We start from the raw sequence: 72,089 nt of genomic DNA on the forward strand, positions 1-72,089 counted from the left end.
TGCTATGGGATGGTTTATGTTTTACCCGCCAATTTGCATGTTTGAATACTTTTTGCTGATAGGTGTTCCGGCAGATACTTGTTAAAATTAACCTCGTATATGGGTATAGTGGTGCTACTAGGAATGGGGGTGTTTCTGTTTGATTTCGTACTGTTTAGCAAGGGCGGTGGTGGGTGTGGGGGAGGTAGTTATGTTGTTGTTTCAAACACAGAATATAGTAACGTGGAGATGGTGAGGTACTAAAGGTGATGTAGTACCACTGGGATCACTTATAAAGTGCCATATGGCATGGTATATGTTTTACCCACAAATTTGCATGTTTTAATACGTTTTGCTGATGAGCTTTTCGGGAGACATCTGTTGAAATTAAGCCTCTGTATGGCTATAGTGGCGCTTCTATGTTTGTGGGGCTCTTTCTTTTATTGCGTAAAGTTAAGCAAGGGTGGGTGTTGAGGTGGTGTAGTGGTACTGTGACTATTTATAAACCGTCTTATGGTATGGTGTATGTGTGAGTTGCAAAATTGCAGGTTTTAATAGCTTTTGATGATGAGCGTTCCGGCAGACACCTGTTGACATTAAATCTATGTATGGCTATAGTGGCGGTAACGGGAGTGCTGGGGCTCGTTGATTGATTTCGTAAGGTTAAGCAAGGGATGGGTGGGGGTGGGGGAGGTGCGTCTGTTGCTGACTATAAGACGGATATTTGTAACGTGGGCATGTGTAGTTACTAAAGGTAATGTAGTTTCACTGGGCCCATTTATAAACAATGCTATGGGATGGTTTATGTTTTACCCGCAAATTTGCATGTTTGAATAGTTTTTGCTGATAAGTGTTCTGGTAGACACATGTTAAAATTAAGCCTGTGTATGGGTATAGTGGCGCTACTAGGATTGGGGGGTTTCTGTTTGATTTCGTACTGTTAACCAAGGGCGGGTGTGGGTGTGGGGAAGGTAGTTATGTTGCTGTTTGAAATACAGAATATAGTAAAGTGGAGATGTGGAGCTACTAAAGGTGATGTAGTACCACTGGGAGCACTTATAAAGCACCCTATGGCATGGTATATGTTTTACCGGCAAATTTGCATGTTTTAATACGGTTTGCTGATGAGCTTTCCAGGAGACATCTGTTGAAGTTAAGGCTGTGTATGGCTATGGTGGCGCTTCTACGTTTGCTTGGGCTCTTTCTTTTATTGCGTAAAGTTAAGCAAGGGCGGGTGTTGAGGTGGTGTAGTGGTGCTGTGACTATTTATAAACCGTCTTATGGTATGGTGTATGTATGAGTTGCAAAATTGTAAGTTTTAATAGCTTTTGCTGATGAGCGTTCCGGCAGACACTTGTTGACATTAAGTCTATCTATGGCTAAAGTGGCGGTAACGGGAGTGCAGGGGCTCGTTGTTTGATTTAATAAGGTTAAGCATGGTATGGGTATGGGTGGGGGAGGGGGATGTGCGTATTTTGCTGATTATAAGACGGACATTTGTAACGTGGGCATGTGTTGTTAGTAAAGGTAATGTAGTTCCACTGGGCCCATATATTAACCGTGCTATGGTATTGTTTAAGTGTTTCCTGCGAATTTGCATGTTTGAATACTTTTTGTTGATAAGTGTTCCAGCACACACCTGTTAAAATTAAGCCTGTGTATGGGTATAGTGGTGCTAATAGGAATGGTAGGGGTTTATTTTGTATTTTGTATGGTTAAGGAAGGGCGTGGGTGGTTGTGGGTGTGGGGTAGGTGGGTATATTTCTGATTAAAACACAGAATATAGTAACGTGCAGATGTTGAGCTAATAAAGGTGATGTAGTACCACTGGGAGCACTTATAAAGTGCCCTATGGCATGGTATATGTTTTACTCGCAAATTTGCATGTTTTAATTCGCTTTGCTTATGAGCATTTCAGAAATTGGGGGTGCTCTAAAAGGAGGGGGGCAAAGCTCTTAAAAGGGTGTGGGCTATGCAAGTTGGGCCATGGTCTAAATAAAGATAAGCATCATTGTGTTCTTTAGAAAATCCTCTTCAATTATCCTACGTTTGGAAAAAAACATTCTTTAAAGGATTTCCCTTCCTTCTACAATGTGGGTAATGTAGCATTGTGTCTCCAGTTCTCAGTAGTGAGCAAAATAAGCATGTGTATATCGATGTGCATGCTCTCACTGCAGTGCAATAACAAACAAAAAAATTGACTATGTTTGCGAGGGACGAAAATAAAATTGACTATGTTTGCGAGGGCTGAAAATAGAGCCTGATAGAGACCGTTTTGGAGGCTCCTTGAAAATAAGTGCTGGTCTTCAGACCCGGCCCAATTAAAGCCCAGCATTCATCTATCCTAAGCACTGTGCCATCCAACCATCTTTTAATTGATGCATACATTCCTACTTATATACATACATACATCTGTTCCTGCACTTATCTTAAGCATCTATAAGCGCACTCGCCTATTTTAAGTACTGTGTCATTCATGCAGACATACGCCTATATATCCATAGATACATCTGTCCCATAACCAATCCTAAGCATCTATCAGTCCACCAGTCTATCGTAAGTACTGGTCCCTGTATTCATTAATCCTTCCATTCATACATTGATACATCCATCTATGTAAATATGCATTGATGCATCTGGCCATGCATCCACTCGCCTTTTATTCAACTACACGTTCTTATTTTCAGGCATCGTCTGCCCGCGATCCTAAATAGGACGTATTATACTCATCCATCCAGCCTGTTAAGGGGTCGAAAAGGTTTGCGAAAAGCATTGACAGGCAGATTATTTTATAAAGAATAACAAAGCTTTGAGTTGCTCTTTGTGGAGCATACTTCACCATCCTTCTGTGGTGGTGTTTTAAAGAAAGGTACATTTAGCGAAAGAAATGTAAAGGAGCTTTTAAGTGTAAGACGTTAATTTAGAAACATAACGTTTTGTCGAGTTGTATATAGGTACACTGTTTAAAAGTGGCTGTGACTGACAGATAATAAATACCTATATTTCTTACATTTGAGAAAGTATACAAGAGAGGTAATTTGGGGTGGTGAGACCTTGATTTCTATATTTCCATGTGAAGTACAGTATAGGAATATAGAAGTGGAAAGCTTTTACGTTCATATTAAAGAGGGGGTGTGAGAACTAAGTGAGGCAGGCAAAGCGTGTGTTTTCGTAGCCCTAAAATAAGAGAATGTGTAAGGTCAGGGCAGGTTCGTGCTGGAGTTGCTTGCTTGCGGTCGTTTCAAGAGGCGCAACCAGAGCGAAATTTCAGGGGAGCCTAATTTTTTCAGTAATAGGCAGAGTGGGGATATAGGGGCTGTAAAAAGGGGTAAAAAAGAACAGAGTCTTCTTTACCAAAAAATGACCATTTGAAAACCTGTGAAGTACTCAGGTGCGGCTGTGTGTGTGCACTTGGGAAGCTGTTTGAGAAAGGGCAATGGGCGATGCGCGCCTGGTGGTGTGTTTGCTAATTACCTCACGATTATGTTGCTCCTGCATTGCAAAAAGAGAAGGGAAATTCTTAGAGTAAAAGTGTCTTTATAAAGGATTTCCCTTCTCCTACAATGCTAGTCACCTGGCATGATGTCTGCACCTCTAAGTAGTGAGTAATGTGCATGCTCTCACAGTCTCACTGCAGTGCAATAAAGAAAAAAAAAGGGATGAGGTTTGCGAGGCCCGAAAGTAGACCCCCATAAAGACTTGTTTCGAGGCCACCTAAAATAAAGTGCTGTTGCTCAGACATCCACAGACACCCCCCACACTTAAAACCGTGGGGGCAGTGTTATGCTTGGAAAGTTGTAGATAAAATTGTAGGCTAATAATGGTAATTTTTGTGTGTGCTTTTTGGTTGATTATATCATTTTAAGTACATAGATTAAAACAAATTAAAAATACTATCTATAAAGTTGTCTGTGGTGGGTTGCAGAGAGAGTGGTGTGGGTGGTGGGGTGGGGATCGGCGGAGAGGTGAAAAGTACGAGGTAGTGCAGTTACATATAAATTGTAAAGGTGTTTGTAAATAATTAAATATATACTTGCTGTATGTTCTATGGCACTACTTGTCATGTTAGTGCTGCTCTGTCGTGTTCAATTACATTGCAGCACTAGGTGTGGAAGTCGTTAGTGGAAGTTTTGTAATTGTATGTTATAATTTTAACATAGTGAACAAATGTGAAAAATAATAGAATCTATTTTTTTTTCAGAAAATTATTTTGTTTGGATTAAAATTTAGAAAAACCAAAAAGAAGTAAAAAAAAAAAAAAGAAAAGAGAAGAAAAATATATATTTGTGCAAAAGGTAAAAGTTTGTATTTGGAAAAAATGGGAGTAGTACAGAAAAACTTTGTTCAATTTCAGATACCAGGAAAAGGAAAGATGATAAAGAAATAGTATCTGTTACTCGGAGACAAAAGGAGTTTCATGAAAATCGTCAGGGACTTTTTCTATCTAGAGTGATTCAGAATTCAATGAAAAAATCCTTCAAATATAAAAGGAATGTTTTTGAGTTGAAAGAGAAACAGCGTATTGAAAGTATAGTGGATAGTGCTTTCAATTTAAAACAGAAGTTATTCATTGTGATTTTGAAGAGAAAGTATTAAACAGAATGTTAAGTTGTTACAAGGACTAGATCTATGTCATGTAAGAAAATTTACTGAGAAGTATGGGCATTCTCTGGCTTGTCTTTGAAGAAAAGTTTGTAAAAGTGTTTTTTATCAGTTGAGGATGTTAGCAGTATGTTATTCAGAAATGAGGAAGTTTGTGAGGAAAGTATACTATGTAAAAAGTTCTGCATTATTTTAAAGTGAACTGAGTACAAGTCTTTTATATGCTTCTTTATTAATTGTTCAAAAACAGTGTGATGATATTGAAATGCGATATTTTGGTTCAGAGGAGCAGTTCATAGAACATGAAAATTTGACAATTACAGATGTTGGAGGAGATGGGAAAGTGATTAGCACTGATCAGTTTGAAGAAGAAATTAGAAAGTTTAATGTAGTGTGGTGTGAAATATGAGACATAGGGGCATATTATCAAGACAGGCGATAAAATTATCGCCGCTTTAGCGGCAGAAAACTGCAGCTAAAACTGAGATAATGGGCTTCATAATATGCTCTATGGAATTCCAATTGAAGCCCTGGAAATAAAATTGATTTATTTCAAGATGCAGTAATCCAAGATTTGTATAAATTGAAATGCTCCAAATATGATGATAATTTAACGAGGGAAGCCCTAACAAAATTATCAACTGATGACCAAATTGAAATCAAAATGGCCGACAAGGGCGGAATCATAGTCATATGGGAGCGGATGGCGTATGTAACAAAGGCACATCGCCAGCTGAGAGAAACCCAATACTATGAAAAATTGAAAAGCAATCTAACCATGGCAATCAAAAAGATGGTGGATGAGAAACTCTCAGAATGGTCATCATGTGGTCTAATCGATGAGGATGAACGTAAATTTCTGACGGTGATGCATCCAGTGACAGCAACACTTTACTTTTTACCTAAACTGCATAAAGACCAGAAAAAACCTTCTGGCAGACCAATTCTGTCAGCGAAGGGATCTTTATTGGAACCATTGGCTAATTTCATAGATCACTTTTTGAGACCTTATGTGTCCCAATTGAGCTCATATATACAAGACACAAGTGATCTTCTAAGATTGTTACAAAATACACCATGGCAGGCGTCATACCAATTGATAACAATGGATGTCATAGCCCTTTACACGAATATTGGGAATGACATGGGTATGAAAGCATGTAATAACTTCCTACAGGAGAGAAAAATGAAATTCAGTAATCATAACAAGATGCTGTTGGAGATGATATCCATCTGCCTCAATCAAAATATCTTTGTATTTGGAGAAGAAATATTCCGTCAAAACAGCGGGACCGCAATGGGATTTTCTTTCAGTCCCAGTTACGCTTGTTTAGCCATGGGATGGTGGGAGCAGGAAAAAGCATGGAGTTCAATGAATGATCAGGCTGTGAATAAAATCGTAAGTTGGAAAAGATTTATCGACGATTTACTAATAATCTGGGATGGCACAGCAGCTGAATTCCAGGAATACTTTGATGTGATTAACAACTGCACAAAAGATTAGAAATTTACCTACACAATAAGTAAGGAAAGAATGGTTTTCCTGGACACTGAAATTTACATCAAGGATAATGAGATTCAAACAACGCTACACAGAAAAGCGACAGCAACAAATGCCACCCTAGAGGCGACCAGTTTTCATCAAAGCTCTCTAATCTCCAGCATCCCGTATGGAGAGTTTTTAAGGATCCGTAGGATCTGTAGTGAAGAAAAGGAATGGAGAATCCAAAGTGAAAAAACAGCGTAGCGATTCATAAGGAGAAAATACAAGCCAGGAGTGGTAACAAAGTGTTGGGAAAAAACTAATGAGAGAACACGAGAGGACTGTTTAGAGGTGAAACAGATTGAGAACAAGGAGAAGACGGAACAAATACGTATGATAATGGATTACACACAAGAAAGTAATAAAATTGAGAAAATTTTAAGGAAAAACTGGAAGATTCTCCAATTGGATAGTACTGTGAAAGACATAGTGGGTAATCATCCCACGGTGACTTATAGAAGAGCAAGAAATCTAAAAGATCATTTGAGTCACAGTCACTTCAGTGGGAAGAAAAAGGATGATACATGGCTGAAAACAAAAGGCTTTGTAAAGTGCCATTCGTGTAAAATGTGTCAAATCGCAAAATCAATCAAAGAAGTAAAATTGGCAACAACAAAGTATGGGAAATTCGCCAATTGATCACTTGCAAGACACAATACACAGTATATGTGATAGAATGCCCATGCCCGCAAAGGTACGTGGGAAGTACCATTTGTGAACTAAAGAAAAGAATAATGGAGCATGTAAGGGCAACCATACACAAAGACCGAACAAATGCAGTGTCAAAACACATGGAACAATTCCACCAAAGTGATTGGAAGCAGCTGAGATTCTTTGGTATAGAGACAATCCCAAAAAATGATTGTGGCGGAGATCGGGAAAAGATGTTGCGCCAGAAGGAATCGCGCTACATCTTAAATTTGAGAACCTTAAGTCCGCACGGCCTGAATCAATCAGAGGAGATGTACATTCATTTATGAGAGGAAAACTGTCCTCAATGACGCAGCCAAGATGGAAAACAGATGGAGTGAATAGTAGTGGAAACAAATAGTCCCATTGGGTGACATGATAAAATTGAAAAAAGAAAAAGAGGAAAGGAGTTTCCTAAATGAAAGCAAAGAGGAAAGAATCCTCGGAAATTATCCGCTCCTGAAAAAATAAAGAAAAAAACATTCCCTTCAATGAAAAGCTGCTGGATACTACATTGTCCAGAATGCAAAAGGCCAAGGAGAACAGGAAGTGACATCAAAGCAGTTTGAATGCTTTTTTAGAGAGACTCGTACAGGGGCCAGTTGATCGTGAGCAAGGTGTCAGGAGACATCGAAACGCGTTGATCAAACCTGCTTTAAATGCCCTTTCTAATGAAGGAGAAAAATAAATAATAAAAAGTGTTAATAGTACTTCGGGAGTGCGGCCCATTATTTCCTCCTGTCAGGAGGATTTGAGTTTGAATAAGTAGCGGCGAGGTTCGGCTGCAGGAGATCGCACCCACATGGAGCGCTGCGAAACCGGCTTTCAGGAACCGAATTGGATGCAATATATATATATATACACATTTAAATATAGAAAATAAAAAAACATAGGATTAAGGTACATTAGACTTACAAATTTTCATTTAAAAAAACTTTGAAATTCACTGGAAAAACCATAAGTTTCAGGCTCGTTATAGTTAGAAATTAGCATTTAAAAAACCATACAAAATAACTGAAAAAACTATAGGTTTGAGGAACGTTATAGTTAGTTGGACATTTCACTCGTACAAAACCATAGAAATTCCGGCGTTATAGTTAGTTCAGCTAACTATAACTCGCGCCCCCGCAGTGCACTGCTGATGACATCACATATTACATCATTCATGACATGGTCAGTGATATCACTGATGACATCATTGATGACATCATCCATGGGAAAATCTGATGCACCTCCTCACACATGAATATAACCTTTGATACACCCACTCTAAAATACAGACTACCATTTTCGAAAAAATAGACACATCAATACCAGTTACTAAATATGCACTGACTGATTCCTAGGTCTACACACATCTACTCATACACCAATACAGTCACTCATACATGCAGTCACTCATAAATACAACACTATCATATGCACTCATACACCTATACAGACACTCACACACTGCCACATATCCAGAGTTACTCACACACTTAGTCAGTCATGCAAAGAATCAATCATACTTCCATTTACTCACCTATGCAGTTATACAGACACAACCTCACTTATTCATACAGATACTAACACATAATTACTCTCTTATAGAATCTCTGATACAAATACACACTCATCCATGCAGCCAATCTCACAATTACTGACTCTCACATATAGTTATTTATATACACCATCACTCACATATACTGCCTTTTACATATGTAGTTACTTGCACATGTACCACTGAGACATCCATTCACTCACCAACACAACCATGCACACACTCACCCACCCATACAGCTGTATCCACATGCACACTTGAACCCATACACCCAGTGAATCAACCACTCACACATCTATGCACAGAGTCAAACATCTCCCACCGACCCACACACACACTCAGGCAGCCATACAAATACTCAGGCAAGCAATCAATAACCCATAAAGACACTCATGCAGCTACTCACCAACCTATGCATCAGCTTACACAACAACAGACAGACTGATACAGACTTTCACACAGTTTAGTCACTCACCCATGCATTCAGTAAGAAACATGTAATCGCTCACTTATACAGTCAGTCACATACATACTAAATCCTCCATACAGACACTTATACACCCACTCATTCCTCAATACAGCTTGGCATATATATAAAACAATATTAAACTTTACAGAAACACACAGTCACTGGATGATGTCATCAGTGATGTCATCAGTGATGTCATTTGAGAGGTCATCAGTGATGTCATCAGTGATGTCATTTGAGAGGTCATCAGTGATGTCATCAGTGATGTCACTGACCATGTCATGAATGATGTTATATGTGATGTCATCAGCAGTGCATTGCGGGGGCGCGAGTTAACTAACTATGAGGCCGGAATTTCTATGGTTTTGTACGAGTGAAATGTCCAACTAACTATAACGTTCCTGAAACCTATTGTTTTTTCAGTTAATTTCTATGGTTTTTTAAATGCTAATTTCTAACTATAACGTGCCTGAAACCTATGTTTTTTTCAGTGAATATATATATATATATATATACATATATATGAGTACCAGGCGCATTCATCCACTTCCAACAGGCGAGGAGAAAGCACACGGACACCTGATCGTGCTTCAAGGAGATTTATTCAAAAGTCAGCATCGGCATGACATGCCATTACTCGTTTCGGCCAGCAGGTGGCCTTGATCACATGAATATATATATATATATTCACTTAAAAAACCATAGGTTTCACACATGTTATAGTTAGGTGGACATTTCACTCGTAAAAAACCAATGAAATTCCCCCATTATAGTTAGTTGAGATAACTATAACTTGCGCGCCCTCAATCATCTGCTCATGACGTCACATATTACATCACTCATGACATGGTCAGTGGCATCACTCATGACATCACTGATGACATCATCCTTGTGATAGAGTGGCGGTCGCGCGAGTTATAGTTATCTCAATTAACTATAAAGGGGGAATTTCATTGGTTTTTTACGAGTGAAATGTCCACCTAACTATAACATGTGTGAAACCTATGGTTTTTTAAGTGAATTTGCAAGGATTTTTAAATGCTAATTCCTAACTATAACGTGTGTGAAACCTATGGCTTTTTAAGTGAATTTGTACGTTTTTTTAAATGCTAAGTTATGTATGTATTATTATATTTTTTTTTTAAGGTTTTTCACCGTGCGCGCACCGTGCGCGCACCCCGTGATTTTTAAAAAAAAATTAAAATGTTTTTTTCACCCTTCGGGGTCCTTTAGGGACCCCCTGACAAAGGCTAGGGGGTCAGGAACTCTCTACCCTGCACCTTTTCACGTTCGTCACCTCTCTTTTTCACTGTCGCACCCAAAACAAACAAAATGGCGGACGACACTTCCTGATTTCGACAGATTCGAACGTTGACTGACATGTAACCACCAATCAGAATTATGCTCGCGCAGGTTAGGGTGCGCGCACTGTGCGCGGCTATAGATATTTATGTACATTTAACTGCAATTTTCTCTGGGAATACTGAACAGATTGACTCCATATATGCAAAAGACACATGCCTGACCCGAGGACTACCTCTTTGCCAAATTTCAAGTAATTCTGTTCAGCCGTTCGGGCTGTACCTTCGACTAAAGGTCCTATGGGAAAATGCATGGGGAAAACGCGTTTTGGGACCCCCCTTTTTTCTCAGCCCCCGCTTGACGAATCACCCCGAGACTTTCAGGGTAGGAGCTGAGCGGAGCGCCCCATTAGTTTTGAAAATTTCGCGAGGATTCGTCAACCGGCGCCAAAGTTATTCAAAATAGAATTTTCAGATTTAATATGGAAACACGGTCCTAACTATAACTATCTACTGGCGACCGCCAGTAGATAATATATATATATATATAGCAAACATAGATAAATGTGTTTGTGTGTTTATATAAGTATATATTTATAAATAAAATTAAATATTAGCGGAATATATCTAATTTACATTCTTTTAAAATTAAATCTTAAAATAGTTAACATTTACTACAATAAACTCGATTTATATCAAAAAAATCTATATTTTTGTCTATTTTTAAACATTAGTGTCAACAATATTTTTTTCTGATATATTTGTACTTACCATTGTAAGTATAAGATCACAATATTGTAGTAAACGCTATTGACACTATATTTTTGTCAACGATATTGTTTATCATGATATTGTGTCAGTGATCTGCAATAAAGTGACAGTAGACTATAGCTATTGGCATTGTTTTGACATCCAAGAAGTGCACAAAGGCTTTCACATGCCTATCCTACTCCCTAAGAGATGAAGGAAGTCAATGCATACTGAAAACACTAACAATGGGTTCTGACATATGAACCCATTCCAAATTGGCAAGATTCAGCCACGGATTTCCCCTTCTACAGAGCTTCACTGTTACGTGAATACAAATAAGAGACTCCACTGCCTTTTAGCTATGTTTGTGTTATAGATATACCATATACATGCATATTCGTACATACCCTTCAGGTTGTGGGACAGCTTGGCCTTTGGGATGATACCAGAAGACAGTTTTTGGTCAGGAGCAAAAGGGAAACAGGAACAAAAAACAATGCAAGGCATACCAAAGTAAGAGAAGGGAGCTCAAAGCAACACATGAAAACAAATAATTTCAGATACCATATTGAAAAGGTAGCACAATCCATTTATGGGGCCTTTCCTAAACAGAAGTACTGTGGGAATGAGGTACCTCCCATCCCCAACAACTTTGGAGTCTTTTAACTATCCACTTTTGAGCTGATGCTGACTTCCAAGGTGTCATGACCAGGCCAATCACCTAGTTTATAGTCATGCACGGACTCCCGTCATTCCAGCACTCGTTGCTTTAGGTTGTACTGTAGCATCTTGAGGTCTACTAGTCATGACCTATAACCAATAAACTGATGCGTCTTTTTCTCCTAAAAAACTATTATTCTGAAGTATACAAACATTGGCGTACATTATTTCAAATATAATAGCTTTACTCGCCTAATTTGTGAAATGCTGCTTCCTAAGTGTATGATAAAATGTGGGCCGACATCGTGCCTAATATCACTGAGTAGCTGTTCCGAGATAGGTTGTTTCAGACTAACATGGGTATTTTAATCTGCTATCACACTGCTTATTATGGTAGACTACTAGGCAGATCCCATTAGCATACATTTTGTAGACATCCTCCTGCATGCTATAACATATTTTGGTTAAGGTTTCTCTGTTTACCATCTATTTGTTTTGTTTGTAGTTTTAAACCCCACACACTCCTCACACTTTCTCTTTCTTACTCTCTTCGTTCCACTCCTTATGCCCCAGTTGGTTTCTTGTGCAGTTCTTTAATCATATTTTTTCACTAACCATGTTCTCTACTCATGCCTATACTGTGCCCCCACTCCCGCCTATAACCTTGTACATACACCCCTATATATAATTGCACCTCTAGCTAACCTCTACCCTAGGACCACTACTATAACTTTCCGCCAGTACCTCTAGCTCCTTATATACCCTAAATTATCACTCCCTACTTATACCATACTGCCTCTAACCCTACCTGTACCCTAACACCCCTGCTTATTCCATAATACTACTGTCAATACCTATACCCAGGTTCCTCTACCCCTACTATAGCCCTATTGATAATATTCTTCCTATACTGTACAGCATTAATCCCTGATTATACCCTATTAGCTATTAACTAAAACCTAGTACCTCTACTTCTGCCTATACCTGAGAAGATCTGATCCTATCTATCCCGTTGTTACACCTCTACCACTACCTATACTATGTGCCTCTACTCCAGTGCCATTTGTACTTCCCCCTTCCCATTTTTGCACCTCACCTATTTGTTTGTGCTGTTGCCTTGTCCAAATGAATCCTTTTTTACCAATGTCTTCTTTTGTCAATCTTTCTAACATTTGTCAAGGAAAAGGAATTTATTCACAAATCCACCGAAATGTGTATCATCAGTCTAAACAGTTTTCTCTTTATATTTTCCTGACATATGGAAAAGCCTGAATTTTCCCACTTTCACAACAACAATTTTATTTTTATTCTTGAGAAACCATAGCAATTTAATCACTCAGTTCACTTTTCTTTTTCTCTTTCATTTCTGTGTTTCTTTCCTTCCCTTTACTAAGTGACTCACTCTTTGATACTTATATTCAAATCCCAGAAATAAATGTTTAAACCTATTGGCCATGATTTTACCACATTTCTCCTTATCCAATTTGGTCTACTTTCCTTGCTTTTGACTTCTTAATTTCCTCTCTAGTGTAAAGACACATTTGTTCAAAATTGCTTTCAATTTTAACTTTTTATATTGCCATTTGTGCCATCATTGCCCTTTCGATCCACTACATAATACCAACAGCTTGCACTAACTGTTTTATCAACCTCTTCCATTAGCTGTACACATTTAATTACTTGGATTTTACTGCAGCCATTACTTTCCTATGGAAGTAGTTTATTCTTGGTTTCTAAAGCACTGGGGTTCCCTCTTTTATAAGAAGTGTGCCACGAAAGAAGTTCTGCATGCTTGTGACAACAGATTACATACAACAATCCCTTAATCTCATTTTCATTTTGGAAGGAAGGGGATGCAGGAGAGAGTGTAATCCTGGCATCACCTTCATTCCGGAAGAAAATTAAGGTGGGGGAAAGCTAGAGAGTGATAAATAGAGTTAGAGAGAGAGAGAAAGAAAAATAGAGAGAGGGAGAGAGACAGAAATATTAGGAATGGCCCCACCAGCGTTATCTTAATGCAGTTCCCATCAATCACCCAGTAACTCCTCACCACAGCTGGCAATAGACTCAGGTTTCTAAATCAACTCTTTAGAAATATGAATGAACAAATATTATTTATATCATTCACGTGATTTGAGCATGCTAGAATGACTTTTCTGAACCTCCTTGTTACATTTCCTGATGCTTAAGTGAAGGGGCAATAGACGATCACGAAAAGTTCCAGGAAACCTCCCAAGACTTGGGAGCACCAGCAGCATGACATGAGTTGAAAATGTCAAACAGGAACAAAGATCATCAAATAGGGAACAAGTCCTTTAGACATTACTTAAGAGGAGAAAGGGAAACTGGGAAAAAGGAAAAACAAACACAGCAAATGTTTAGGGAAACACCAACGGTGAACAAACTAAATGCTGGGTGAATCCCTGCAACCAATGAAGTTACAAGGCAACTTCTAGTCTTTTCTGTTCATCTATTAGGCTTCCACCTGCCCATAACCTGGAAGTCTCTACTCCTGCTCTGCCTCTCAAGTCTTTTTAGGCTCAGCCACTACCTTCTCCATTAACTCAATGTTCGTCTATGTCGTACATTCACTCTCCGCTAACTGGGCTGACAAATAACCATTTCCTTGACTCCATGTCCTCTCGCAGTCTTTTGTCTCAGGTTCCTGGATATGAGTGGTTTTGGGATCTGAGCAGACCTTTGCCTCATCTGGCAATGTGCAGAAGAAATGAAGAAAATATTTTATTGTACCATTTGTCCTAGGCTCAGGGGAGCAAGTAACATTTGCTTAACATCTTCTGCATTTCCAAAAGGCATATCTTCATAATTTTCCTTTCACCTAAAGACTTCATCTTCTGGCACTCACTGTACTTCATCCCAGTTATGGCTTGATTACCTTGTTAATTGTGAATGTCTCTCTTCATCCCTCTATAGACAGCAATCAGCCTGCAATTGAAAACTGGCCCCCCGAGCCTCCTTGACTCTCTATGTATATATGTGGACAAGCAGTCAAGGCTTAGCTCAAAAAGGTGTTGTAGGGTTAAGTCATTACGCTGTTTCTCTGTTCTTCTTGGGCTGGTGGGGGGATTCCACACACTTAAGATCAGTAGCAGAGCAGGTCTGCAGTCTTCACTGTTGTGCTGAGTCAAGATGAAACAGGCAGAACTAAGCTCCGCGTTCTGGAAGCACCAACAAAACATGATCCACACAGGTCTGCGTCAAAGATGATATTCAATAAACTGACTAGAAGCTCAATTATATATTCCGATTCCTGCCAGTTGGACATTGGCCCACTGCAAATCTCCTCAAAAGTTCAAAGTCCAACCAACCAGTCTGAAGCATAGTTTTCTTTTGAAAAGAGTTTCTCAGAATATATTCCTACCCCTTTCTTTAATGCTCTATGGTGGCTACAGGCTACATACAGATCACTGGATTTAACCTCCGGCGACCATATTTCTATAGTGGAAAACCTAGTGTATTCTGTCTAGGTAGGTCTTCGAAAGAAAAAGCAGAGCTCTCCTTGTTATTCTTTGTGGGCAGCACTCATTCTGTATATTGGAAATGCAATGCTTAGACATAGAGATGTTCCCAATCAGGGAGTAGAAACATATGCAACAGGAATAAGACAAGTGAAGGTGTGCCAATTCTGGCTATCAATATTGCAAAATATATGCCTATAATGTTCCTGGGGAGATCAAACATGTATACAAAGAAACATGTGCTCCAGCCCCTTCACTTAATTTACATGGGGAGGGTGTAAGTATCAGCCTTGTTTCACAGACCAATCCACTCAAACCCAAGGTGGATCTTCCCAAGCTCCCATGCATGGCAGCCATAAGCTTCTGGATCTGTAAGTGACAGGCACAAGGTCTAACCTAATCTGCTGTGAACTATTCAATATGTAGAGAAGATCAGGAGAAACTGACAAGATTATTTTCAATAGGTCTCCAATAAACTCCAAGAATCGAAGATCACGAACTACAATTTCTATTTCTGTATGCAAAAAATATTATTATTCACTATATTTGTATAAATAGAATGACAAAGTATAATACTGATTATCAGTATAAAAGTCCCACAGGTAATCAATAAAAAGAAAAAGACAAAAACACAGCTAATATGACTATTTGGCATTGTCCTAATACTGTAACTACAAGTGTTCAATGCACAACAACAATCTGACAAACGAGAGGAAAGCATTCAGCCTCACATACCTCTTACCTACGTGATTATAACAAGCACATGCTCAGGAAACAGGAACATATGTTCAGTGCTTCAGGCTTCATATTTGCATCAGCATGGTTGGTGTGCACGCTTGGTCTCCCTTTCTCTGCCTTCCTCTCGTAACCAGAATCATGGACTTCATAAATGCTACTCTGATGCAGCAGCCTCAACCACGTTCACAAAATGTATGGTTTCTCCAGAATGAGTGACTCTCATCACAAGGGGTAAATTTTAAAATATAAAACTCAGACTCCAGTGACAAATTATGCCTTGTCTAGAAACCATGTAAAATGTTATGTTATGTTATGTTATGTTATGTTATGCACTTTTGTATTGCGCACAGCTGCCCCAGCCAAGGGGCGTCCTGGCGCATGGCAGGCAAAGTGCAACAGATAGCAGAAACACAACACAAATAAAAGATCTAATTAAAAAAGAAACGTTTTCAGAGCTTTGCGAAAGGCCAAGAGATCAGTCAGTAGCCGCAAGTCCACTGGGAGGGAATTCCAGAGTTCAGCCGCCCTCACCCTAAAAGAGCGACCACCAGCCCGACACAGCCTGTATCGGGGGACCACCGCGAGCGCTTGGCTTCCCGATCTCAAAGCGCGGGAAGGAACATACCACGACAGGAGGTCAGCAAGAATAGGCGGACCTACTCCCCTCAAGATCTTGAACGCCAAGCACAGCACCTTGAACTGGATGCGTGATTTAATGGGGAGCCAATGCAAGGATCTCAAAACACCTGAGACAGTGCTCCTTCGGGGTAAGCCTACAATGGCTCTAGCCGCGGCATTCTGCACTCGTTGAAGGCGGGTAGTCTCCGCCATATTGGTCCCTACCAAAAGCGAGCTGGCATAGTCCAGGCGGGATAATACCGTGGCCTGGACTATCAGCTGCCTGGTACCACGGTCAAAGAACTTAAGAATGGGCCTCAGTGACCGCAAGATGCCAAAACAGCCGGCCGCGATTTTCTTCGAGTGGCCCTCGTAACTGAGAGCGGGATCCATCCACACTCCCAGATTCCTAAGTTCAGTGACCGGGAGAGGGACCGGCCCCAGTTCAATGGGCCACCACTTGTCCCCCCACAGTTCCGCCTTCCGGCCAACGATCATGATCTCGGTTTTCTTCGCGTTGAGCTGGAGACAGTTGTTCTTCATCCAGCTTGCCACCGCCCTAAGTCCACTCTGAAACCTGGGGGCATACCGATCCGCATCCCCGCTGATAGTCACCGCTAGCTGAGTATCGTCAGCATACGAGACCATAGTCATGTCCCATTGCTTGACGATCTCAGCCAGCGGTCTCACATACAGATTGAAAAGCGTGGGACTCAGCGAGGAGCCTTGCGGAACCCCCTGTCTCAGAGGAAGGAATTGGGACTGGTACGGTGGCAACGCAACGCTAAAGAAACGATCGTTCAGGAAAGAGCGAAACCACTGGAGGGCAGAGCCACCCAGCCCGACCTCCTCCAGGCGATGCAACAGGATAGGATGGGACACGGTGTCGAACGCGGCGCTCAGATCTAATAAAACGAGCGCCGCTGTCTGCCCCGCATCCATCACTGTGCGAAGGTGTTCAGCCATGGAGAGAAGGGCAGACTCCGTGCTGTGACCAGCACGGAAGCCATTTTGGGTGGGATCCAAGATGTTAAACTGGATGAGGTGGGCCGAGAGAACTTTGTTGACATGGGCCTCCATTACTTTGGAAGGCCAGGGAAGCAAAGAGATAGGCCGATAGTTTTCAGGCTTGTCTGGGTCCAGTGAGGGCTTCTTTAGGATGGGGGAAACCATCGCCCGCTTCCAGCTAAGGGGGACCGTGCCCGACTCCAATGAGATGTTGATCAGGGAGTGTACCACGGTCCGACCCACGAACGACTCATCTCTAAAGAGAGCCGAACTGAGAGGGTCGGCGGGGGACCCAGATTTCACCTGCTTTGCCAAGATGTTAAACCCTTCCAATGTCAACAGGGGAAGCGAGTGCAGAGCTGTGACTCCACAGATGGAAATCGGAGACTCAACTGGGGGTCCTGTGGATGGAAAGGTCGTATAGATGTTTTGGACCTTTTCCCGAAAGAACACCGCAAGAGCCTCACAATGGGCAGTAGAGCCCGTCGTCGGAGCATCGGGGCGTTTAGCTAGAAGATCCTTCAACAATTTGAAAATAGTTTTCGAGGGGTTAGAGCTGTTGCCGACTTCGGCAGTATAATACAATGCCCGAGCACGGCACACAGCCCGATGGTATACTTTGACGGAGGCGAGATAGATAGCTTTTTTCCCCAAATCGTACGCCTTCCGCCAAGCCCTCTCTGCGCGCCTGCAACTGCCCTTGAGCACACGTAGGGTGCCATCGTACCATGGGCTAGATTCTCTGGCACTGGTCTTACAGGCGGTGAGTGGAATGAGCGCATCTAGCGCTTTGGAGATCCACGCGCAGAACCCATCGTAACCTGAATCAACAGTTACAAACGGATCTAATGGCTCTGCAGCGAGGACACGGTGCAGATCTTCCAACCGTAATTTGCCCCAATGCCGCCTTACGATCAGCTTAGCAGGAGGGATGACAGTTCTACCTGATAAAGGGGTACTAATGGCGACCAAAGAGTGATCAGTCCAACCCAGGGGCGAGACGGCAGTGACAGAAGCATCTGTCAAATTGGTGAAGAAGGGATCTAGCGTGTGGCCCCCGATGTGGGTGGGCTGCTGAACAAGCTGCGGCAACTGTAAGGCCTCCAAATCCGTGAGAATGCCACTGACCGCGGGAAGGTTGGGTCTATCGAAATGGAGATTAAGGTCCCCCAGAATCGAAAAATTGGGACACCCCACCACCAAGGAACTGACCACATCCGGGAAAGCGGCGCCGCAAATATGACTTGAAAAACATTCAGTGAGGACGTAGTGGTATTTATCACTTGCACCTCCAATTATACACATTCAAGTGGGTAAGTATATCAAGCCAAAGGAATTAGAAGTTGCTGCTATCAAGGTATCAAAACACCTTACTACCAGAGGTGTCAGAGGCACTGGCTCCAGATAACCAATGCACAAATTATATACAAGTAGAAGCCAAAGCACTCATAAGGTAGGCCAATAAAATTATGGATCATATCCAATTAGGTAAGGCTTCTTAGTATATTAAGTCCAATTCGAATCTTTATTTTATGCGAAGTGTTCAGCAAGATAGAGTATGCATGTTTTAGCAACAACAGCCGACACATGTTTTGTCAAACAGGTGACTTCTTCAAGGCTAATAGTAAATGTGAGCTCATCCAGAAAATGTAAAGCTGTGAACTTCAGTATTATTGAGGCCAGGGAAAGCAAATGTTGAGAGGCCAAGTGACAGCCCTAGAACCAAATGCAGTTAATTGCAAATCAAGATGAACATATGTATTTAACGGAAACCCAAACAGTATAGGAACCCAATGGAACAGGTTAGGTTCAGGAGGCCTTTGTCAAGTTTCAGCAGTAGCCCTCCACGTACAGAGATATCCCTGGGTGAGTAACCAGTAAGGTTATCTCAGAATAATGTTGATTGTCCATGGTTAAGGATCCCGATTTAGAACAAAGTGACCCGTGAGACCATATTGAAAGTTTAACGTCCCTTTACTTCGTATATCAAAGGAGTAATAAAGGAGATATGGTAAGCTTCTTTAGAGCATAGTGTTCTCAAAAGCAATACAGTCCGAAGTAAGGGCTATCTCTGTACGTGGAGCCTTGAAGAAGTCACCTGCATGATGAAACACGTGTTGGCTGTTGCGATGATGTGAATACTGTATCTTGCTGAACATTTCTCATCAAAATAAATACTTTAGTTGGACTTAATATGCTAAGAATCTTTACTTTATTGGATATAATGCATGTAATAATGCATGTTTTTCTAGGACTACCTTATGAGTGCTTTGGTATCTACTTGTATAAAATACGACTTGTATTCAAAGTGGTTTTTACTATGAATAGGATGTAAAGCCTCAAAAACTGTACTAGTGACCGGGCCACCTGATTATCTCTGGTTCATTTACTGCAAAAACAGAAAAGCTATACTTGCTAGCTTACTACACAAGCAAACAATCATTAAAAAAAACTAGCTATTCCAAAAGCAATCCAGCTGTTGCTAACATAAATGTGGTAAAATAACCATGTATGCTTTACACATAGAGGAATAAAATTAACATGTATACTCTTAACATGCACACAAAAATAATATAAGGCATTACATTTGTTTCTTACCTGTCTAAACTCCAAAAACGCATAAAGAATTGAAAAAGGCATCATAGGAACACAGAAAACATAAAGCATAAATGATCAGAGGCGTGGAATCAAAGGTTACAACACCTGAGTGCAGGTGGTTCATCTCAAAAACATAAAAAACTGCTATGAATCAGGGTCTGTGTTGAGAGGGGCTGAAGAGGGCTACTCCCTTGAGGCTACAGGGCGGGGAGGCTGATGAAGGGTCGCACCATCTCAGAGCACCTCAAAGTGTTTCCATGAGGAGCACCAAATTTGAAGTTTGAGGGCTCTCCCGGACCAATAAACCCAAACATAGTTGCTGAAAGCCACAAGCATTTTCGATGCATTCGTTCTCACCTTTGGGACCTTATACGTATTTAGCTATGCAGCACCTTAGCCTGGGTGCTGAAACATCTACTGTTCTTTAACATGGAGGAAAAATAAGCACCAAACTGCGTGACACGCCAGGTATGGAAACACATGGAGAAAAATATTGCCTTTCAGCGGGAGATGGTGCAGTCCAAAGCTCTGTTTTGAATATAAAAGCAAGGCATTCAGTGGTCATATCACTGAAAATACAAGGTTTGAAAAAATATTATTGTCTACGGGTGCTCGTGGAAGCCAATTTCTATGGACTGGAACCTAGAGAATGCTAAAGTGATTCTGGTATTTTACTAACCTCTGCTGGTCGTTTTCTATCAAGAAAGTTGAATAAAGGCAGTTGCCAGAAAAATAAAAAAAGAAAGTCCCTCAGCAGAAAGCAATTCTGGTATTTTACAGAACCCTGCTGGTCATTTTCTATCAAGACAGTTAAATAGAGGCATTTGAACAGAAAAGAAAGTTCCTAATTGGAAGCAGACAAGTCCTACCGTTGATCTCCAGAGCCCACAAAGTACATACACATAAAAGTATATACAAAAGTATATATATTAAAGCATATACTAAAGTATACACAAGAGGTCTCGAATACTCGACCTAAAAAGGAAGGGGATCCCACAGGAGCCACGGAAAAGATGGTGGAGACAGCACAGCTGGGCACATGTGTGAGGATTTTCGATCTTAAAGTATTTTTTAACAACGATGTGATCTCTGCGTGTTCTCCTGACGAGAGAAAGCTCTGAAACAAGCGAACCATTAAGTAACCAGGTGTGATGAAAGGGTGCTGCGTTTATGGCTTTCCAGGCCTGGTTGATACAGAGGAGCAAAAAGTCACAGTGAGCAGAGGGTAGAAGGGTGGGGTGTAGAGGAGGAGCTAACACACCTGGCAGTGTCCTTCGAGCTTCTCTTTGATGGTACACATTTTGCCCCTCCAGTGAAGAGGAAGAGCCTTGCAGAGAGCACAGGAAGCCCAAATGGTACAGCACGTGTATCATTGAGATCAGGAGGAATATTAAAGACTCAATGAAAAAAAAGATCATAAAATATGAAAGGGTGATGTGACAGTCGACTGCATGAAGAGGAAGGGAGGTGGAATCACATTTCATCAAGTAAGTTGGCAATCAAATTAAAATGAAAATGGTTGGGAAAGCCTTTGATCTGCTTTGGCACTATTTTCCTTTTGTTCGCATAATACTCCTGTTAGGAGTCATTTTCGAGCCATGCAAATGTCATCGATATTGAAGGAACCAGCCTGCTCACGTTGGAAGGTGAAAGAGCGAATGTGAAAATCCTTTCATTTTGCCCTTCTCTTGACAATAATTCCGGTTATAAAAGCAAGATTTTGTTAAATCTGTGTACACATGATATAGCCATATGGCTAAAGGGAAGGATAATGTAAACAAGCGTTAATATTTGCATGTCCAATATTTTTTAAGTGTATGTGGACGCAAAAAGCACCGCCCCCAGTTCGATGAACAGAATGTCCTATTGAAAAATGCTGTACAAAAAGCTTTATGTGTTAGCCCTGAAAAAACCATGGCCACTTTTGGTGTGAAGTGAAAAAAACAGATAGAATACGATTGAGAATACTTCCTCTCAAGCAGGGCAAGCTGTCATCCATCCTGCTGTAATTGTGGGTCGTAAACTATGCGTGGTGCAGCAGTTCAGTTACACACAGTTCTGTAGTCAGCGGCCACGTCACAGCCAGTATTTAATTTTAGCCGCCGATTGCTGGTGGGGCCCACCAACACTTATTTTTGGGGACCGGCTCCTATGTTTCCTCATCAGACTTCAACAGAGAGCAAGAGAGTGAAAGACACACCAGGGGGAAAGAATGAGGAAGAGGAAGGTGGAAAAACAAGTGACAAAGAACGCGGGGATGAAAGAGAACCCCAAAAAGAGTGATAAAGAGGCAGAGAGTCTGGTGGTGGATTAGAGGCTCGAGGTGGCATCAAGAATACTGAGTCTTGGCATTCCTCCCCCCTCCCTTTCCATAGGGGAGGCCACGGGCTTCTGAGCAAAACGCAGGGCCTGGCACTGGTTTTACAAATTAAGCACTGGCCTAAACTGCTCTTTTAAAACAAAAAACCCGAAATTCGAACACTATTGACATGCTTCAGGCACTGGAGGATGGGCATCGATCACTATTCGTAGTATAGAATATTGGTATTGTATAGCATTGGTAGGCAGCCGAGCAAGTAATTGTCTGAAATCAAGACCAGCAAACCAAGCCGGCATGTTACGCTCTCAGGAACTGGGTGATGTGATCTTGGTGTTATTATTTTGTATGAACCAATCTCATGGTTCCCCCTGCATTTTGAGGCGATTTTCATGTTACTCACAAGCTTGAAATTGATTCTGCAGCAAGTCACTGGGGGTAACCATTAACATTTCCATTCAGGTTAATTATTGGAACGAGCACGTCGTCAACAGGGGACGTTCTCTCGCCCTCGCGGACTTTATGCACATCACATATACAACACGCGCATTGATTTATGGGACGGGTTCCAACATTTATAGCAAGCAATTACACTTTACAGAGATTGTGTTAATAGCATACTCCAAAAGGATGCTGATGATGCAAAAGCAGCCTGCACGTGGGATCGCAGAGAAAAATGAATCTGTTCATCAAAGTAGATTTTCAAAAAGAAACTAATGCATTGAAGTTTGATCCTCCAGCAAACACAGTGACATCAATTACAGGGAACCTATTTGATGTGTGCGAGGCTGACACCTAGTGTAATGGATGTGAAGTGCACATGGCAGGTATAAATCGGCGCTTCACATTTGTTTTATAGATTCTGACACTGAGGGGGCATCTAACAAAGAGCTCGCGTAGCTGCGTAGTCATTTCTTTGATGCTGTGGTGGCTTTGTTTTTTTGCGCCATATTTACAAAGTGATTCTAGAGGCCTTTAGCGTCACTTTTTTCAATTCCTGCACCTAGTTTTCACAGCGCTAGATCCGGTTGGTGCAGTTAGTGATAATATGCAAGGTAGGCATTCCCCCTTAAATTAAAAATGCAAAATTGATGCAGACCTATTTACAATGATTTGGGAAAATTGCGCTACTTTGGCAAAAGAGGTGCAGAGTCCAAATAGCGGCAGAATTTTACCGCTATAAAAAGCAGGCGTAAAAATTATGCATGTCCACTGGTATAAAAGCGGAACATACCCACATCATTCTGGCAAGCTCAACGGTTTAGGGACCTACTCCTACTGCAGCTCGGAACACCAAGAAGAGCACCACCATCGCCATCACCACCACCACCAACTCCACCAGCACCACCACCATCACCATGGAGGCAGCACAGGAGAAGTAAGCTCACATACTGCCAAAGGATTACCCTGATTGACCTCAGGGAGGAGGAGGTCCTTGCCCATTACAAGCTCAAGAGGGAGTCCATTGTTCTCCGTCTGCACCAGATTGCATCATGGCTGCAGCCAACATCACAGCGGTGCACCAACATCCCTCCACAGGCCAAACTAATAGCTATCCTGCACATGCTGGTGTCTGGAACTTTCCAACCACCCCCCCACACAGTCAGAGTGGCAGGAGTATCCCAGGGATCCTTCTCTAAATTTCTCCCCTCCACCCTGGATCCCATCATAAGCCTCACACCCCAGTCGCTCTTCTTCCTCAACACAACACAGAAACAACAGGAAAACAAGCAAATCGTTTGTGCCTTTGCAGGATTGCCACATGTGCTGGGGGCACTGGATTGCACACATGTGCAACTTGTGTCTCCAACAGCTACATCACACCTGTACTACAATAGGAAGCACACACATTCCATGAACAAGCAGACAATTGTGGACCATCTGGGGCTTTTCATCAATATCGTTGCAAAGTACCCTGGTAGGGCTCATGATTCCTCCATCTTCCGACATTCACCATCAATGAGCGCTTCAAGAATGGAACATGTGGGATTGGACTAGTAGTTGGTAAGTACTTCTCAAGCACTTCTCAGGCCACATGACAGTCAAATATGTTGGAACAAGTTGCCATATTAGTCTTGGGATGAATGAGACTGTGCATATGTAGTTGGTATGGCCCTGCATATAAGCGGCATAGTACATGGCATGTGTGCAACACAACACTACAAGTCACACATGTTGAGGCCGCCTATGCCACTTTTGACCACATATACAAGTGAACGTCACTGCTGGAGCATCGCTGTTCATGGTGGCCTGGTGGAGCAGGTCTCCAACTCACATCAATGAGTCAATGCAAAGTCTGCTTGCCCTTGCATGGCTTCATAGATATGCAGTAAGGCATGCCAGAGCAAAGTGATTTCGTTAAGGATGTGTTCCATGGGACTTGCATTGGCTTTTCCCATTCAACGCCAATGAAGATCTCACACATTTCCACCCACATTTCCAAGGATCAGGGTGTTCCTCCCAAGGGGGGGGAGAAATGAGCATGCATAATTACATGTCTGTTTGTTATGTCCAATAACTATGTATCCTCCATTCCACAGGACACATAGAATGAGTAAATTGCATATATTGTTTGCTTTTGGTGCAGGAATGTGTACCTGAAACCATTAAGTTCTTTGAGGACACAACACTGACACATGCACCAGGGTGCATGGGGCGGGTGTTGGTGCTAGCCCCTAATATGTGATGGTGTGTATGTGGGCAAACCATGTATGTGCTGAATGTTAGGAATATGGCACTTTCCAGCCCTTCATAATTTTGATGCAGATCGGCGCAGCCAGATGACATCCAGTGTTGCCCTGTGGCAACAACTGCTACATGATGCCCTGTGTGTGCATTCAATTGGTTGATAGAGCCTCACTAAGGCAACACTATGCGAAATGCTGTGTCCAAACACTGTGTTTAAGTAAGGGATCCCTTCCTTTAGTCTGTGTGTCCACAGGAAAATCTCATGGTCATGAGACATGTGATGTATCCCAGATCTGTGAAACAGAAATTTAGTCATATTTTAACCTCACAAGTTCGTGCTTAACATGCTACATTACATTGATCATCATATACACACATCCCATCCTAAGTACACACCTTTTTGTGATGTACAAGCCACTCTATCAGTTCTCCAAGGCTCCAGACTCTGCAGCAAGGTACAGCCTCATGCACAAACTCCATCTCCCATGACAGCCAACAACACAGTCATCTTGAGAATAATGTGCTTGTCTTGGAGCAATTCTGCACATTTCCTGCCAATGCAGGCAGCAAATCCTGGACACTGAATGGTGTGTAAAATATGTCCTACACTATCCCCAAACAGTGTGGAATAGTAGTGTGGTTAGTAAACCAGTTGCACTGTACAGCGCAAAACTCCCATATAAATCAAACCCCTTATGTACTGTCAAAATGGTGGACACAGTGCACTGCCATGTGTACACTATCATGTCCCACATTGATATACACTCACTCCCCTACCCATGGCAGTACACCTTTAACAACATTGACTTCAACTCTGACAGCCAATTATGTGTGACTGAAGTAAGCAAAATCACCAGCTCCTAGTTGTAAAATCAGACATGTATCTTCAGAAATGGCAATAGTAGTCAATAACAGACACAATAAATTGGTGTCAGAGATTTGGCTAATTGACTCTTCTGACTGGTGAAAAATCATCACCTTCATTGCATTGAAACTCCCAAGTATGACAAAGAGTAAGTCTATCACAGAGGACATCACACCTGTATGTGTAATACATTGTCAGGTATTTCTAATTCCTACTTGTGTGTATGCACCTTAATGTCATAGTACATCTCTTATAAAAGGCAAAGTGTGTGAGTCATTCAGGGCCTATACCAGAATGTAAATGAATCTGGGGCCATCCCTTGCACTGACTCAACAAATTTTACCCCTCCTGTCCTTGCAGCTGACCAAGTATATGCTCGGCAGCCATGGGTGGGGATTCCTCTTAAAAAATAAAAAAAAAGAGACAGAACCACAATGGAGGTGCAATCATGCCCTAAGCAGGACCCGGTCCATAGTAAAGTGGACATCCAGAGTACTGAAATCCCTCTTCAGGAGTCTGGATATGTCTGGGGGGCAATTTCTCTACTCACCACAAATGGTATGCAAAATGACACTTGTTTGCTGCATATTGCATAATATTTGTGTGCAAACAAATGTACCATGGGCTGATGCGAATGAAGAGCAGGACCTGCTGAACGATGAGGATGAGGAAGATGAGGAGCCACATCAAACTGTTCCATCAGTAGCATCAACACGGCAGAGGGACCATATCATTCACAATTTTTTCACTGATGTATGAGTGACTTACATCATGTCACAAAATGATTTCTACATGAAACTGTGTACATATATATGCAAATAAACATGAGCACTACCAGTGTGTATGCATAGTCACAGTAAACATCAAAACATTCACATCACACCTGCTACTAATTTCCATGCAGAAAATGTACGTAGCTGGGTGTAACAAAGAGCATAGGACAACATCTGGTACAAACAAAGTAGTGTGCAGGCCAGCGACCTGTAGCAAATAGTACTCCATTACCAACAAAAATTAACATGGTATGGTAAAGTAGATAGTGTGCTATGACTGTGTGTGTGTGTGTCTCTCCTACAGCTAGCCATTTGTACTGCCTCATACTTGTAGACAAAAGTAGTGTCCACTCATAGTATGAAGACTGTGAAGTTCTCCACGTACTATGTGCATGGGAACACAGTCCTAAACCTACAGTCTACATATGCTACAACAAAAACTGCATCTACATATGAAGTCCACATCACATACAAATGCTACATACTACACTTTGCCAGTGAAAAAGTGTTTACCTAGTGAAAATGTAGCCACACTTGCCCCTCCAGGCTAAGATGCCAATGAGACAAGCAGTGATGTAGCCTACCATGTTGGTGTATTGCACTCGGACACAAACAATGGCTAAACTCCTATCAGTATAGTCTTAGTGTGAATGAGAAGACACAACAACCAGATGCAGGACACATATCAATTGAGCATCAGAAATCACATAAAGCAAGGTCAATACAGCAAAGGTGCCATGCACCGATTCATCCAAATATATAGTATTCTAATGTGGCTAAAAAATCACAGGTGAACTTCATGTCTGAATGCATAGCCATCACCAAACCTCAAGTAACCATACAGGCTAGAAACATATTGTGATGGGTCCCAATGGCAAACATATTCAGGATTATGCTACATCTCACTAGTTGTGGCAAGACAAACTGGCCTTGTGATCCACAAATCATAGTATATGCTTGGCGGTAAAGACTATGTGCAATTGCAGTGTGCATGGGCCACACATGTCCTTCCAGACAGAAGGTCACACAGCCCATGTTTGTGTGACACAACATGACATGGTGTGTTCTCTCAACACTTCCCCTTACATAAGCCAATCATGGAATTGTTCTACATGGCCAATGTGAGCAACAGCATGCTGAACACGTGGAAACATATTATTCAGGGTTAGCCTTGATATCAGCAATATGTAGGAGGTGACACTAAGGCATGCCTGATGATCTAGCAAAGCACCATCAACAAGAGTGAGAATCTTGTGGGGTATGACCGTTGAATATGAATGGCATAAACTTAACAAATCATATAGCACCATTCATACCTTCCTTTCCAACTGGCTGCAGCCAATCACAGCACTCATCTGCAAGGGAAAATATAACCCTCCCAAGTATCCCCACAGCCTGCTGCCTGTGTAGATTGGTAGTAGGCTGCGTTGTCATGATGTTGGTGCACTGACCCAATGGCAGTGCTAGTTTGTAGCATCTCTGGGGGAAGCTAAAGCAATGTCGTTGGGTGCTGATACCAATTTAGCACACATGACACCTCTTATATTGTGTACCCTTGTACTAGCAGATGGATTGTCCCTATGCATATTATGATCCCTGAAAACTCGCTCATGAGTACATTGTCAACACACATCTAAAACACATGCAAAGGCAGTAAGCAGGGCAACTCCATTATTCACACTCATCACAGCAATCCCTGTAAATGATTATACGCATTTATATCCCAATACACCCACAAATAAACATTTTGTCCTATTGCCTAAAAATAAAATGACGCATGAGCCTGAAGCATGAATGTTGCAGCAACTGCGTCAGACGAAAATGACACTTTCCAGCCGATGCATCTGAAGGACTGAATGGTGCCTTGTTATGTCTTGTTTGAAGTCAATGCATTGACTGGTAGTGTAAAAAAAACAACGCATTGGTTGAAAACATCACGCACCGACCCATGAAGTGATGTTATGGATAATGGGAAGTGATGTCATGGATCATACAAGCTGCAAACTAGGAGGTGTGCAGTTCCTTTCATTTTCAATTTAAGTCACAGTTTTATTGTCTGAGCATGTGAGTGGTTGTGTCTTGGCTGTGCTGGAGAGTGTGTTGGTGTGTTTGGATCTGGTTAGTTGTGTCTGTTTCTCCTGTCATGTCCCTAAAGTACTTTATGCTGTTTTGTTGTGTATTGCCCTTTGTTCAGTTGGGTGTTTGTCTTCTAGAGAATTGTTGTTCTAGGGCTAGTTGTGGGGTTTCTCTGGGGGGGGGGGGGGAGTTCTGTTTTGTTTGGGAGTTAGTTGTGTTTGGGCGAGATCATGCCTGAGAAGGGTAGACCATGATCGAAGAGGAGTTTGGGAGCATCCTGTGGCTGGTGACCTATTACCTACCCACCATGGTAGCTAATCGGGGATGTGTCCTCCTGGGCTACCCTGTGGAGGTGCGGAAGTGATATTGGGAGAAGGTGCAGACACAGATGCAGATGTTGTTTGGAGTTGACCAACTCAAACATCGCTGGGAGGTTGTGGTTGGCAGAGTGTCAGAGTGTCAGACCTCCTCGACTACACTGGCATCCAAGTTGGTGGAGAAGTTGGTAAGTACACATGATTTGTGTGTTTTTCTATGTGTCTCATTTACCCATTGACAAATAGTGGTAACATTAAGTATGGCTCACATGACTTTTTGCTCAAAATAGCCATGTCCCCATGCAAATTAGGGGAATGCTGTGGCAATAGTGTTGGCACGATCTGTGCACCAGTGCTATCTGTGACACTGAGCGGGCCACACAAGTGTTAGTGTCCCTTTAGGCAATACAAATGAGTCCCAGGGAAACATTGAGCTAATGCTCATGCCTGTAGCCCATCCAGACAACTCATATGATGACAAATCAGGTAGTGCAGATCAGCTCCAGAGGTGCTTCTTACACCATAAGCATTTGTCAGGTACAGTTGTAATGGGCCATTACAGAACATAAATTACACATAAAGGGGCTTTTTTACAAAACCCGTGCACCACCAGGATGTCACTTTTTTGCATATTAAAAGTTTTACACCAGTGGCAAAAGGGGCTTGTAAATAAGCCCCAAAGTTGTCTGCAAAAGTCTGTGGGAGTGAAATTTAAAAGTAATGGTGCTGAGCAGCTCAACTAGGATTTGCCCTGTGCTGGCAAGCAAGACAGAGAAAATGCCAGAAAGATTCATCCAAAGGGGTAGCGTAATCAACAGCCCCATGATGGGCAGGGAGGTCCGGGGGCCTGGGTTAATAACTACATTCTTTCATGACTTTCTTTTATATTGTTCTGTGGGTGGGCGAGCTGGAGATGTAGAGGCCAAGGGAGCGAGCACTGTATTAATCAGCAAGGTCAATAGGATCCAGAATCTAGGATGAAGAAGGAAGGCCCAGCCCAGCCTCCTTCGGCCACGCATGACACAGACAGTCCAGCTTTTGGCCCGCTTTTCGCTCGGCACATGCCCTGGCATGACCCACACACGTCCTGCGATAACTATATGGCATTCTGGAGCCCTGTCTGCCCTCAATGATGGCCTGGAAAGCTGGGGGATGTAGTCCCTGTGAGAATAAGGTGGCCTGATATATGATGTCTACTAGTTCTAGTGGGCACCTTGTATCAGTCCAAACAAGCCCTTATGGTGATAGGTTAAAGACAACCTTTATTGAAAGCTATCCTAGTGGTAGCTATGAAGAGCAGACTTCAGGCTAAGTCTTGAAGGAATGTATAGCAGCTTGTTTTACCAGTCTATAATCTCTTGAATGATCAAATGAAAGGACAACCACACCAGGTATATATTTAAAATATATGTGTTTAGGTTAACACACACGCCTCTAGTCTCTTTATGAGACTGGAGTTCAAAGTACTTAAGTTACAAGATAGCAATAACCAGTAATAGCACAAATACACGTTTGGGCCCTAGGGGCGTTCCAAACCATATACCAAAAAAGTTGTATAATAACCACGACTTAACTAGACACGAGGCCTAGAGCCTGTAGAATCGCTGGGACCCCAAGCAACCCCCCAAGGCAGTGACACAGGGGACCCACGGGGACTGTATGCAGTGTGAGAACACAACCACAGGTTCCCGTTATCTTCTATGGGCAATGTCGCTTTGGAAATTTAAAGATTAGGGACGCTTCTAATCGAGTCAGGACAAAACCCTTTTGGATTTAAGAAGTTCTAGGGCCAGCACCCACGGGAGCACTGGAGTACTTGAATTACCTCACCCAGGGAAGCCAGGTGCATAGGTGTCTTTTGGTGTCGGGTCGCGCCGTCGATTTCAATGGGAACCTGCAAAGAACTGCTGCTGCTGTGAAGAGGAGAAGTGTCCGAAGAGATCCAAGCCTGTATATGGGATGGAAGGATCCTGAAAGCAGAGTGGACAGAGTCTGGGTCACTAGCCAGTGACCAAGGGCAGGATGGACCAATGCCCACAGATGTCGGGTGCTTCAGGTGTGTTGATGGGTGTCTTGACTCTTCAGCCATGAGGTCCAGGAGGCGTTGACAAAGTCCACGAGCCGGATCCAATCTGTCCCACAAAGTCTGTCAAGTGCTGCAGTGTCGGCGACGAGAATGTACCCAACAAACCTTGGCGACGACAAGTCACTGGAATTTAGAGAAAGGACTGCGGTGCAGACCAGCATGACTGAGGGACTCACGCAGTGAAGGTAAGTCAGGGCACATCTGGAGCAACCAGGAAAGCCCAAGCAGAAGAGTAGTTGCCTTCGTGGGGACCTGCTAGCCAATGGGCTAGTGATCGCAAAGTAGCCTCAAGCGGTCACACTTGAAACTGACCCACGGGTCACTCGTGGAGTGGAGGCCAGTAATCTTCAGTGCAGGAAGTGCTCAAGGATGGGGCTACTATGAGCCCAAAGTACAACTTCAAGGAGGACCAGGAAGATGCTGTTGCTGCAAAAGATCACGGTGTCCAGGGGTCACGGTTCCATGTCACCCACGATAGCCACAGGCCTCAGCTTTGCTGTGGATTCAGGGTAGCCTCGGGGAAGTCTGGAAATTTACCTCTGGTGATGCAAAAACTTCGGCGTCCGGTGGGAGCTTCAGCGATGCAGACCGGTCAGTTGCTTCTTTGTTGCCTGCCAAGCAGGGGAGTCACTCCTTGACCCCAAGGGAGATTTCTTCAGTCTTCTAGTTAAAGTAGAACGTCGAAGTTCCAGGATATATGTTGCAGAGTTTCATCCAGGGTAATCTAAAGTCCTAGGGACTGGATTCCTATACTTATATTAAGTTTAGGGGATGGACTAACTCTAAGGCCCCACCTATAGGTGGGCTTGGAAAGAGGGGTGGTTACACCCATTTCCTTTGTCCAGTTTCACACCAGAGCAAGGGCAGGTAGCCCCTGCAACCAGTTTGAACTGGACTATGCACAGGGACACCAAACGTGCCCCCAGTGCAGGACTTCAAAGCACCAGAGAGTGCTCCCGCCCAGCCCCATTACACATCTGCCTGTCTCGGGAGGTGGTTACACCTCCCTTCGACAGGAAACCTATTGTCCAGGCCTCCCCTGCTGGAGTTTCGGTCAGCAGCAGGAGGCCCGACCCGTGTCTGTGGCAGAGGCATCCATTTTGTGATGCCAGGGCTCAGGAAAGTCCTACCGGGTTTAGCCAGTGTGAACATGTCTCTCCCTCTCGAAGGGTGGAATGCTACCCCCATTGCCAGAATTGGTGGTGGGTAGTATTCCAAAGCGTTTGACACCAAACACGACATGTTTTGATGCAGCCATTCCACAGTTAGCATTTACAGCGAGGATATAATGCACTTAAGAGTATATGGTATGGCTGTATCACAGAACAGCTATAAGGAATGATTTCCGAAAGCTGCAGAGGGGCTCAGCTCATGCTTGGGCACCCTCTCCCACAAAACCAAGCACTCTGCCTTCAGGATTGTCAAGGCCTGCCATAGGAGTGACTTATAGGTTTATATGTGTCTGTATATATATGCGGATATAGGTAGCCTATACCACTGTAAGGGGTGCAAGCACACCCTTACCCAGGCTGCAGTAGCAGACCTGTGGTGCCATTTTGAAGTGCTTCCCAGGGGTGGCATAATACATGCTGCAGCCCCTGGTAGGCCTCTGATGTACCTATGCCCTAGGTACATAGTATACCATATACTAGGGGCTTATAAGGCACTCCAGAATCCAATTAGATATGTACCTAATGTACATGCAATCCATTTTAGAGAGGAAGCAGCTAGGCTGTGTTCCTGATTAGCAGGGCTACAGCCAGACTAAGGTCGAAAAACAGTGAAACAGCAGCAAAAAGTGGGGGTACCCATGTGAAGCAGATCCTACTCTCCTACAGTCCCATCCGCGCAATTACTACAGTCAGCAGCAGCAGAATGCGGCAGGTCAGGGGCAAAATGAGCGAGGTTCCTGCACCGCAGGACACCACTGATAACTTTATGGTGCTCTGCCACCCAGACCGTCCTCATGTGATGGCCTGGAAAGCTGGGAAATGTAGTCCCACCCCAGCGAGTTCAGTTTGTCAGCAGCAGCGGAATGCGGCAGGTCATAAACTAAATGAGCAAGGACATTCAGGCATGTCAACTGTGTCATTTGATTATTTACAACCCAAAGGGTTACATAGCCAATAGCTTTGCATATGTACTTAAGCTTCTGTTTACATCTAATTATATGCTCTAAGTTAACTGATTTATTTTTCATGTTATGTCTTCTAGGTGGATCACCACCATACACAGTTGGTGAGGTGAATGGTTTCAAGAACCCCATCACCAGTGAGTGCCTTCGTCAATGCTAATTGCGTAGTGCAAGGATTGAGTGAGATGTGAGATGCTATGTGAATGACCAGATTAATTGTGCATCCCTATCACAAACAAACATTTGTATAATTATTAATAGGTCAGGAAAAGTGAATGTTAATTGTTGCATGTGATTCAACCTCTGACTAATGACAAGGAGAATATATTGCCAAACTGGGATTGACCACATGATAGAGGCTTGACATGGAAATCATGATCACAGTTGCAGACTATGGTAAAATATGTGGTAGCGGATACAGATATGAACATGGCAGTGGATGTGAACAATTTGGATTGCATGTCAGTTGCAAATGCTATGTTATTGGCAGCATGTAATGAGCAGAGGCATGGTCCACCATGAACTTACAACTGTTCAGATAGGAGAGGTTTCATATGTCTCTGTATTATGCAAGGTACTCATCTAGCATCCATTGTTACATATAATACCTGCCAAGTATTCAGTATAGTTAGCAATGTGTCCTGATATGGGTCCTTGCCATATCAGTTGTTGTGAGACAAAACATGTATTGTGCAGACATTGCAGGTCTTACTGTGGTGAATGTCAATGGCATCAAGGCCATTGAAGGATGCAGAAGACACACTAAGGTTCAGTAAAGATGACATGTGTACCATACTATTTGTGCAAAACAACATTGTTCATAAGCATTCTATCCACTGACATGGTCATACATAGATGTGTCAAGGTGGTGCAATTATATTTGGCAACATTTGCCATGCTTTTGCACTTTGGCCTTAGTTAATCTAAGATGATATATAATAGGTATGTGTATACTCACTCTAAGCCGCAAGAATAATTTAGGCTGTAGGGGCTGCTACCTTTGATGTTGTGAAAATATTATTGTTTCATGATGTTTGTACCTGTTCCTAGTCACCCTTTGACTGATAGTTTTCCTTTTTACTTAAACAGACAACATGATCCTAGAGCAGTTGAGGAAGCACAACCTCAGGCAGGACCGGTACCTCCACATTTGATGAGTCGCAAAGGCTCACAGGGGAATGAGGAAGCGAAATGAGAAATCTCTCGGCAAATGGAAGTTCTTCCCTCAGCGACAAGACAAGCAAAGGAAAAGATGGTCAGGCAGGCCAAGGTACCTCCAAGGCCCCGGTACCCAGCACCTCCACCAGCATACCCTTACAATCACCAGTCCCCACACCTCAGCCCACATGATGGCCTAGCTCATTTGAGCAAGACATTAAGAAGGACCTGTCTGATCTAGTGTTGAGGGTGGCGGTACTTTAGCACAAGATGGAGCATGCTATTACACTGCTCCAGGAAGTGAAACAGGCACTGGCAAGACCATAGCCACATTTTAGCCACAGGGAGCCTTTCTGCCCTGCCCCCTGTACATACTTTTAATATTGTTCTTAATGAATGTATAGCTTAGTTTAAGTTAGTTAGTGTAGTTATAGTGTAGGGGAAGTATTTTTAGAGGTTTTGTTTGGGTCGTGAACAAATTTTAGTAGGTAGGAGTTCTTTGTGCTTGTTTGGGGTGTGGTTTTGATATTATATATATGTGTTATGGAAACAAAAAAAACAAAAAATACAAAATCTAAATAAAAAACTAAAAATATATGATTGTTTAGGATTCTATGTGTAGTTAGTTGAGGTTTAGGGAAAGTTTTGGGTGTCCCTGTGTAAAGGCATGTCTTAAAGGGGGTGGGGGGTTGAAGTTTATCGTGTTGTGCTAAATGGTAAAGCTAGGTTAAGTTAAGGTAGTTTTAATTAGTATGTAGGCTAACATGGTGTAGGTTAGGCTAGATTAGTTAGTTAGTGTAGGTTAGGTTATTTTAGTAATTTTCATTTTTCTGTTGACATTAATTTCATTGTTTGCTACATACAGGTCTAAATCATGATTTTGTGTGTTGAAGTTAGCATATTTGCTCAGGTATTGTTAGGTACATGTTTTTTTCTTTGCTATCAGTGTTTGGCAAAATGTGTGAGTAGGTGTTTTACCTCTGGACAGGGATCTGTCAGGCTGGCCATGGCTTTATATTATCCATCTACAGACATTGTTGAGCAGTGCACATGGCAATCATTATGGAAATGTTACAAAGTGCAACACATATATTCACATACGATTTCTCTGTGTGGGTAAGTCATGCGGAATGCTTTGGAGGGATGTTGTGATCAAAATATAGACCTGACACTTGTAGTGGAACTTCATTCACCATTAACATTGCACTACACACTTGAAACCTTGAGTAACCACTTGCTAGTCAATGCACACATAGGGTTAACCAAATATGTTGCAATCTCACCGTCTGTCATTGTCCCTGACTCCAAACAACACATGTATCTTTGGGAAGTAGTTGGTGTCTTTGCCTCACAGAATGCACAATGGTCATCTTGGTCCAGACTCCAACAGACAGACAACACACAGGTAGTACTAAATGCTTTTATTTATATGTGCTAATTCTTATACGGATCACAGGCAAGGTTCAAAGGACAACAACCCCAAAAGATATTTTGAGCCAGTGGATGTCCAGAGAGAGGCTATGGGGGAACATGTCATGGGACATGTGGAGTAGAGGAGTTCCTCAGTGAGAAGAATGACCACATTGTCATTAGGGAGGATAGACCATATTGACAGTCCACAAATAGTTAAGGTAAACAGGGTGAAAACTAAATTTTCACTAGTAGCTGATTTTCACTGGCATGTTCATAAGCACAGGGCAAATGAGTAACTAAGTATGTGGCACCCATGAACGCAACCGGACACTTGTTCGTGTGAAAGAGGTGCAGTCCACATCTTTCTCCTCAGATGCATGTGGTGTCTCCTGTGAGGGGGTGCTGTAGGTGCTGTAGGTGGGGCTGCAAATGGAGGCATGCACACACATCAGGGGCAGAAGATGTGGATCCCATGCCTGCAGCAGCACTGATCTGTGCCAACACATGAGGCAGCAGAGCAGTGAGGAGGATCTGCTGGTTTTGCAACATGGCAGCAATGTTGCGGTGGTAGGCAGCCATGGCAGCAAAGTGGAGTCCTGCTTCCCCTCCATTGGCTCCAAGATGGTTCTTATTGCCCCAGCTTAGTGGCCACCTCACTGGTGCCACTTTGGCAGGGAATTCATTCATGTCTCTGCCACCGAGAGGGGAGAGTAGGTGCTTTTTGTGGTTGCAGCGTTGTACCTTATGGGTCTGAGGCACACATGGACTCCCTCTAGGGTGGCCGCCATGGTCTTAATCCCGGTCCGCACCTGCTTTACCATCTACCGCTGGACTCCTACCACATGAATGTAATCTGTGGGTCCTCAGAGTGCAGGGCTCTGGGTGGGGTGGCAGGTGGTGTTCGTTGGTAGCGGGGGATATGGAGACCTACAACAATGTTGACCATCCTCATGTCTGGAGATGGTGTTCTGATGGAGTGCAGGAGTTCTTGGAGAGTGTCCTGGTCAATGGTGTGCAGGGTGTCATCCCCATCATTGCTGAAATCTGGGACAGTGTGCTGGTCAGGAGGTGAGGGTTCATCCTCTGCAATGAGATAGAGAAATGCTACTTCTGATCTCTCTTAGATGTTTACATGAGTAATCCAGTTGACAATCAATGCTCAATGCATTTCACTTTCAGTTCCTCATTGATGCATAGGACACCTGTTGGTCAAGGGTATGGATTGCAAATTGCACTGTATTTCCTATTCAGATGACTGGAGCATTGTTCTCACTACAACTGTGTGCCTACTCTGAGTGGATTGGCCCTGTCATAATAGTCTGATTATGTTTACTGATGTGCAGCCCATTTAATCATGAACACAGTTGGTTATCTGCAGGGTGTCACACATCTTTTTAATCAGGCCCATGCACTTCTATGTGTAAATGCCTCCTCAAGTCGTTCTCAATTTGGTGTGGCAGCCGACTTAGTGCCACACTGTGATGGGACCCAGATCATACATTGACTCTCATGTGCCTACGACACCTATAATATACATGGCCATATCCAATGGACTGACATGGGAGGCTGTTATAGAGTGATATGGGTCAGGCAGCACCCCACATGGTAGTAGTGCTGGGAATAGTGATATGTATCTACCCAGTTTTCTAAGACAACTGGGCCCATCCACCTTAGCCTCTGAACTTCCAAAACTCACATCCTTTATGGTGACTACATAGTTTTCCTTATCCCTTGACAGCTCACTGTATGACATCCTCAGACTTGTACAAGTGGCACAGTGAGACAATTTTGGGCCAGATTCCCTCTTGGCACATACTTCATCTTCACCCAGGTTCACATGACATGTGGAAAGTAGTACCTCAATGGGATGTTGTCTGTCATCCTCATGCTCTCCATGCCACTGGAGTCAAGCTATCCTGGCTGATGAGGAGTGAAACCCCGAAACCGGTCCTAGGATGTTTGTTTCCAGTCCAGGGAGGACCTAGATTGGCAGTTCGGGCTGGACTGTTCCCATTGGGCACAGGGTCAAGACTGATTTGCATATGGCTGGGCTCAAACTGGAATGGCATGGTGAGCAAAAAAACAATGGATTTAGGCCCAGATCTCTGTACTGGGGTGAATGCATGACATTGTTCTGCATCCAGTCCATAAATTGTTGTTTTTGCATTTGTCACCCCAAATGTGGGACCGGTATACCCAGATGTGGGTTCCGTGCTCTCCATGCCACTGGAATCAAGCTATCCTGGCTGATGAGGGGTGAAACCCCGAAACCAGTCCTAGGATGTTTGTTTCCAGTCCAGGGAGGACCTAGATTGGCAGTTCAGGCTGGACTGTTCCCATTGGGCACAGGGTCAAGACTGGTTTGCATATGGCTGGGTTCAAACTGGAATGGCATGGTGAGCAAAAAACGATGGATTTAGGCCCAGATCTCTCTACGGGGGTGAATGCATGACATTGTTCTGTATCCTGTCCATAAATTGTTGTTTTTGCTTTTTTCACCCCAAGTGGGACGGTTATGCCCAGACGTGGGTCCCGTGCTCTCCATGCCACTGGAGTCAAGCTATCCTGGCTGATGAGGGGTGAAACTTCAAAACCGGTCCTAAGATGCATGTTTCCAGTCCAGGGAGGACCTGGCTTGGCAGTTCGAGCTGGACTATTCCCCTTGGGCCAGGGTCAAGACTGATTTGCATATGGCTGGGTCTAAACTGGAATGGCATAATGAGCAAAGAAACTATGGATTTAGGCCCAGATATCTGTACTGGGGTGAGTGCATGACATTGTTCTGCATTCTGTCCATCAATTGTTGTTTTTGCATTTATCACCCCGAGTGGGACGGGTATGCTCAGACGTGGGTCCCATGCTCTCCATGCCACTGGAGTCAAGCTATCCAGGCTAATGAGGGGTGAAACACCGAAACTGTTCCGAGGATGTTTGCTTCCAGTCCAGGAAGGACCTGGCTTGGCAGTTCGGGCTGGACTGTTCCCATTGGGCACAGGGTCAAGACTGACTTGCATATTGCTGGGTTGAAACTAGAATGGCATTGTGAGCATAAAAATGATGGATTTAGGCCCAGATCTCTGTACCGGGGTGAATGCATGGTATTGTTCTGCATTCTGTCCATCAATTGTTGTTTTGCGTCTGTCATCCCTAACCAGCAGCTACACAAGTTTGACCAAGTCTGACACAGCAGTGCATGTGTATTTGTGAGGGTACCTTGCAGTATACATGTCCCTTCTCACCTCCTTGCAATGCATTGTCTCCCCATTCAGAGTGGCAGCTTAATGGGCACAGCAAGCACCTAGTATGCACTGAACTAGCAGTAGCCTTCCAGGACCACACACCATCATTTGTTTTGAAATGCATGGGGGCAGATTGACAAGGGCATTGCACCATCAGAATGTCACTTCTTACAACGCTCTGTTCTCTCAATGCCCTGCTCCATGTTTACAAGGTGGCACTAAGTCGTTTTGCATGGCTTAACGCCACCTTGTAAATATCATACCCTTTGACACATTTTTCTGCGTCAAAGGGGCGTGCAATGTGTGTTGCTTTAGGTGTTCCCACACAGCACCCATTGCTTTTTGCCATTGCCCCAGATTTACAAATAATCAAACATCTGAGGCTTCACCAAAAATGCTTTTCAAAAGGACGCTTTATAGTAGGCCAACAAGGAGAAATTCTTTTTTCCCCCTCTTTTTTTGCTCTTTCTGTGTGTGCTGCATTCTTCAGCACACATATAAGGAGCAAAGCACCATTATTGATTGTTTTTGTACAGGAAGATCTGTGCCGTATTTACAAGATGAGGTGCCACCCCTGTGCTCACCCCTGAGTCGGTGCAAAAAGAACAGTCATGTGCCAATGCAGGCGCTGCAGGGAGGATTGCAGCCCTTCATGCAGATAAACAATCATACCTGCAGCAAAGGCACCCTTCACCATGGTGCATCGATGCCTGCGTGGGCGCACAGCTGTTGATTTTGCACCAGCACAGGAGTGAGCACAGGTTTGGCACGTATTCCTATAAATATGGTGCATCCTTGCATTTTTTAAATGACGGAGCTCGGCGCAGCTGAATTGTTTGCGGCGATGCACTGTGCCATTTCATTGTAAATTTGCCCCATGGTCCTCAGGTGTACATCACTTCCATTCACCTCTGCTTCCAGTAGGATTTAGTAGATGAGAGGAGTTCAGGTGGTCCCGACCATGGCAGCTGAAACCTGTGGGCTGACTCTGCATGCCAGGAAGCTGCATGTAATGTAGTTTAATCTAGACTACTATGGACAGGACTCTTGAAATATCCCTATGTGTAGATACTTCTCATGTCCTATATATCCCCCACCTCTCAGGTGGGTTCTTTCTCCTCTGACCAACCCATTCCATGCTATGGATTTGCAGGCTAGGTTAATGTGCATGGGCCCAGGTGAGACAGAGGGACATATTTTCTAACATATGGTGCAGCGTAGCACCACGAATCATCTTGCTGCGCCTAGCTGTGTCATTAGGAAAGTGCAGTTATGAGCTGTATTTACAACAATACAACTTATCCCTGTGCTTTCCAAAGTGCTGGTGCACAATAGGCAGCCTAGCGCCACGCAGGTACCTTTGCACCATGGCGCAACGTTGCCTGCTTTTGCGGTTGGCTGCTGTTTGTGCGCTGGCACTGACAGAAAGGACAAGAATATGACATATGTTGTGTGTTCAGCACCTTACTGCCCTTTGCCTTTGACATAGGGCAGCACCGCTTGAAGGCTGGGGACGCTGCCCTATGCCATAATATTGTCAAAATACCCATACGCCTTCCATTTATGTTATGTTTAACCATAGATGAACCAGCATGCTACATTTTGGCCTGCAGACAGTTCCACAGAGGGCTGGGACATAGATGCCTGCACTGCACGACATGACCCAGTTACCCAAATTGCCCCTTGTTGCAACTTACCATGTTGCTGTTTTGGTTTGTCTAAGCCAGCACTGTCCTGTTGCACAACTCCTGCCACCAACTTCTCGGAGATGACAGCTGACACCCGCTTCTCCTGGAATACTAGCTCCAGTCTGCATGGCTGCTTTTAGATGGATTTGCCAGTTTCTCCTTTGTCCCATTCTTGCAATCATGCCAGCACGTTTTGCAGTCACTCACTGTCCTCTTGACTTCTGCAATGCTGTTCACCTTGTCCACAATGGCCTGCTGTTGGAAATGGGGGTCTCTAGTTGGCAATGGTTTGCACCTTTGTCCAAATAGGGACCCCAACTTCTAGTCAGGGAAAGAGGAATACACTCCTAAAAAAAACCCTGCTCACCCTATTGGTAGCTTGGCACGAGCAGACAGGCTTATCTCAGTGGCAGTGTGTAAAGCATTTGTGAACATATACAGTAATATAGTGAAAACACTACAAATGAACACCACACCAGCTTAGAGAAATAAGTAACCTTTAGCTTGTCTTAACACAAGACCAAACAACAAAAATCCACAATACAATATCAAGAATATGACTTTCAAAGGGTAGAAATAGCTTAGTTCAATGTAGATTGTAAATACGACACTTCACTCTCAAAGTACCTTGGATGCGTAACGCAATATAAACAAAAGGGTCGCAGGAAAGGTGAAGCGTTGGTTCCTTGCTTCGGGGGAGGTTCCTTACAAGAGAGGAGGTGATGCGTCAGTTTCTTACTGCATTCCGGTTACAATGCGACAAGATGGTGCCTCGATGCGATGAGACAATCCGGTGCGATGCGACAAAATGGCGTCTTTGGTGCAATGCGACAACTTGGATACAATGCGAGCACACGCGACGGCCGTGCGGCAAAATCGATGGCTTCTTGAGCCCCAACAGGCCCTGCGACATGCTTCTCCATTGATGCCACGGCAACCTCTGAAGCGGTGGAACGCTTCTCCGGTGATGCGACACGCTTCTTCGCGGATGCAACGGCATCAGCTGCGGCGGGGGCATGCTTCTACGGTGCTACAATGACAACAGCTGCAGATTATTCCTGTTGCGTCGCGCTTTCAGCTTCCAGCGACACGCAGTCTCTAGCGGTCCCAAAAACAGCAGCAGGTACCTCTCTGCAGGTAGAATTCCCAGCAAGGAAATTCAGGGAAGCTGATGATGAAGTCTTTGTGTCCCTGAGACTTCAGAACAGGAAGCAACCTCAGCTTCAAGCCCTTAGAGATCTTCCTCAAGATGATAAAGTACACACAAAGTTCCTCTTCTCCTTTCCGTGGCAATAAGCAACCACAGCAGGCCAACCCCAAACAGCCGACAGCACAGGGGCAGTCTCCTCCTTCAGCTTTCTTGGTTTCTCTCCTTGGCAAAGGTGTGTCTTGATTCCCAGAAAAAATCTAAAGTTCTGGGGTATGGGCCTCAATATTTATACTACTAAATCCTTTGTGCTCTGAAGGCAGAGAGTGTCTGTACCTAGTCAAAACCAGTTCTGTCCTCACTGGTGCAGCTTTCTGGCAGGAGGTGGAGACAGCATTGTTGAAAGCAGACCTGGCCCAGGTAGCTGAAAATACATCTCCTCCCCCTACTCTCTATTCTATGTAGGCTCAGGCAAGTGAAAGGAAATCTCCTCCCCTACTCTCTATTCAACCCAGGTCCTATTCAGCCCAGCCCTGACTGATCAGACTGCTGGAGCCAAAGCCCTCTCCAGCCCCCATCACTCACAAACCAGACATGGAATACACAAGCCTCGCAGAGGCATACTGGATGGTTAGGCAAGAAAATACCTACTTTCTAAAAGTGGTATTTTCAAACACAGAATGTACAAATCACCCACACTAAAAGATGTATTTTAACATTCTGAGTTCAGGCATACTAACCTTTATTTTCCTATCTTGTTCCTAGGGTCAGTTAGGATTATAAGATGTTATAATCAAACTGCCCATTCTTGCCTATGGGAACAGATAGCCAAGCAATAGTGAAAAATGAAATTGGCTGTAATTTACTATCAGGACATGCCACACACATCAGGGCATGTCCTAACTTTCACATACAACGCACCCTGCCCACAGGCATACCTTGGGCCTACCTTAGGGGCGACTAACATGGAGAAAAGGGAAGGTTTAGGGACTGGCAAGTGTGTGCACTTGCCAAGTCGACATGGCAGTCCCAGACTGCACACAGGCTCTGCAATGGCAGACCTGAGCCACACTTTACAAGCTGCTTCTGCGGGTGGCACAACCAGTGCTGCAAGCCCACTAGCAGCATTTGATTTACAGGCCCTGGGCACACATGGTGCACTGTACTAGGGTCTGACAAGTAAATCAAATAAGCCAATCATGGAGTCACTAATTAATTACAACAATTTGCAATAGGGAGCAATTTGGCACTGAATAGCAGTGGCAGTTCGGGCTGGACTGTTCCCATAGGGCACGGGGTCAAGACTGATTTGCATATGGCTGGGTCCAAACTGGAATGGCATGGTGAGCAAAAAAACGATGGATTTAGGCCCAGATCTCTGTACTGGGGTGAATGTATGACATTGTTCTGCATTCTGTCCATCAATAGTTCTTTTTGCATTTGTCACCCCGAGTGGGACGGGTATGCTCAGACGTGAGTCCCGTGCTCTCCATGCCACTGGAATCAAGCTATCCTGGCTGAAGAGGGGTGAAACCCCAAAACCGGTCCTAGGATGCTTGTTTCCAGTTTCCAGGGAGGACCTGGCCTGGCAGTTCGGGCTGGACTGTTCCCCTAGGGCACAGGGTCAAGACTGATTTGCATATGGCTGGGTCCAAACTGAAATGGCATGTTGAGCAAAAAAACGATGGATTTAGGCCCAGATCTCTGTACTGGTTCAAATGTGTGACATTGTTCTGCATTCTGTCCATCAATAGTTATTTTTGCAAGCCCACCAGCAGCATTTGATTTACAGGCCCTGGGCACACATGGTGCACTGTACTAGGGTCTGACAAGTAAATCAAATAAGCCAATCATGGAGTCACTAATTCATTACAACAATTTACAATAGTGAGCACTTGCACTTTGGCAATGAATAGCAGTGGCAAAGTGCCTAAAGCATCTAGACCAGCAAAAACATAGCAAAAACACAGGAGGCAACAGCAAAAAATGGAAGGGAGGCCCACAACAATGGTGCCAGGTCTAACATCTGCCATATGGCCTTTTTCCTCCTCAATGACATTTTGGAGTTGATGAAGAGCTGGTGTTGCTGCGCTGTCACCTCTGTGATCAAAATCTCATTCTCCTCACTAAACTTGCACTTCCTCTTCCCCTGGGACTGTGGCTGGTCATCCTGGCTGGTACTGGGTGTTGCTGGGGTTGTTGTCCTGCGCTCTGCTTGCTGCTCCATTGTTGCTTTAAGGTAAGTGTGCCATTTTTATTTCAGGTACTGCTGTTTTAAAAACTTTTTTACCACTAGGTGAGTAAAAGTGACGCTAGAACAGCTTGCATCTATTTTCTAGATGCTGATGGGTCAAACATCACTTTTGCAGCACTAGCATTACATTTCCTAATGCCACGGCACACACAACAGCATCCGTTTTTATGATGCCCACTTCTTCCTAACGTTATGGTGCGCAGTATTGTAAATATGCCACAAACATGGCATTGGAATGTGTCATACTGCGGCAATCATTTTTTGGGCACACTGCTGTGGCAAAACAGCGGTGCACTAGTTCTTGTAAATATACCCCATGACCTTCCTAAATAAATGCATGGCAAGTGCAAATAAAACAGTCTCATGATTAATTGCAAGAGGCAGAAACATATACTGTTGAGTCACCTATTACACGTGTGACAAAGAATCCAGCGAAAGGCTGGATTCAATTATTACTCTCGATTTAGTTGCCCATCAATAAGCAATAAAAAAATTAGGAATACACCACAATGACAGATTTCAGCTTGAGCTCGATGGCTGTATATGTTTGTCAGTTTAGTTTCACATCTATTCAACATTGAGTGATTACTAAATCTTAGCAATTTCTACCTGTAACACTATTTGTGTAACTGAATGAGCGCCATTGTTATTGTTACTGTATATGTACTTTGATACGTTTTTGATAACATTAAAACATTTTGTTTTAAATATTAAGAATAATAATTTGTACATAGGTATTGGGTGTTCTAACGGTGGGGTAGCACTTTTCTTTGTTTCCAAAAATGTTCTCTTTTTCTCTTCAATTGGGGAGGTTTTTTCCTCTAATTTAATTGATAAAAAAGGGGTGCACTTGAACCATTGTTTGGATTACAGTATATAGTTTCATGAGCATATATAGGAGTGCCACATACTTTTGGAAAAGATAGGTATGGATAGCGTAGTGTGTGATTCGAAAATCAACGATGGTTAGGAGAGATCTCACTAAAGTGAGATCTGGGGATTGGAAAAATAAAGATCACAGAGGCATAGACATATGAAAGAGGCCTGTAGCTTGTTTAGGTAACGGCAATGTCATAAGAATGGAATAAGTGAACCTTAGAGGCATGTTCATCTTTTGGAAACAGCATGAAATTGCCATCAAAATAAGAAATAATATAAAAGTGTGCTAAACCAGACACCTGTGTCATATCAGTGAGCCAACCAGTATCCTTGAATAACAAGCGTTTTCCGATTCCAGTATTCACTATAATATTCACCAGGGCACAAGACATTCAAGTCATTTACAAAAAACGTATACATTTACAATGAGGCAAGCTGGCAAGACAAGTTAAAGAAAAAGCAAAATAATTGGACTTTCTGCATTTAAATGCAAAAATAACTTCTCAAATGTATACCAATGTTAACTAACTTCACAACTTACATTCCGAAATTGGCAAAAGTTCCAAACACTTTGGACTGATTTGATAACACTTTGTACTGGTTTTGCTTCAGAAATGTGATGCAAATAAGCTTTGGTAATTACTTTCCAGGAAGCTACCTTGGCACTTTGTTGTTTCAAGGGGGGTGCTATGGGTGGTACATGGGTGTTCCTATGCCACCTGGCGTACTATGGGTGGTACATTGGTGTTCTCATGCTACCAACCATAGTTTGTGATGTAAATTCCTATCTACTAAAAAAGGTAGAGAGGGATATATGCGTCAAAAAAGTTTATCTTGTACAGGCCGGCATAACCTGTGGGAAAAGTTTCTTTTCCCCAAACTTACTAGGTTGCTGTGCTGTATAGCCCACATGCAAAGTGGAAAGAGTATTAAAATGTGTCACAATGTTTTATTTTTGTACTGGAAGGCTCCATCATGCATGCTCCCTTGCATTATGGTGCAAGGGTGTTTGCATTGGCTCAAGGCAGCCTTCAGTGTGCCAGTGCAGGGTGGGCGGAAAACTCTGCCATATTTTAGTAGAGCTGACGCTGTTCTGCTCTCCCCCTTTCAAGCAATGCTGTGCATCACTTTGGTTGCTGCACCGTGTTGCCTAAAACACAGTAAATCTGCCACTTTGTGTAAACTACTACCTGTTATCCATATATGTATGCTGCTAAATACGCACGAGAAAGTATTTGCAACAAAATGCTTTAGCTGTGCAATAGATCATATGTTCGCTTATAAACAAAAATAGAAGTATTTTCACATTTGAGGCTAATATTTTATGACCAAGCACGTTCGTGCAATATGGAAGCAATCTAAAATAAATTATATGTGAAAGATTATTAGCTTTATGTTTTAAACGGAATGGCTTTCTTGCCTCTGAAGCATCTCCGGATCATAAAACTTAAGCTGAGCTAATTGCCTGTCTTCTCTCTGAACTCCTTGGCATTCCCTTCTGTTCACTTTACCATCCTGATGCGGTGTTAATTAATATGCGGCCGGTTTTTTGTATACATGAGCAGCAATGCTGTATCTGAATCTCAGTTGGGGGCATTTTCTATTAAAAAGTGTTTCCAATCAATATTGACTTGTTTGAAATAAATATTACGGTTAATTATCGTTCAAAACAAAACCTTCCAAATGGATGCGGATTTTCTATTATTATCTTCCATAAGACAATATTTTTGTAGATGATTTTTAAGAGAAGACGTTTATTTCAGATAATATTCTTACAACATTTTCCTGTACCACACCTTCCTAAATTCAGCACCTATTGTCATGACCTGTTCTTGCATGGAATGCTTTATCTCACCTATGAAGGACCACAAACGAGAGGTAGAGAGAGCCTATACAAAGAGCCGAAAGGATCATCCAAATTAATGTGTAACCACGGATAGTTTACGAGTAGCCTGCAGTTTCTGGTTGTCTTCTCAGACTAGTTTTTGAGGTGGTTCAGTCTTGTTTTCATGAAGAATCCTTCAATTAGCGGCGTCATTGGGTGTTTTCAAGAGAAGGTATTCCTTTGGAACTGGTATCTGAGTTTGGGGCTGAGTTTAGTCTTAAAAAGGTAATGAATTCTTAACTTGTGGGGGAATGAAGCACTAATATATTGCCCATTATCATCCGTAGGCGAGTGGAATGAGTGAATGGCAATAATTTAAGAATTGCATAAACTGGCTCATTAAATGACCTAGTTCAAGAGGTCAATCAGGTTATTAACATAACATATTCTAACAGGTGAAAATAACCAGTGCCTAATTTGTGAAAGAATAAGTGCCAGGCCCAAAGTTTTACTCGTACAAATTTTTCTTTGTTCTCTATATTTGCTTTGGTGATAGAGAAGTTATGTGGCATCTTTATGAACAATATAAACAAAAAAGGGGGGAGATGGAGGTAGATGTTAGGTTCATCCTCCAGACTGTGTATAGTTATTAACAAATCTGTAAATGACAGATCAGAGAACCTAACCAAAGGGAAGGGCTTCCGCTAAATGTGTGAAACAACGCCCCAAATCTAAGAAGAGAAAATTCTCTTGTTGAGTCCCCTCACTCACCAAGGGTTGCCCGTAGGTGACATGCTTCATCATTGGGGTCATCCCAGACAGCTACTGTCTGGGGCGTGCTGCAACTTGCCAAACTACGTAGGAGCACTTTTTGTGAAAAAATGTGTAGTGCAGTGTATGGGGGAGTGGTGATGCTAAAAATACCTAGCTAGTGAGCGATTAATTTATTCCTGCTCCTAGTTGGTATGGATAAAAAGGGGTTAATAGTAGGGAGGAAGTGTAACTGTTATGTGTATACTGTCCCTAGTATTTGGTCGACATGTTTCGAGGTATCCCCTAAACCTCTTCTTCAGGACCACATGGGGACCAGCCTCATGCATACCACTCTGTGAGAAAATCAGATGCACACCTTTCCTTTGGTTAGGTTCTCTGATCTGTCATTTGCATCTTTATGAACACCAAAGTGGCTAACATTGATGTAAGTTTATGTTCTATCCTTGCTGGATCTGATGCTGTAGGAAGGATTATATGGTTGACAGCTAAAGCTAGAGAGAGTTGAAACAACCTGTTGTTTCAATTTGTATCAACACACAATTGCCCAAGGTTTACAGCATCATCAGACAAGTGCTACATGCTGTAGAAATCATTCATTTTAGGTGTTCAAGAAGACTACGTCAACCAACCCTCTTGACGGGCACTGCAGGTACACATAGAAAGCTAATCCGTTATCACATATTTACAGCATCACAGCATATACATGCCACAACAGTTTTCATCAAGACTCCAGTGTTTATCCCCATGCACTTAGTGAATAGATAAAATCACTGTGTTCGTCCTCATCTGTAGGTTGATATGCTCATCCCCTTGAATTGCAAGAACAAGAAAGGTAAGCACTTGCTATAGCAGCGACTACTCTGTGGCCTCACGGCCTTCACATAGCTTCATCTTCAGAGTCCCAGAGTGCATTACCATGTGCAAATTGCAAAACTCTGCAAATTAACTGAGGAAGTGCTGCAGCACAAGCTGGCATTACTTCTTGGCCTCCCTCACGTGTCTGTAAAAGCCTCCCTTCCTTCACCATTGTATGAAATTGGGTTATTGGTTAGGGGGGGTGAAACGCTTCTCAAGCAGCAACCACAATTCCTGTCAGGGTGAAATCACAATCAAACCCCAATTAACCTGTTCTTAACTCTCTGGTAGCTTGGCACAAAGCAGTCAGGCTTAACTTAGAGGCAATGTGTAAAGTATTTATGCAGCACTCCAAAGGGTAATAAAGTGTGAACACAACATAAGAAAAATCCCTCAACAATTCAGAAAAGTAGAGTAAAATGTAATAAACTATTTGAGACCGAAATGACAAAAATCCAATCAGTACAACCGGAGATATTTGATTTTACGGATTTAAGTGAAAATAGTGCCTAAAAGCATGAAGTGTCAACTGTGGTTATTTGGTTGAGCGGGACCAGGACAAAGTCAGAAGCTCATGCCGACTGTGATAGAGAGTGAGACAGGCACAGGGACCCAGTTAGGCCCACTGAACAAAGTACCTTCAATCCGAGTTGCAGAGAATTGAAAGATCCCATGTGGAGGATGCATCGCTCAGCCATGTACCTGGTGGTTAGGCACACCCACTCAGGCAACCCCAACATCTCCAGGTGGAACCGTAGTTCCACCTCTATCTAGATGGTGTGCTCCGGGTCATTATCAAGAAAATAATCTACAGGCATGGATGGACGTACAGCTACCCCAAAGGTACCTGAGACTCCTCCCCATTCAAAAAAAAAAACCAGTGCCACTGGGTAGTGACTCTCATGGTTGACAGGCACTATAACCTGGTGTACTAAATTAGGGATTACCTGCTCTAAGGACACCAGCTGACAACAGATGGTTGTCATGTTGCCTCCTGTGTCTCTCAGAGGCGCCACCTATCGCACATTGACAGAGTGACCCAATGCCTATACTTTTTAATTTCACACAGGCAGGTGGATCTTTGGCACCATCTCTCCATCACCCAGTGACACTAGGGTAACCTCTGCACTTCCCCTATACTAAATGGGGCAATCTCCTCCCCAAGCGTTACAATAGTCAGTCTTGGTGTCTGCCCACCAGTCTTAGGACTGGCATCACCCTTGAAGTGCCCAACATGTTTTTTTTACGGAGTTTTATATAGCGCAAACTTGACCCAAATGTATCGGGTATCAGAGCGCTTTATATGAGCACCAGTTGCGTTACATGAGGACACATTCATTTTTGTTGGCACTCAAAACCCTTGGGATGAATTTCCCTGAGGGCTTATGATCAGAGAAACATTTAGTCTACTGCTGAGGTGGGGATAGGGAACCCTGTCCCTTGGAACTACTGTGGTGCCCTTTAGAGAACTCCTTGTTTTTATTTTTTTCTACCCCACTTTCTTCTTGAGGGGACCCTGTCCACCCTTGTGATGATCCCCTCAGATAGCATCATGTGGACCCTCGTGCAGAGCCAACAGTCCGCCTATTTAGCAAGCTCCCTGTGATGATGAGCTTACTATCAATCCCATGTTGGTGCAGCTCAGCAAAACAAAGAATGAACATGTGCTCCCTTGCCACCAAATTGTACAGCCCTTTGTAATCTTTCACTTTACAGTCATTCACCCAACCATTCTGTACTTTGCAAAAGGAATCCACACAATCCACTCAGGACTCATGGGGTAGCGTCTGGTCTGTACCTTTTATGGAGTGAGGCATTACTTCCCAAAAAGGGTGTCATTCATGGTGGCTCCCTCATTATGTTCCCCTTCTCCAGGGCCAGCAGGGCATCTATCAAATCACTAGGTATGTGCCTCCAGAGGCTGGTATATTCTTCAGGGACCCTATGCATCTCCAGTGTAATATCATAGGCTTCAAATCACTTCTCAGTGTCATTGCTCACAACAAAGTAAAGCACCAGATCCTTGGGAATGTGGAGCCTCTTGTTTCCAGAGGGTACTGCGAATATGCGGCCACCAGTATTGCCGGACTCGGCCTGCCTGGCTCTCATGTCCAGCTCTCTGAGGCTCTCCTTTGCCTCCAACATGAGCTTGGCCAGTGGCAGGTTGAGCCCTCTCTCAACCACAGTATGCTCCAGCTCCTTGTGGACAGACCGTTGGAAGATATACTGCTCCTAGGCCTGGGAGGGGGCATCATTTATATGGGCATGTTGCCCCCCCCCTTCAGGTGCTGCAACTCAAGACTAATGTCCGGGTCCTCTTCTTGCCCCTCCAAATCCTCATCATCATCCTGGTCATCTGCTGTATCCAGTACATAGTGATCCTCCGCCCAGGCCCTCGAGGCCTTCTGGAGTTCCAGTTTCTAGGTATTGCTTTTGACTGGAAGCCCCCTCTCCTTACAGAACTCCTTGAGCCCAGTCACAGTGTAGACAACCATATTGGCAAGTTCCAACTCCATCCTTGCAGGTATGGTCACAGACATGAAAGTCAGGTTGAGTGAGGGTAGATTGGAGAAAAATGAGTCATTCAAGGAGAATTTTAAAAAAACTTGAATTAGTATCAAATTATTTATCTGGGATTTTTAGCGTAACACAAAATCACTGCATTGCACTGAACAAACACAAGTCCAAATCCTCACCGCGGAACACCAATGTAGAAAATTGGGTTACCAATTGAGGGGAGTCAAACCCTTCTCTAGCAGCAACCACAATTCCTGTTAAGGCGAAGTCACAAGAAAAGCCCACATTGACCTATCCATAATCCTCTGGTAAAAAGTAGAGGCAATGTGTAAAGTATTTATGCAGCACTCCAAACAGCAAAAAAGTGGAAACATAACACAAGAAAAATTCCATTCCAATTTAGAAAAATAGGATAAAATGTAATAAATGATATGAGACCAAAATGGCAAAAATGCAATCAGTAGAACCGAAGATAAGCAATTTTAAAGATTTAAGTGAAAGCACGAAGCGCCAACTATGGCTATCTGGTCGCACCAGATCGAGACAAAGTCACATGTTCAGGCTGACCACGATGGCATGCAGGCCGAATACAGGAACCAAGTGAGGGCCGCTGAACAAAGTACCTTAAACCGGGTTGTGGAACGATGCATGGACCTACATCGAGGATGCGTCCAGCAGTGGTGATTCTAGGGAGCTGCGGGGCTGGGATTTGAGGTCCTGCTTCGAGGATGTGTTGCTCAGTGGCAGTTCTGAGGAGTTGCAGGGCTGCAATGTGAGGTCCTACGTTGAGGAGGCATCACACAGCTGTGTTTACAAAGAGCTACAGGGTCCTGCATCAAGGATGCATCATGCAGCAAAGGTTCCAATGCAGAGCTGTGAAGCAATGTGTTGCATTGCATCAGTCCTGCTGGACCCATTGCTGGGCTGGCAGGGTACCTTCAGGCCCACTTCAAGGGTCCAGGACTGGGGTGCTACAATTATGGGGGGGACAAGACTCGCAGCAGACAGAGTCCAGGTGCTAGGGTCAAGGAGTTTGGAGCCCTTTCTGTCCCTGAACCTCTGATCAGGAGGCCACCAACTAGCCCTTGGAGTCCCTTTGGGGGTCCTGGGTTCGCGGTGCAGGTCCAGTCATTTTTACTCAGGCAGCAGGGCAGCAGAGTAGCAGTCGTTCTTGCAGCTGAGAAGCACAACATTCCTTTGGACTCTTACACAGGTCCAGAGGTGTACTGAGCCTGAGGGTCCATTATTTATCCTTGGTGACAGCTTTTAAGTAGGAGAAATTTCTAGAGGGTTGCTTGGAATTTCTTGCCTCTCTTCCCTGACCCCAGATTGTCTGGGGAGACAAAAGACTAGTATCAAAATCCTTTGTGCTGAGGTAGAGGCTTTGTAATGTGCAAGTATGGTAGATTACGGCTCCACCCCCCTTCCAGTCGGAGATGGCCCATCCTGCCAACACCTATTCCCCCTTTGTCTCACTGTCTGGGAGCAATACGCAAAGACCAACTGCCAACTACACCTTGTCATGTGACCTAGGATACAGGCTGCAGGCAACAAATGGTTGAGACAATAAATGGCCAACTTTCTTAAAATGGCATTTTCAGAATTGTGACTTAAAATCCAGCTTCACCATGAACAAGAGTTTTAAATTACAATTCTTCTGACACCAAGCTTAACTTTCCTCCCAGTTGAAAGTTATCACTTAATAAATGTAATAAGGTAATCCAATGTTATCCTATGGAAGAGGTACACCTTGCATTAGAGAAAGATGAATTTAAGAGTTTTGCACTACCAGGACACGCGAAACTTAAAAGTACATGTTCAACTTTTTAAATACACTGCACCATGCCCTATGGGCAGTTTAAGGCCTATACTAAGGGTGGCTTGTATGTACTAAAAAGGAAGGTAAAAGGTTTTTTTGACAGACCTACATGGCAATTTCAAAACTTCACTCACAGGCTACAATGACAGGCCTCCGACATGTTTTAAAAGGCTACTTAAGTGGGTGGGACAGTAAGTGCGGCAGGTGCACCAGTAGCATTTACAGGCCCTGGATACACATACTACCACTTTACTAGTGACTTACGAGCAAATTAAATATGTCAATTGGGTGGAAACTAATATTACTATATTTTAGGGAGAGAGCACAAGCACTTAAGCATTGGTTAGCAGTAGTAAAGTACATAGAGTCCTAATGCCAGTAAAAACAAAGTCAGCAAAAAGAGGATAGAAGGAAAAACGTTGCGGGAAAACCATGCCAAGGATGCCAGGTCTAACAACTGTGGTTCCCATCATTCCAATAATAACTGCAACCAGAAGAGGTAACTGTCTCTGGTAGTGCTTAATTTGCAGGTTAATATAGAGATGCAGAGAGGGTGCCCTGTAAATGTCTCACTCAGTGGTGTCCCATAATGTGTAGTAGGAGTGGGATAAGCACACACGTATGTATACTCTCTTTCACAGAGGCACCCTCATTCTCACACCCAGCAAATACAAATGCACACACACATTCACAAAGTACATGCACGCAAAGCTACGCAAACATTCATACATACACACACGCACCCAAGCTCCCAACATTGAAAAAAAGAAAAACTTATTTGGCCACTGCAGTAATCTTAGGTGGCCTTTGTTGTCTCGTCCTAGAGAGGGATGGTGAGAGTTGCGGACCCAACCCCACTCTGATGGACATTTGCTCATTTTTACTTCATGGCTTAAAAATGAAGCACTCTGACCGAGTCTATCAGCGAAGCTCCTGCTCATCATGGGGGGAGGCTCACAGAAGACTTTCTGGGCTGAAGAGGTTAAGCTACCAGGCTGTGAAATCTTCAGCTGGACAAATTTCGGCTCAGACAGTCAAGCGCCTATACATTTAACACATGTACTGCACCTGGCTGCCTGACCAGCACATGAAAAGTGTCTGTCAGACTGACCTTTGCTCAGCCTGGCAGACACTCTTCCCGAGTCATAAAAAAGTGGAAGGGCCCCTCCGCCCTTAATGATGGGCACGGCTAGTCTCACTACTGACATACAGTCCTGTGCAGGTCTGCTCATTATTTTTTATAAATTGATTTAATTTGTATCACACTGAATATGTGGTTGTATGATAAAATATTGACCACAAAAAGATGGTGGTACAAAAACGATGCGGTAAAAACATTGACCACAATAAAAATCGACTTTACATGTTTATAATGGAAAGTACAAAAATATGAAATATTATGGTACAAAATCTAGAACTTATAATGTTTTTTAATCATAGGATTAGCACAGTGCTATCAATGCGGAGCTAATAAGTAACAACGCTTTTTGCCATTTCTACAGCAAAGTCTTTAAGCATTGGATTAGCAGATGCCCTCCACGGGTAGTTCCCAAGTTTCAGTGGAGTGTAGCTCCTTTATATGGAGCAACCCACAACACCAACAACACTCTAATCTGCTCAGTTTTCAAGCATAGGATTAGCAGGGTGTCATTCATGCTGAGCTAGAAAATAAACAGAAACCCCCGACACATGTGTTTCACTCTAGTTAGAGCTCATCAGAGAGCTATAGATTTGTCCAGACACAAGGGAGCGCCAGTATAAGTCAAGACAATTCCCATTTTGGCTTAGAGTGCTGCATAAAATATGCAAAAAGGGAAGCAGGGAACTCTGTAATTCCCAGGTTTTAGTGAAGAGCAGCTCCTATATAAGAAAATATGCCAGCTCTTAACGGGTGGTAACCAGGTGCAACCTATATAAACAGGATAAGAATGCATCAGTATTTACACAATGGCTCCTTAATACATAATGGCGAGGAGGATGAGGATATAGGCTGGTTTCCAAAGGTATGTTCATGCTCAGAGTTAGTCTTTTCCAACAGACAGGGGAGGAAATATCTGCCAAATACAGACTAAGTAGTGCAGTTATTTTAGATCTCATAACTGAAATTAAGCCACAGCTAGAGAGAAACAATCTCAGGAGCAATTTGATCACTACCCCTTTGCGAGTATTATGCTCACCACATCGATTAGCCTCTAGGGGTTAACTACGGGTGATTGCTGTAGCAGGTGGGGTTTCCCAAAGTGCACTATCCCGCTTTTTAACATCTTTTCTGTATGACGTGGTAATGAAAACACAGTTTTATATTAGTTTCCCTAGAACTGCACAAGAATTACAATCAACAAAGTTACAGTTTTATAGAATTGCTCATTTTCCAAGTCACTGAACTCATGTTCCTGTATGCCCATCATCTCACAATAAGTACCTTCATAGGAATCAGAAGAATGCACATTCCCTAAACATCCAAGTGGTCTGTAATGCATCCAATTTAATAACAGATATTGTGGCAAGATTCCCAGGCAGCACACATTACTCCTTTATGTTTAGGTATCTAGTTTATTTGTAACTTATCACACCTTTTTACATTGTTGGGGACTTTGCTTATACTTTGCACTCCTGGATTCTGACACCGTACCTTAATCCTGCAACACAAAATGAGTGCGGCTACAATGCTGCCCATCAATCTGGCTGATCATGATTGTAAGGACATTTGTACTGTTCAAAAGTGACTTTCGGTGCCTCTATAAACTTTTTATTTTTTGTTTTTTATTAGCATTTTCAAAGACATACAATGTCTAAACATGTGAACGCCATACAGACCACTGTACTACAACATCCTTCATCCAGTTACAGCAATTGTTTGATGTTACCTCATGATATCTTTACTGCAAAAAACAGTCACTATACACAGTTAATCAACCTGGTTCGTGCAGAGATATTCAACCAAATATTTCCAGTAGTCTCTTGGCTTGGATCTGGCAGGCAGTTCTTCTTCGTAAGTTTTCAACACATCCTTACAATATGCCATATCTTGAAGCCACAGTTTAACTTTAGGGGCTTCTCTACTACCCCAACACATTGAAATTCGACACTTAGCTAGAAGTTAAGCGATCATACAAAATTTGCGTTTAGTGGCGCACACATTCCGTCATAACTGGGGTGGCACGGTGAGCAAAAGAATGATGGATTTAACCCAGATCTCTTGACTGGGGGAGAATGTTTTGATTTGTTCTGCATTCCGTCCATCAATTGTGTGCCTTTTGCTTTCTCGCCCTAAGTGCTCCGGGTTTGCCTAGACGTAGGTCCCGGGCTCACTGAGCCACTGGATTCAAGCTATCCTGGCTGAAGAGGGGTGAAACCCCGAAACCGGTCCTAGGATGCTTGTTTCCGGTCCAGGGAGGACCTGGCTTGGCAGTTCGGTCTGGACTGTTCCCATGAGGCACAGGGTCAAGACTGATTTACGTATGGCCAGGTCTAAACTGGGGTGGCATGGTGAGCAAAAGAATGATGGATTTAACCCAGATCTCTTCACTGGGGGAGAATGTTTTGATTTGTTCTGCATTCCGTCCATCAATTGTGTGTCTTTTGCTTTCTCGCCCTAAGTGCTCCGGGTATGCCTAGACGTAGGTCCCGGGCTCACTGTGCCATTGGATTCAAACTATCCTGGCTGAAGAGGGGTGAAACCCCGAAACCGGTCCTAGGATGCTTGTTTCCGGTCCAGGGAGGACCTGGCTTGGCAGTTTGGGCTGGACTGTTCCCATGAGGCACAGGGTCAAGACTGATTTGCATATGGCCAGGTCTAAACTGGGGTGACATGGTGAGCAAAAGAATGATGGATTTAACCCAGATCTCTTGACTGGGGGAGAATGTTTTGATTTGTTCTGCATTCCGTTCATCAATTGTGTGTCTTTTGCTTTCTTGCCCTAAGTGCTCCGGGTATGCCTAGACATAGGTCCCGGGCTCACTGTGCCACTGAATTCAAGCTATCCTGGCTGAAGAGGGGTGAAACCCCGATACCGGTCCTAGGATGCTTGTTTCCGGTCCAGGGTTGACCTGGCTCGGCAGTTCGGGCTAGACTGTTCCCATGAGGCACAGGGTCAAGACTGATTTGCATATGGCCAGGTCTAAACTGGGGTGGCATGGTGAGCAAAAGAATGATGGATTTAACCCAGATCTCTTGACTGGGGGAGAATGTTTTGATTTGTTCTGCATTCCGTCCATTAATTGTGTGTCATTCAACCAAATATTTCCAGTAGTCTCTTGGCTTGGATTTGGCAGGCAGTTCTTCTTCGTAAGTTTTCAACACATCCTTACAATATGCCATATCTTGAAGCCACTGTTTAACTTTAGGGGCTTCTCTACTACCCCAACACATTGAAATTCGGCACTTAGCTAGAAGTAAAGCGATCATACAAAATTTGCGTTTAGTGGCGCGCACATTCCGGACTAGTCCCAGTAAACAGGTGCGACTAGAGCAGATAATAGTAATACCCACCATGTCACCCAGAGCCTGCGTAACCTTTTCCCCGAACTCCTGTACTGCTGTACAAGTCCATGCAAGATGCAGGAAATCTGCTGGTTCAGTACTACAACGTTGACACTTCGCATCGGTGCGTAATCCATACCTACAAAGCCTAGCTGGTGTGTAATACGTTTGGTGAAGGTATTTGAGGTGCAATAGTCGCAAATTTCCATTGGGCGTCAGCATTTCTGTAAGAGAACATGCCACCGACCACTCCTCCTCTGTTAGCGGGACATCTAGTACATCATTCCACTTTGTAAGTGCCCTGTGTGTCATATCCGCAATATCCTCCTGTAGTGTAGTGTATAGCTTAGACACCAAGTGTTTGTTACTGGACGTAGTGAGTATCATTTGTAACGCTGTCAATTGCGGCGGTTCCGCTGGGTAAGTGCGATATAATTTCTCAATTGCGCCTTGTAACCTATGGTATGTGAAACGAAACAGTAAGGTTTGATTACTAATATAGGTAAGGTCTTGCGGCGCTTTAAAGGTAGCGTTATGGTATAAGTCCCCCCCATAGTATCTATACCCACATGTTTCAACAGTCCGATGCCCACCTCTTCCTGTGTGACCGATAAATCTGGGTGAGGATGCACTGGCAAGGCAGGGGCATATAGGGGCAATTTATGTGATAATCTACCCATTTTGCGCCCGGCAGCATTCGTCGTATGAATCGTATTTATGTCTTTATTGTGTAAAGGTGGTCTGCGATGGGTTACTATAGCTGTCAATGGGACTGGGAACGCATCTCCTTCCTCTATGGCCACGTGTGTGAGATAGGGGACCTGATGATACCAATAATGTGTATATTGCGCTTGCGCACATAAAAATTAAAGCAAGAAATCCGGTACTTTAAAACCACCCCTGGAATAGGGCAATGTCAGAGCTCGTAGTACGATGCGGGCCTGTTTGCCCACCCAAATCAGACGAGTCACTAATGATGTCAATCTGCAAAATACTTCAGTCGGAGGTGTAATGGGTATATTGTTAAAAAGATATAAACATTTTGGTAATATGACCATCTTAACAATGGCCAGTCGGTCAGCTAGCGATAATGGCAATTGAATCCAGCGCCCTATTTTGTCTTCCAGCACACCAATCGCCCTACCATTAATTGTGCGGATTACAACTTCCGGGTCTTGATGGTACCAAACGCCAAGGTATTTTACGGGAATTCCGTAGAGTGAGGCTGTGTGGTGTCAGTTAGTGGTATTATCAGGGATTTTGACCAGTTGATCTGGAGCCCAGACTGGCTCCCAAATTTAATATACTCCCGTAACAAAGGAGCTAAATGCTGTTCTGGGTCCTGCACATATAACATCATATCTTCTGCATATAGAGATATATGCAATGGTCGCTGTGGAAATTGGAGAGCAGAATAATGATGTCCCTGTCTAATTTTACAAGAAAACAGTTCAAGCGCTATCGCGAATAGCAATGGGGACAGCGGGCATCCTTGCCTTGTCTCTCTTGCAATCGACACAGTATGAGAGCTATAGTTGTTGACTCTTATACGCGCTGTTGGCTTAGTGTACAGTATTTTGTACCCATTGCAGAAAGATAGGGGGAAACCCCATTCTCCGTAACACTGCAGTTAGATACGGCCATTCTATAGAATCAAATGCTTTGGCTGCATCTAACACACCGCAGCCGCCTTAGTGTTTGGAATTAAATAATGTGAAAGTGCGAAAAGTGTTCTGGTGTTGTGCACTGTTGACCTTGTAGGGATAAACCCTGACTGATCAGGTAGTATCAAGTTGGTCATTAGGGGCTGCAATCTGGTTGCTAGAAGTTTAGCTAATATTTTGGTGTCTACATTTATTAGCGATAGGGGCCTATATGAATCACAGTATTCTGGGTGTTTGGTTGGTTTGAGGAGGGTAATTAGCACTGCTTCTCTCAACGTGGGAGGTAACAACATCTTATCATAGGCGTCACCATACATCGCAACTAAACGGGGGCTAATTGATCTACAAACGATTTATAAAATTCACATGTGAACCCGTCCGGGCTCGGAGCTTTACCATTGGGAAGCGATTTAATGATTTCTGTTACCTCCTCTACAGTAATTGGCAATGACAAGTATTCCCTTTGTGCATCCGATAACCATGCTATGGTGACATCCGCTAAGTACTCCATAACTTCCGAGGGTGAGGCAGTGGGCTGCGACTTGTATAACGCACCATATGTTTTCATGAATTCTTGCAAAATCCCCTGTGCATCATTACGTGCAGTCCCAGTTTCATCCCTGATAGTTAGGACCGTCTGCGGAGCACGCCCTTCACAAATTTTAGAAGCCAATATTTTACCAGGTCTACTTATCTGGCTTACCCATGATGTTGCTAGCCGACACTCCAGAATATGATAAGGATCGCCTTAGTGCGCCGCAGTTCGAAATTAGCACAATATGTCGTTGTCTCCTCTCAGATAGGTGTGCTCCTGATCTCTAGTTTAGTCCACCTCCAGGGATCACAACATCGCAACGCAGCTCATGGTCTATTAGTAACAGGAGAAGCATACGTATTCAGAGGCAGTTGGCATCCAAAGCAGCCCTCAGTATCACGTTGTAAGTTACCTCCACGACTCCCGCCGCAGACAGTATATAGCGTGTGTCAGCAGCTCTATCCAATTGTTTGCAACAGGCCCCATGTCGCGCATCCAATAATTGGCAGCCCCAGTCGCGGCATCTATGTATGCGCCGTATTTTCTGCACAAGTGGAGCTATATGATATCATTCACTTCTATTACCCCCAACATGGCACCAAAGCGGTTGCGCTCCAAAGTGGCAGGGATCGTGACCCTGGATCTTACAGTTGGCACTGGGACCACCTCATCACCGCATCTCGTGTCAGCAGACACAGCACAGAGCCAGCCTCTCCCCTGTCCAGCAGCAGGGCAATCCGAATACTTGTGCAGGGCAATAACTTTGGTCGCTTACAGCTGCATCTTGTTGTCAATTCACAGGTGATATCGGTAAACATCAATTACATCTTTGTTTTCCTTACGGCCGCCATTTTCTACCGGGTTGCCCAATCTTCCCGCGGCTCCTAATCCTGCTAGTGCGCCGATCAGCACACAATTCAACAGCTGCTTTCCTTGGCGCTGAGTGGTAGCTGGCCTCCCCGCCTCAGTCTTCACGCCCCCCCCACTGGCAACTTGGCAAGAAGTCCAGTTCAACTGCATTTCCGAGCGCCCCCATTTTGCGCTGATCTATCGCGCCATACCGCCAGTATCCACTCCCAATGATGCCGCTTTCACTGCACTCAGCATCACCTCGCTCCTGCACAGTGTGATGTCCAAATAAAGTACACTGCCCACTTTACCAAGTTGTCGCTGCCATCACTATCTCCAGCGCTCATCCGCTCGCAGCCCCGCAATTACTCCGGCTCGGTTGTAGCTTAGGGCGCCGCCATTTTGCATAGGCCTTTCTCGCCACACCGCCAAGACTCGCGCAGAATGCTGCCGCTGTCACCTTACTGTGCAATATCTCCCTGCTGCACCATGCGGTGCCCAGAGAATGTCCGCTGCCCACTTTTCCACCTTATCGCCAGTGCTGAGGCCACATTACAGCTCCCGACGCTCATTGTCCGATCATTGCTTGGGCCGCCGCCATGTTGCTTGATACCATTCCCTCCTTGCCAGCAGTCCACAGGCACGATTTTACAGCCTCCACTGCTCTTCACAGGTCTCTCATTCCACGCATGTTAATCACCACCTCTTCCGATGCCCATTTCTGCCAAAATCTTTCAAATCTGCATACGCATATCCAATATTGTCACCAATTAATGTGCCTGACCGGCGGAGCTGTCTCAACAGGCAGCCGTTCCGCAGTTCACCCTCTAGCGCCCCCGTGCCTCTATAAACTTGGTAGTGGTCTCCAGTATAAATCCGAGATAAGATGTAAGATAGTGGCAACTCGAAGATGAATAACAATCCTCATGTGTGAGCCAGAGTCAGTACAACCACCACCTCACTCTCAGGATGGTTGAAGGGCAGGAGAAGGGAGTGCAGGCATAACTATGAGCTACTTTTAAAGTATGAAGGAATTAAAAAGATATAATCAAACTTAAGGCAACTGTTTTGCTTTTAAAGTAAATCATTTTTACTTTTATTTCAGATTCATGTATATTATAAATTGTGCTTGTTTTTCACCGAAAAAACTAAGTTGTTTGTATCCATGTCAACAATGTTTTAATTTACAATTCGCAACAACGATCAAGTAACAAGTAAAAAGTAACAAGTGTTGTTAATGCTTCTTTTTTGCCTCTCCCAACACTTCCCCTTTCTGTGGTAACAACATTAAGATTTCCTCAGACATTACTACCTGTAGTTTGTCTGTGAGTTCGACGCACGCTCAGGTCTTCGGATATAGAGAGGTTTCTAAGGCGTGAAGCCTCTTCACTTTCACTAGTAGCAGGGATGAGTGAAGTATGCATATTCGCCAAAGCACTCATGGCTTGCATAAGGCCACGTGCAACATACCCACTGTAGTGCTGTATCTCTACCTGCTGATAAAGTGGCAGAAGCATTTGACAGCTGGTTAACAGACCTTGTGGACCCTTCTATTGAAGCCATAAGTTGATGATGCCTGCACCTATGATTTACATTTTCGTGCTGTAAAACCATATATAAAGTGGTAACCGCCTCTGTTAGCTGGTCATTTTCTGCAATCACATTTGGTCCCTCCTCAATGGTGGTGTTATTGAGCATCATTGAGGCTTGTAATGTTGTATGTTTGTATTTTATAGGCACTGCACTGCCTTGCCACCTCTGTAGGTGTTACAAGGCCCGAATTTCTCCATCTGGAAGCACTGTGGCGGCATAGAAGAACCCTGGTGTGCATGTGTCTGGTCCTTACAGCAGGCTGTGTTGTCTCCCTTGCTGATGTTGGCTCCTCTAACTGTTGAAAGAAATCTGGCAGTGGAGAGACTGCTACCCTTTGTCTTGTTGGCACAAGTGATGTTGGTGAGGCTGTGGTTTTATTCCTCCGTGACTGAGAGACTGTCTTGAGGAACCTCTTCTTCAGACTCTTGCCCTCTTGGGCATGGTACATCTTTGAATTATAAAAAATTGCTTTACTATCAGTGTCATTTTTCTTGCAACACACAACACCATGTAATTTCCTGTAAATGAACTGTATGCATTCAGCAGTTAGGAAAGCAAAAATAAAGCACATTTTATTGTAATTCTGAAGTGTGCTGAAAACAGAGCATTTAATAGTATCAAACCAAATCAAGACACTTTACTTTGTAATGCACAAATGATAAATATTCAGAGAAACCCAATTTCCACACATTGGTGCCGATTCCGATCCGGTAAAAAGCGGGTACGAACCGTCGGACGGAGCCTTTTCTCCGTCCGACTCGTACCCGGTGCGAAATCCATCCGAAAATGCAAGTACGATTCGGACGGAAACACCATTTCCGTTCGAATCGAACAAAACACCGACCGAACAGATTCGAAACACAATTCCGATCCGGAAAAGCGCCGACCTGACGTCGGTACGCATCCAGCCTACGTTTCACGAACCAGGAAGTACGATTCGAACCGACGTCATCTCGCACGGAATATATTTACCGGCTGACAAAAACTGCCGGGAAATCAGGACGACACACGCAAGGAGCAGCTGGACGTGACGAACAGACATGGACCCGAACCTACGTGCCATCCCTGCCATCCTAGCAGTCCACCTGGCGTACAGGAACCGACGCAGACGCCGCAGAAGGTCAGCACAACAACCAGGGGCAAAGGGGGGGGCAGGGGCAGGACACACAACACCAACACATGGTACCAAATCATACATGGCCTGGACATACCTGACCATTAGGGCCTGGTCACCTCAAGGGGGTGGGGGCGTGGCCAGCAACGCATGCGTCCGCCACAGCGGAAGTGGATGGTCACGCGAACCGGTACGTACCCTACCCAGGCCGCAAGAGCGTGGGTACGGAACGTACCACGCGTCCCCCTACGTCACTACAACAATGGCGGTACGGCCCGTACCCACGTCAGAAAGGCCTGGGTACAGCTGGTACCAGCATTGCTGGGGTCATGTAGGGGTACGCGTGGTACGACCCGTAGCCACGCCCCCAAGGACTGTGTACGGTGCGGACCCCACGGCACCGCAACTATGGGGGGACGCACCGTACCCACCCACCAAAGGCATGGGTACGGGCCGTACCCAGGCATGCAGAGCGTGGGTACGGGTATGTACGGACCGTACCCCCACCCCAGCAGTGTATGTACGCCCCGAACCCCCACCCCAGCATTGTATGTATGCCCCGAACCCCCACCCGTGTATGTACGCTCCGAACCCCCACCCCAGCATTGTATGTACACCCCGAACCACCACCCGTGTATGTACGCACCGAACCCCCACCCGTGTATGTACGCCCCGAACCCCCACCCCAGCATTGTATGTACGCCCCGAACCCCCACCCATGTATGTACGCCCCGAACCCCCACCCCAGCATTGTATGTACGCCCCGAACCACCACCCGTGTATGTACGCACCGAACCCCCACCCGTGTATGTACGCCCCGAACCCCAACCCCAGCATTGTATGTACGCCCCGAACCACCACCCGTGCATTTACGCACCGAACCCCCACCCGTGTATGTACGCACCCAACCACCACCCGTGTATGTACGCACCGAACCCCCACCCCAGCATTGTATGTACGCCCGAACCCCCACCCGTGTATGTACGCCCCGAACCCCCACCCGTGTATGTACGCACCCAACCACCACCCGTGTATGTACGCACCCAACCACCACCCGTGTATGTACGCCCCGAACCCCAACCCCAGCATTGTATGTACGCCCCGAACCACCACCCGTGCATGTACGCACCAAACCCCCACCCGTGTATGTACGCACCGAACCACCACCCGTGTATGTACACACCGAACCCCCACCCCAGCATTGTATGTACGCCCCGAACCCCCACCCGTGTATGTACGCCCCGAACCCCCACCCCAGCATTGTATGTACGCCCCGAACCACCACCCGTGTATGTACGCACCGAACCCCCACCCGTGTATGTACACACCCAACCACCACCCGTGTATGTACGCACCGAACCCCCACCCCAGCATCGTATGTACGCCCCGAACCCCCACCCGTGTATGTACGCCCCGAACCCCCACCCCAGCATTGTATGTACGCCCCGAACCCCCACCCGTGTATGTACGCCCGAACCCCCACCCCAGCATTGTATGTACGCCCCGAACCACCACCCGTGTATGTACGCCCCGAACCCCCACCCGTGTATGTATGCACCCAACCACCACCCGTGTATGTACGCACCCAACCACCACCCGTGTATGTACGCCCCGAACCCCCACCCGTGTATGTACGCCCCGAACCCCCACCCCAGCATTGTATGTATGCCCCGAACCCCCACCCGTGTATGTACACACCGAACCCCCACCCGTGTATGTACGCACCCAACCACCACCCGTATATGTACGCACCGAACCCCCACCCGTGTATGTACGCACCGAACCCCCACCCCAGCAGTGTATGTACGACACGTACCCCCACCCGCGTATGCAAGGAGCGTACCCCCCACGCCAACAGTGTAAGTACGACATGTGCCCCCACCCTTGTATGCATGGAGCGAACCCACACCTGTGTATGTCATGAGCGTACATATTGTGAAATAGGAGAGGTGGGTGCAGAGTCCCCCCAGCAGTGCCCAGACACAGGAGGGGTGTGTGCAGAGTCCTCCCAGCAGTGCCCAGACACAGGAGGGGTGGGTGCAGAGTCCCCCAGCAGTGCCCAGACACAGGAGGGGTGGGTGCCTATCACTCCCAGCAGTGCCCAGAGACAGGAGGGGTGGGTGCCTATCACTCCCAGCAGTGCCCAGACACAGGAGGGGTGGGTGCAGAGTCCCCCAGCAGTGCCCAGACACAGGAGGGGTGGGTGCCTATCACTCCCAGGAGTGCCCAGAGACAGGAGGGGTGGGTGCAGAGTCCTCCCAGCAGTGCCCAGAGACAGGAGGGGTGGGTGCAGAGTCCCCCAGCAGTGCCCAGACATAGGACAATATACCCCATCAACAAGTTCAGTGACCAACAAGGGTGATACCCCAGATGCAGGTGGAGCCATCGCTGAGCCAGCATGGCCATAGTGAAAGGCAACCCTCACACATCCAGGAAATGTAGACACAGCACAGCACAGCATATGGGAGACACCCTGCAGGGAAAATGGCCGGCTCCACAGAGGATGGAACACACCTTGGGACAATGTCACCATACAGTGAGAGCAAACATGACCAAATCCCATTGGCAGAGACCTCTGTGATGGCACGCAGATGGCAGGGTACACCCCATGAGCAGCACACTCCAACATTTCACAGACCCCTAACACATTATCACCACCCCAACTCAGGGAGCACCAGCACCAACAGCAAGTCCAGGAAAGCATCAGTGTGCAAAACCAAAAGAAAATGCTTTATTCAGCAGGAAAATATCTCTGAGAAAATGTCCACTATGTACAAGGGCCATGGGCCAGGCCAGCAGCAAAGTCCGGGGGGGGTACACATCGGGACGTGTGTCCCCTAGCTTGCCTGCACAGTTCACATGTCCATTTCATCCACAGAAGAGGGGGCATCAGGGGGGAGGGTGGAAACAGGCACCGCAGGGACAGGATGGGCAAGGGTAGGTGTTGTGGGTGCAGGGAGGGATGATTCCGCCACAGGGGGGGTGCCAGCGCCAAAGGTGGAGGACAGAATGGCACTGCACACGTTGGCAAGGTCCCCCAGCGACTCCCCCACACCCAATCGAACCAAAGGCCCCAAGGAGGGGGGGGGAGAGGGATGGGTCGCAGCGCCACTGGGGGAGGGTGTGGACAGGGTGGGGGACTCAACTCCCCTGGCCGGGTCCTGCCTCCACCGCTTGCGGGGTGGTGTCCTCCTGGGGTGGGGGGGCACACTTGCAGTGGATGATGCTGTCACCGACTGTTGGCCAGGAGAGCTAAGGGGAGTGGATTTGGAGGGAGTGGGTTGTGTGGACTGCGGACTCCCACTGTGGCTGCGTGTTGTACGTTTCCCCCCCGACCCAGTGGGTGTGCCTTCCTCACCCTGTGTGTGCGTGACAGGAGGTGTGCGCTTCAACTTCCCTGGTGGTGTGGTGCCTGTGTCTGGTGGGGTGCGTGCATGCTGACGTCTGGATGTGCGTGGGACAGGCACGGGAGTGGGAATTGTGGATGGGGCAGGGGTAGGGGGGCTAGGCAGCGCTGCAGGAGATCCAGTGCTGCAGTCAGTGTGGAGTCTATGGACCTCAGCAACTGCCGTTGGTCAGACTGCGCAGCCGACATGCCCTCCATGTATGCCTCCATCTGGGTCAGCACCTGGGTGTGGGCATGGAGGACATTTAGCATCGCAGTCTGACCAACCTGCAACTGCCTCAGGATGTCCACAGACTCCGCACTCACCGCAGCAGTGGTGACAGGGGCAGGGGGTGCGGTGCCTGGCAGGAAGGAGACATGTGGGGACCGAGCACGGAGGGATGGGCCACGAGCAGGTGGGAGGCCGGTGATGGAAACTGAGGTGGTGGGGGGATGTGGAGGGCTGCCATCAGCTGGGGGGGCAGACTCCGCCACCTCTGGGAGCTCAGCCTCGGACCCGTCTGCGTCATAGTCTGTGTTGGCAGTCGACAGGTCCTCTGCCTCACTCCCTTCGGCCTCCGTGCCACTCCATGTGCCAGACAGGACAGCACTGCTGGCACTGGTGCTCAATCCCTCCTCCCGGTCCGTGCTAGTGTCTCCTTCCGTGTCCCCCGGCGATGCTGTGGGCAAGGTGAAGAGACAGGAGATAATCAGACACCTGTACACATATGTCACATGAGTCAAATATACATAGGTCACATTGCATAGCCTGAAAAGCAACAGGAGTAACATCTACAAAACAATGTACACATGTAGGCCATGGAACACACAGTTTGTCGACGCACCATGCCACTGAGACACAATGGAGAGCATGACACAACAGCAAATCACTGCACCTAAATTTTTACAGAGGAGCCAGCCTCTGGGGACAAATGTGCACAGCATCTGCACCACACTGCGTCGTCAAAAAGGGATGAGCAGGAATCCTATCCATTTACTCTTGCCACATGCTGCAAAGGCAATACATGAAACCATGCCAAACATGACTGGGTCACTGCACCGTGAGCGTATGTCCAGTCAAACATCACACACAGGCCACACCCAGCAAGGAGGATGAAGCTTCTGACATGTAGGCCTTGTACGCACAAACCACCCACATCTGAGACAATCTCATTGAGACGGAGAAAGTATGTACACCTCTTACTCTGGGATGAAAACACATGGCCTCCACTAATTCATGACTGTACACACACTGCCCCTGGTGCGCCTGTCCACACATCATTGACAGGCAAACATCATCAGATTGTCTTAACAACACACACAGGTAATGTCCACTGTGAGTATGCACAAGCAAAATGGGTCCCCCTGTACAGTGGACACATGTAGCAACCTGTAGGTCCTAACAGTTGAGCCCAGGGTACAATGCCACCCTACCCAACCCATGGCGAAGACACAGTGAATGGCCATATTGTTGGATGACGCACATGATACCTAGGAAGAGGTGCCCCAGGGCACAGTAGTGCCCACACTCCTCCATGGTCCAGGATGGACATGACTGCAAATTAAGCAACCGTCCCTGCACTTAGCAGGCCTCCCACTCAGGCACATCATGTCAGAGGGCACACAATTGGACATGCATGCTGGAAGGCTGTACATTTTGGAGACACACCCCTATGTCGTGCTTCACAATCGGTGCCAAGTGACATGGACACCACAATGACTGAAATTGGCCAGGGCACACGCAAGGTCCCCAGACCTGTGACACATCACCCCCACACATGATGCTGCTAGCATTGGGCACCTGCATAAACTGCCTGCCTAAATAACCTTGTGCAAGAGTGGCTACAGACAGACCAGGGAACACATGGCAAGGAGGGGAAGGGAGGGAGTGAGAACAGCACTGGGCTACTTTGGGGAGAAGTTGACGCACTGCACAATCAAACCCTGGCAGTGTATCCATGCAACTGCGCACTTACATTGGCTGGGGACACACAACTGACACACATGTACCTACCCCCTTCCTGCTGCTGCTTCTCCTGTAGGCGCCTGTCCATATCGGGGAAGACCACCGCCAGCACACGCTTCTGGATGTGGGTCAGACGACGGCGCCCACGATTCTTACGGCTCTCAGGTGAGTCCCCCAGCAGGACCCGTGCAATCCTCCTCGTCCAGCACCGGATGTCCTGCCAGCGTTTCCTCACCTGAGACAGGCCCCGCATCCGACCCTCTGTACCCCTCACGGCACTGACGGCTGTCCTCCAGATCTCCCCCTTGGCAATGGCGCCTACCTGTGAGGATGCAAAAGTGAGAATACATTAATCCACATGAGCAAAGACACAGAGACACACATATAGAACAATCCTCTTCATGAACAGGCCATGGTATGCATGCAACTCATTGCACCTTTGTCATAGGGACATAATCCACTGTGGAAGGCCAAATGCACTACGTGCCATTGAAAGTACACGGGTGGCATGAGGGGTACCACACACTCACTGACCAGGGATCACACTGTGCCTCACAGGCTACACCAGGATTATGTACAGCACCTCAAAGCAGTCACCTGCCCCAGCACACTGATGCTACCTCAGCAGAGTACACAGACACACACAGGCACAGGACAATCACATGGCATTGCCAACTGCGGGTAGACACCTCACTCTGCCCATGTGCCAGTAGACGGGGGGTGTCACAGGTGTGGGGCTGGCTCAGCACGGCATGCACACAGCACTGCTCCCTGCTCACATCGGATGGGCAGGCTATATCCATCCCTCATGCAGCTTGTGTGCAACACTCCCCATATGCACTCACCCACATGACAGGGGACTTACACACACACCAATGTGCAGGGGACGAACACGGCCTTTGTACACTCACAGCACAGGTACACTGAACAAACACACATCCATGGGTACTGTCACCTGTCACACTGGGGGGAACACAGGATCACATCAGGACTGTGGAAACAACATCCCCAGGAGGAGTAGCCCGGCAGTATGTGGCATGCACCATGCATTCATTGTCACAGTAGGCACTATGCAAGTGAGGAGTGCACACAGGAAACACAGCATGCACTGCATGGGTGACATGAGGCCTTCCACACCCTGGGACCCACTCTAAACACCAGTGCATGTCTGTCACACATGGACACAATGCCAGAAGTCACTGTCACACAAAAGGGGCACAGTCTAAGCTAGTGGAGTCTGCACTCACCTGAACCCCTGGTCGACCATACAGGCTCTGGTACTGTGGGAGGATCACATCTATCAGGGCAAGGTTCTCCTCCTGGGTGAATGGCTGTGACCTCTCCACAGTCCTGGACATGGTGCCAGAGGAATCACTATCAGCAGCAGTGGTCATGGATGAATGGATGTGCAGGCAAGTGCTCTCTCATGGGACCTGGCTGGCTTATATCTGCCTGGCTGGCCTGTTCATGTACAGGAGTACAGATTGATTGGTCAGTCACATTTGCATCCTACGTTTCATCCAATCCCTTCAAACCTACCCCAGTGTGTGGCTTTGCATGGTTTCAGTTTTGATGATGATGTCAAGTAAACATCCACTTTGCAACAATGTAGATTCTTGCAAACTGACTTCTGCTGGGCACCTGGTGCTCAAATTCAAAAATCAAACTCGGTCTCCATGGCAACCATCATGCATTTAGGCCCTTATACTTGTCCCTCATGTGTCCCCTATGTGTTTTCATACATGTACACACAGGTACGGTGCGTTCCACGCCCTAGGGCACCCCAAAAGCAGTGATACGGACCGGACATGCGCTTGTACGGTCCGGATCACAACATGGGCGCTGGCGTATGCGTATGCCACAGTAGTATGGACCGGACAAGCACTTGTACGGTTCGGATCACAACATGGGCGCTGGCGTATGCGTACGCCACAGTAGTACGGACCGGACAAGCGCTTGTACGGTCCGGATCACAACATGGGCGCTGGCGTATGCGTACGCCACAGTAGTACGGACCGGACAAGCGCTTGTACGGTCCGGATCACAACATGGGCGCTGGCGTATGCGTACGCCACAGTAGTACGGACCAGACAAGCGCTTGTACGGTCCGGATCACAACATGGGCGCTGGCGTATGCGTACGCCACAGTAGTACGGACCGGACAAGCGCTTGTACGGTCCGGATCACAACATGGGCGCTGGCGTATGCGTACGCCACAGTAGTACGGACCGGACAAGCGCTTGTACGGTCCGGATCACAACATGGGCGCTGGCGTATGCGTACGCCACAGTAGTACGGACCGGACAAGCGCTTGTACGGTCCGTACTACTGTGGCGTACGCATACGCCAGCGCCCATGTTGTGATCCGGACCGTACAAGCGCTTGTCCGGTCCGTACTACTGTGGCGTACGCATACGCCAGCGTCCATGTTGTGATCCGGACCGTACAAGCGCTTGTCCGGTCCGTACTACTGTGGCGTACGCATACGCCAGCGCCCATGTTGTGATCCGGACCGTACAAGCGCTTGTCCGGTCCGTACTACTGTGGCGTACGCATACGCCAGCACCCATGTTGTGATCCGGACCGTACAAGCGCTTGTCCGGTCCGTACTACTGTGGCGTACGCATACGCCAGCGCCCATGTTGTGATCCGGACCGTACAAGCGCTTGTCCGGTCCGTACTACTGTGGCGTACGCATACGCCAGCGCCCATGTTGTGATCCGGACCGTACAAGCGCTTGTCCGGTCCGTACTACTGTGGCGTACGCATACGCCAGCACCCATGTTGTAATCCGGACCATACAAGCGCTTGTCTGGTCCGTACTACTGTGACGTACGCATACGCCAGCGCCCATGTTGGCCCAGGGACCCTATACACGCCCTCAGAGCGTATGTACGGTGCGTTCCACACCTGTCAGTGGTGACAGGCGGCACACAGACAGGAATGGAGCGTCAGATTTTGCCAAGGGTGGACACCAATGCATTGTCTGTGCAATACCACATGTGTGTAACACAGATGTGTCAGGATGTGATGTGGCACATTACCCCTGAGGTGTGGGCAAAGCATATGTACGATGAGCTGTGTACACATGTCATGTGTGATGGTGCGCATTGTGCCACACATCCCCTCCACTCCTTTGACATGTGTGCATGTCGTACACACTAGTAGAGCCATGAGTCACTTGCATGTCCCAGTCACGGACACCCGCACCTGTCCCCTGATGCCAGGTACACGGAATATTACACATGACATGTGAATGGCTGCGTTGCACGCTGCAACCATGTCATGTGTGTGGCATGTGTTTCCATGATTTTGCTGTAGGTGTGTGGTCCAATGCATCAGCAGTTGCTGCTACCAACATGTGTCTGTGTGTAGATGGCCATGGCACACTGTTCCACACACCAGCCCACATATGTGATCTGCCATGAGGTGTGTATGTATGCAACTACACGGAGTATCAAAACAAGTACATATCCACATGCTCTCAATGTATGTATGTTCTGTCTCGACATGTACTCCTCCAAGGCAATGTGTGTGGCCTGTCCTTTTCCTATAACATGTGACCAGTGCATATCGCATACACCAACCTGTCTGTACCATACGCATCCTACTTCTGCACATGTGTGGATGTCTGTGAATCCTGTGATGCGTGTGCATGTTCACTTACACTGGCCCACAGCTAGTCTCATGCCATGTCA

The sequence above is a fragment of the Triturus cristatus genome, chromosome 2_1, assembly GCF_964204655.1.
Source record: "Triturus cristatus chromosome 2_1, aTriCri1.1, whole genome shotgun sequence".
NCBI lineage: Eukaryota > Metazoa > Chordata > Amphibia > Caudata > Salamandridae > Triturus > Triturus cristatus.